Source organism: Camarhynchus parvulus, chromosome 3 (assembly GCF_901933205.1).
Source record: "Camarhynchus parvulus chromosome 3, STF_HiC, whole genome shotgun sequence".
NCBI lineage: Eukaryota > Metazoa > Chordata > Aves > Passeriformes > Thraupidae > Camarhynchus > Camarhynchus parvulus.
This window is the reverse complement of record NC_044573.1, coordinates 39,107,424-39,179,512: the sequence shown is the minus strand read 5'-3', so window position 1 is coordinate 39,179,512 and position 72,089 is coordinate 39,107,424. Positions and strand designations below refer to the sequence as shown.

General features: G+C 40.1%; 2 protein-coding genes across 2 annotated transcripts; one reads left to right on the top strand and one right to left on the bottom strand.

Moving 5' to 3' along the window:
• Positions 1-9,202: 9,202 nt before the first annotated feature.
• Positions 9,203-26,812, top strand: UNC93A (unc-93 homolog A). Its single transcript, XM_030946027.1, has 8 exons — positions 9,203-9,289; positions 12,290-12,471; positions 13,276-13,505; positions 16,551-16,676; positions 19,040-19,248; positions 20,381-20,516; positions 22,081-22,212; positions 26,547-26,812. Exons 1-8 carry the CDS (start codon positions 9,203-9,205, stop codon positions 26,810-26,812), a joined length of 1,368 nt encoding a protein of 455 aa, XP_030801887.1.
• A 9,635-nt stretch (positions 26,813-36,447) lies between these two features.
• Positions 36,448-65,474, bottom strand: TCP10L2 (t-complex 10 like 2). Its single transcript, XM_030944741.1, is given in 26 exon segments — positions 36,448-36,637; positions 37,527-37,623; positions 37,626-37,646; positions 38,018-38,102; positions 38,767-38,907; positions 39,747-39,847; positions 40,689-40,770; positions 40,772-40,840; positions 41,108-41,214; positions 41,628-41,751; positions 42,545-42,712; positions 48,286-48,425; positions 50,167-50,383; positions 52,514-52,679; positions 56,252-56,394; positions 57,535-57,834; positions 57,837-57,881; positions 57,884-57,939; positions 57,942-58,043; positions 58,046-58,488; positions 58,490-58,950; positions 60,913-60,979; positions 61,698-61,837; positions 62,630-62,631; positions 62,900-62,995; positions 65,381-65,474. Coding segments are annotated over 26 exon segments (3,657 nt in total).
• Between the last annotated feature and the right edge of the window lie 6,615 nt (positions 65,475-72,089).

Here is a 72,089-nt window from a genome sequence, read left to right as displayed (position 1 = left end):
CAGATGAACTAGAGGAGCTCTTTGTGTCTTGGGTCACATTTCTTTTTCTCTTTCCGCTTTTCTCCTTGGTACTCACATTCTCCCTCCTGGGGAGGAACAGACTCAAAAAATGCTGTTTGATAACCTATTTTCTAAATACAGTGCAATTTTAGGAGTCATATACAAATAAAGTAGTATTTCATATTTCCAAATTGCCAAATATCTGCCTGGATTTTTAAACTCAGTGGCTAATCCACATTAGAAAAAAAATAGGTCACTTGATTGCTGTGGCACCCGTTTATAAAGGGTTTTCTGTATTAGATACCAAAGAAGCAGTAAATGCATATGAACAGAATGTTGTGACACAGTACCCACATGTTAGCCACCCACAAACCCCCATCCTTTAAAAGCTATGTTGAACCTCGTGGGTACTTGTGCTGACTTTGCAGTTTTTAACATGATGTCTGGCTTCCTTTTTCACAAAGTATCTGCCAATGAACTTCTAAGGGAGCCTTTGAGCCTTTAGAAGGCAGACTTTTTTTCTCTCCCTCTCATTTTATATGCTTTGTGGTACTAAATAAATCTTCAGAGAAAGTTCTTAGTGAAAGCAAAAAGTCAGAGGCAGAGCTCCCTTTGGTAATTTGCAATGCCTGATTTTTGTTAAACAGAGTCAGATGCTGAAGAAGCATGTTTCCAGGTTCAGGTTGACAGGTCAACTGCATTGCTATGTTCAGCTTTTCTCTTTATCAACTCATGGCTCAGAGACTGGAGGGGCAAAGATGATAAAATAAGCAAGGTAAAAGAGAGGTCAACCATCACAGAGGTGAGACTGGCAACCTCTGAGTAAATATGGAAACAATCACTGAGGAAAATTAGTACAATTTGTGGCTATAAGCCTAATTTTGCACTACAGTCAATTCTAACAAGTAGAATAACTCTGCACTACCAACTGTGTAAGGCTGCAAAGGGTACCCATGCAGTCTGTGAAACAGCAGGCTCTCTCTGTAAGCATCTAGTGTCTGAGCAAGATGGTCACTTGTGTCTCTAGGAAATGTGTCAGCAGCAGGGCTTCCTGACTTAGGAATAAGTTTCACCAGCAGAACTGTCCATGGGAAACTCCCACTGTCCTTCCCACTGTCCTGTGTTATGTCATTGGAGAGAAGTGCTGTGGTAGTCCTTAGAACAGGAACACCAACTCCAGTCCAGGCTGTGTTACATCAGGCCACATGGCTGATCTGACTTAGTGCTGGTGGCAGAACAGCTTGGAGCAGGAGGCAGCATTAGCTGATGTCTAGTGGTACATTCCTCCAAGATTCATGTGATTCTATAACTTTTATCCAAAAGAACTGCTTTTGGATCTGCTGTGAGCAAACAATACAATGCAGCTTGATTTTTGCTTCAGATAAACATATATTTCCAGCAGTCTCTCAATTATAAAAGTCAATTTCACAGTCAGTAAATGGTTCATTTATTGATTCTCATCTACTAAACTCAAGCAGCTCCACAAACAACAATATACTGGTGATGTATTGAGGGATAAAAGAAATAACTCACATTTGCAGGGAGGAAAAGCACAAAGCTACAAACTGACAGACTCTCTTTGGTACTGGAGCTATAATTTCAAATGTCAAAAACCTTTGACATGCCTCATAGATTACATCTTTGGAGAGACCTACTTCTGTTTAAAAGCTGAAATTAAAGGACTTTTACTTATTTTGAATTGTAATTTCAGCAAACTCTTTAGGCTGCAATATTTAATCTATTTCTCTGAGGTTTGCATTACTTATGCTGCCAAAGAGCTCTTAGCAGAAGCCAATCTCCATTGAAATTCTGCACCTACACTCAAAACGTAAATACAAAGGAGAAAGATTTAAAAGTATAATTAATCAAAAGCCCATATCAGGACCTTGACTTCTAAAGAGTAAAAGAATGCTTACAACCAAAAGATGGGTTTGAGCTCTTCTTGTTGCAAAACCAAGCCCCTGGGATGAAGGTCCTGGTGATTCTCCAATAGCAATGCCAAGGACAAGAAACAGGTGACTTCTCCTGGCTGGGTTTTCATCTCTGCAGAGGGATTCTGCACAACAGATAGCTAGGTTGTAGCCTGCACCATTACCTACCAAACTGTGTCTCAGGCTTCAGTTCCTGCAAAAGCCACCATGAACAGCTGGATTCGTGCTAAAGACCCACTTGTTTTTATCATTTCTCTCCACTGTAGGAATGCCTTCTGGAGAAATGGCCCATGCACCCTGCACTGCCTAAATTCTGTGCTGATCAAAGGCACCACAGCTGTCCCAAGGGCAATAGCTTAAAATAGCGTCAAGGCTTAACAAAGGTTCAGCTTCAAGAAAGTGACATTAGCAGGGGGAATTGGGCATATTTACAAACAAAGCAAAAGTAACTCATTATGAAAGTCAAAATGCATGTTTTTGTAGCATCGATTTTGTACATTTACTGAAGGCCTTTTCATGTGCTTTCTGCTCTTTTAATAGAGAGGTGTCAAAGTGTATCCTCCTCCTTATAAGATTTAAAGAGGATATGAAGATTTTGATAGTTAAGTATTTGGTAATCAGAAGAGCAGGCCACTAATTTATTTGCTTCTCTCTAACTGCTCCAGTAAACTCCCTGTGCTTCTTCTCCATATGGTGTGGTTTTACTCCCTAATTTCCTCCTCCCTTGCAGGGAAGAGATCTCACAATAAAAAGACACTGGAATTTTCTGTAGCATACTCTGGATTTCTTTCTATTTGTCTGTTTCAGAAAAACACTTATAGTCACTTAAAAAGCTATCTCTGGAAAAGAATGTTTCAGATAAAACTTAATTAAGCCCAACTTTAATGCTGAATAATTAAAACTATGGTACCTCCAGAGGTCTGGCATGGAGGAATCTATGTTTAGCATAATTTTTGTAATTTCTGGAAGTTAATCATATGGATTTTTTAAAAAGTAGCTACAGACATACAGATTCAGTCCACTCTGATCTGTCTGATGGCCTTAGGGAATCCAGCAAAAAGAATAGAAATGCCTTTTCTCACAAATAGCCTATTGAAGTCAGCAGTCTGTTAGGAACTAGATATTGGTTCTAGATTTCCTGCCCACTGCTCTGAAAGCTTTTCCTCCATGTTTCTTCAGAGCTGTCCTACAATGCTCAGAACTCTTTAGCCTCCTGCTTAAGCTGACTTCATCAAACCTTAACTCTCTCACATGGGAAAGCCAAGGTATCCATCCACAGGAGTAGGAAGAGATGAAGCAACTGTTGTCAAAGTAGGAAGTCTTCCAGTGATTGCAGTGGATGCTGGAACATGCTCCAGGAAAAATCCCCAGAAGAATGACTTTCCAGATACAATGAAGGCTGAAACTGTCTGAATGCAGTGGCTGTTGCTGTGGTGCTGCTAAATGACAAGGGAACTGGTGGTAATTGGCTGCCTCTTTTCACCTTCAAGCCCCCACAGTGTGCCCATCATGCTGTGGTGTGGGTGACTGATAGTCCCCCCCATCCTGAAGTTATGGAACAGCTTCTGTGAAATGGATGGAGTCACTGATTAGGAATCTTAGTACTTCTCTGGAAGTGGGAGCAGTTTGGTGGAAAAAAAACATTTCATAGTGAGTGATTATGCAAGCAAAAGTGAAATAAAGTAGCAATTACTCTTTTTTCAGATGATAAGCCAGAGGTGGAGTCATATATGACCTGTCTTCCTACATACTGTTTGCTTCTTGGTTCAAGTTTCACATAAGGACTGACAAAACTGATGAAGAATTTCAAAACAAGGATGGGGCAGGAGTTTTGCAACTCTCTTGAGCATATTGGGGCAGTTTCTGTAAAGATCAGTGCAAGTCTAGAAGCACACAGCTTGTTCAGAGCAGCAACCATCAAGACGTTTCCAGCTGGGCCCTGGTACCTCTTTCCAGGGAGGTCTATCATAGCTTCATAATTTCAAAGTACAGGAAGCCGCTGGAAAAGGTAATTTGATTTGTTTGAATGCAAGGATATGCAGACTAATGGGCCAGTGATTGGAGGGAGAAGGCAGGGCTGCAGGTGGGGGGAAAGGGGTCAGGGACAGCTGGTAGAGAAACAGTGCCCTGGATGGCTGCATGATTTACCGATACTGGCAAGGGAAAGTGTCTGTTGTTCAGACCTGGGAGACACTCCCTGTCATCCTAAGGGAAGGTTATGTAGTTTCCTCATGTTTTGTGCCACAGAAAAGGCCATGTAAAACAGGTTATCACCGGCCCCAAGCACCTGATCATATATATTGGAATAGGGAAGAAATTTTATCATCAAAATTTTCTGCAGGATTGCCTGTTCTGAATAATAGATACTCTGTTTTGTCCATAACAACACCTTTCTCTCATACCAGCCTGTACAGCTGCTTTTTCTAATATTTCACTCTCAAGAGCCCCTGCTTGCACTTCTGCTTGGTAGCTCTTGCTCTTACAGGTAGTTGTGGTATATTCAGAGAAAGAAAGCAAAAGCAAGGCTTTCAGAAGAGACTCAGGCTATTTTCCCTTTTATCTTAGGCACCTTTATATAGATATTTACACTGATGGCAAGTGGGTGGTAAATACCCTGTAAATATTCCCCTTATGTCAGTGTCCAGTCATGGGCGTAACCAATAGACAAAAGAAAGGTGGGAGGCATCGGGGGTAAGAGTGTCCACATTCCAGGACATATACACCAACATGCCCTTAAGCAGCCCTGCTCTCTGGGATCAAGCCCCATTCTTTTCTCTTCTTTTTATTTCCACTGGCTGATAAATTCATCCCAAATCTTAGTGATAGCCTTTCTGCAATAGGGGGCATCCTGACTGATTACTATAGACTTTTTTTTGAGCTAGATTGATAAAGGTCATTAATAACATGAGCTGCCACCTCTGAACAAAAGAGAAAGGGTAAAAATGTATATCATTTGGGTTGCTGAGGTCCCATCCTCCCAGCCCACATCATGGGTGTGTGCGAGGAATTTCTCGTGCATGTTCATGTGAACGACCAGTATGCAGTCAGGCAGTTTCCAGTAAATAGCTCTAAAGACTTCAGAGCCACTGCCCTACAAAAGTCCATTGTTCATATGCAGGATCTGCCTCCCTACCCATTCATTATAAAAGCACAGATCACAACAGTGGCATGTTTATCTTAGCAGGGTGTTAAGTCTAACCAACTGAGTCACAGACGCTGGTTTAGGCTTAGAAATGGGATTACTGCAGCTATTCTGAAACACCTAAAATGCAGGACAAGGCCCAGGTACTATGTCAGTGCTCAGGCAATATTTTTAAGGAAGTAGAATGTTACTGGGCTGAGTTTGAACCAGATAAAAGCATTTTATTATAAGATAATGTATGGAAGACCACTCTGGTGGAGAAGCAGGGGCTTGTTCACAGACAGCTGTCAGCCCGGAGAGTCTGACCTCTTTGGCTGTGCTCTGTGGAGAGGCTGGCTGCTTTACAGGGCAGTGTCTTACCTTCAAAATGCTTGAACTTCTCCTTAGGCTAGAATTAGTGTCTGTGAACACTCTCATACACGGGTTCATGCATTGAAAACTCCAGCCAAAAGTGATGCAAATCTCAGGAGGCGAGTAACAGCTATAAGAAGTCCAACAATCAAAGGAACTGTTTCTCCAGGTCATCATCATTTATGAGTGAGTCTGGATTGGCATCTTATTATCCTATCCTAAACTGAGTTCTGTCTTTATTATAAAGACAATATGGGTTATTTGGAGAGCTGCATTCAACAGAGCAGACCAGTGTCCTGGAAAGTCCCCTACATGGCCATAAAGAAAAAAAGTCTATTTCATTCAAGCCTGTACCCTCTAGGATCTTTTTCCCTTTCTACCATAAGCTGTCTCCCAACCCAGAAGATAAAGTCTTCTCTTCTCCTCTTCCCTAAGTAATAGGGAGTGGAACTGGAGGAAGTGGACCTGTGAGAAATTAAGAGTGGTGTTAAAGGAGGAGACACCTTACAGCCAGTGAGGCTAAGAGTGGTGTTTTAACCTGTGAAACGAGAATGCCACCTGCAGTGTTCAGGCCACTCCCTAAAGAATCAAAAAGTCTGCTGGCATTCAGATGAGGTAAGAAGGGAGAAGCAGAGAGACAGAGGCAGGATGGTGGCTAGGGAAGAGTAAAGCAGGAATGAAGGAAGGATGGCATACATCAAGGACATAAAGGAAGATTGAGACAGGCAGTTTGGTTCTTCTGGAGAAAGAGGACATCAGCAGATAGGGTTCAGACAGAAGTGGCATACTCATGTCTATACAGCTATGCATGCAGGGGGAATCCTGGGAGAACACACGAAAGGACAGTATCTGTGGGTGCTTTGCGTGGTAGAAGTATTTGAAGGGGGAGTGGGAAATAGGAAATTTATAAATGAGACCTGAAATACTGAAGAAGGGTGAGATGTTCAAACATTCATAGACAAACAGGAGCAACTTACAATTCTTGAGCCTTTGACACTACAAAAATTATTTTGTTCCACTTTGTGGGCAAAATGCGTACACTGATTGGCAACTCCCTTACAACCCCCTTCCTGGAAGAAAAAAGCTTTTCTTGCTTGATCTGTTCAGTTCACTGTTACTTCACTTTCAGATTGTGACCTTCTCTCAACATGTAACAGGAAGTATTTTCCAATGCCCCGGTCAGAAATGGCTGGGCTTTGCAAGACACGTCGCATTTATTCACTCCTGCTCCAAATCCAAAATGAGCAGGGCACAAACACAGGTGAAGGAGAAGGAGAAAAAGTAAGTAACATGTCTAGGCTTTCACAGCAGGAGAGGAAATGCTGGGTAGGCAGTCATCCTTTCTACAGACAGATTCAAGGGATACTGTGTACCACCAAGGAAATAACCAATTAAAAGCCTCCTAAGACAGAAAATCCTATGATGAGTGTCCTGGGTGTTGTGGGGCTTTCTTCTGTTATAGTTAAAATTACTGCCTAAACAATAAACTTGACTAGAGTAAATAGGGAAATTATAATTATGAAGCACAAAAAGCCTCCAAAGATTAGCCTCTGGTGCTATAATCTTTTGAGCAAAGACTGCCCTCATTTAGCCTGAGAAAATAGACAGGTGAAAACAAATGTAATCACCTGTGGGAGGGAGTAATGAATTTAACCAGCCTCTTCCATCTCCCGTGTTTATGATTGTGCTCTGCAAGAAGTTTTCATTTGGTGGTTGCAGTCTTCTGTGTGAAACCTAATCCCCAAATACAGCACACAGCTCCTGAGGCTCACTTAATCTTGGGCTGGCAGAAAGAATGAAAGTGTCAAGGGTGATACACAGCAGGCCTACTGGAGCTTGAGCTGCCTGGTACCAAAGGAAAAGATCCTTGGCCTTATCAGATCCCTTTGGTAAAGGCTCTGCACATTCCTAAGGAGGGGCTTGGGACCAGTCAGTTGGATAACCCAAAGCTCTGGGCAAGGGATGTGGAACAGACTGAATGCCTTTGATCAGTGGAAAGAAGAGAAAAAAACCCTACACACACAAATTACCACTATCCCCCATGTGCTCTCCAGTACTATGCTGCTGAGAAGATGTGATGAATTAGGAGTCAGGAATTCCTCCAGAGCAGAAGTGCTGATCAGATAACCTGTCCAACACTGCATTTTAAAAATAGTGTCCAGTTAATGGTGATTGTTTTTAAGCTTCCTTGTTATTACTGCTAATGTCAAGAAAGAGAACTAAAATAAATAGTGATCTTTGCACTATTCCTGGTTCTTGCCTGTGCTGGAGTGGGTGATAATTGTGCCTTTGTTTAGGATAAGCATTATTCTTACATATACTCATTTTTTTTTCAGTTGTTTTAGACCCGTGACTGCAAATTCCTAGAATTTTGCAGACCTTTTCTAAGGGGTCCAAAACAGAAACAAGCATGTAAATTTCTTCAGAAGGTGTAAATTTCTTCAGAAATATTGTCACGTGAAAATTGCAAGGATCCATAAACCTGAAAAGATGGGGGAAAGTACCACCAGTTTGGTCTAAGCTCCTTGTAGAGGCTTAAAAACACTGCCAAACAAGAGCAGCATTATGATCTCATTCGAGGAGTTTGCATGCTGAGCATAGTAGCCTGTAAAATAAAAAGCCATTATCTGGACTTGCAACATAGAAGTACCAGTAACAATAGAGAATTAAAAGATTATGTTTTCTGCATTATTTCATTTGAGAAGATTATAAGGCAAAAGAAGAAAATGAAAAGGCACATACTGCAATGTTCTCCAAAACAGAAACTGCCTGTGACCTCTTAAATGTTTTACATGAATTTATGCATTAAATCTTCCTCCTCTTATCTGTGAATGTCCCTGTGGGAAGCAAAATTGTGCCATCTAGTGGGACCTAGACCAAGTCGTAGCTGTGCATTCCCAATGGACACTGTGGACGCCCTACAGTCCTGTTTACATCATAGAATGGACGTTTTTGGAATCCCCTTTGCTCCCAAGTTCAAATTCTTCCTCTGCCACAGATGCAGGAAGGGTCCATTCACCCTGCCAGTCTTAGGGCCAGAGAAGGGAAAGGGAACTTGCTTTTTCAGTTATCTGCTCAATCCACCTTTCTTTTTCTTGGCTTCTGCATTGATGAGAAAGATGGGGAAAAATAATTTTCATGAGTACAATTTGGTGAACTTGAGGGACCAAAGCCCCAGGGCTCCCCATGAATGAAGGCTGTGCCACTTGCCAAGCAGACAGCAGCTTTGGGATTCTGTGCTGCCCAGTTATGGAGCTGGTGTATGCAGACAGAGCTGTAGCACGATCTCATTTCCTAGCATGCTTTTGTATCCATAGTTAAGCAAGAGGCTTGATATAGATTTCAGTACAGCATTTAATCTTTGTCCCTTATGGACTTGTGTATCTTTATGATGGAAAGTGATTTCACCGCCTGCAATTTTATTCTTCTGTGCTGATCATAGTGGAGAGCCATATAATATATTACTTCAGTACTCAAATAGGTGCAAGTGTTGCAAGAGACCTATATACCTCTGTAAAAAAACATGACAGCTGCCCTTGGGACTGCTGGCTATTGCATGAGTAACAAGTGAATGAGTAACAACAAGTTTTCAGTATTACTTAAAAGTAAAGTTCACTGGTCAGTCTTCAAATAATTAGCAACTCTCTTCTCTACTAACACAGAAAAAGGTGACCTTTTCCAACAAGGCATAAGCTGTTTTTCTCCACCTCAAATCATCCCCTGGAATAATTGGATCAGCTTTGACCACCGGCAGACCTTTTGTCTTCTATGACTCAACATGGAAAGGAATCTTAAGAATGTTTTGGTCATTTCTTTTGGATTTTTACTTCTCTTTACTGCTTACTCAGGACTCCAGAGCCTACAGGTAAGAGGGGCATCTCCCTGATTGGCTATCAGGACAGCTGGTCTGGAAGGGCATCAGGCCAAGTTGTAGTGTGAAACACATCAGTCTTTCCATGCTGTCTGTGAGGAAGGCATGCAGAGTATTTTTTATAAGGTGGGTTAGAACATTAACTTGCTGCAGGTTAATATTCTTCCCCCAGATCTGCAGCATTTACTAAATATTTCATTCTAGTATTTCTCAAATAGCTTGCATACTTGTGTCATGCTACTACTCTAGATCCACAAAATTTGTTTCAATGGAAGCAGAAAACAAAATTAACCTGAGATGACTTTTCTCAAAAAAGTATATTGCCAAATGGAAAACAATTCAGTTTCTGGCAAGGATTTGTTTTGAATATTTCTAAATTGCTAAGATTTTTATAATAATTATTATTGCACAGCAATGTGAAATAATTAAAAATTATGCCCAAACCATTAAATAGTTAAAGTATAAAATTACAGTAATTTCTAGGCTCATGATATAACATACTGGTAAAAAAATATTATTTTTTAATGAAGCAATTGTGGCTTTATCGGCATTAACATCCTAAAACATAGTAGCAGAGATGGGTTTCTAGAATGACTTGAATACTCAGGTTACCATTAGAGCCCACTTGCTCATCCAAAATAAAAGACTGAGGTTTTCTGTTGCTATCTATGAATGCTTCTGAGTAGATAAACACAAGGAGAAACTTCTCAGCCTAAAAGGCTCAGCTGGTCTAATGGCTGATAAATGAACAGAAGACATTGACAAGCAACTTTAGGCAGGATATTAATGTATGATCATGATCAACTGGATTGAATTTTCCAACTGGAGTGGGAATCTCTGTGTTAAAGGTGGAACTTGATACATAGCAGGATGAACTTGTTTGCAATAATGACAGCTTGGCCTCATTTCAGGAGGAGGTCCATCCTTGTTCTGTACATCTCTCTTCTCTCCTTGAACAGCTTTTCTTTGCTGGCATTGTCAGCAAAGAAAAAAAAACAGCAAAGGAAAAACAAACAAACAAACAAACAAAAACCACAAAAACAAACAAAACCCCAAACAACAACAACAACAACAACAACAACAACAACAACAACAACAACAAACTAAACCAAAACAAAAAAACGCCAGACAGTAAAAATCATATGATTGTGGAAGCCTGGCTTTTAATTTTTGGAAGTTGTAGCTGGCAAAACCAGGCATGTGATATTTCAAAATAAGACCTCTGAGATCAGGAAGCCTCTTTGCCTGTTTACAAAACAACCATTCCAATTCTCAAATGCCTTGGCTCTGCTCTAACAGAGACTGTCCTCACCTCACTGTCCTGTACCTGTCTGTCTCCAAGCACGCTGCATGACTGCCACCATGGTCCTGCACGGCCAGAGTGCACAGCCTCTGCAGGCTTGGAAAATGTTCCATGAAGCCACCAACAGCTTCATTCCCCTCCAATGCTCTCCAGTGCCACCCCCTCAGCATCCAGTCCCCCTTCCAAAATCATACCGAAGTATATCACCTATTAATCAAAACAATCAGGAGAACATTGCTAAGCAGCATAGAATTGCAGGATGGTTTGGTTGGAAAGGACCTTAAAGATCATCTCTTTATAACCCTCCACCATGAGCAAGGACACATCCCACTAAACCAGGTGGCTCAGAGCTCCATCCAGTCTGGACTTGAACATCTCCAAAGATGGAGTATCTGTAGATTCTCTGGACAACCAGTTCCAATGCCTCACCACCCTCACAGTAAAGATTTTCTTTCTAATACTTACCCTAGTGTCTCCTTTAGTTTAAAACTGTTGCCCTTTCTTGGCCTATCACTATCTGCCCTTGTGAAAAGTCACATCCCCACTTTCTAATACTTCTTTTGAAGTATTAGAGGCTGTAAGGCTGTAAGGCTGTAAGGCTGCAATGAGGTCTTCCTGAAATCTTCTCTTCTCCTGGCTGAACAATCCCAACTCTCTCAGCCTGTCTAGGAGAGGTGGTCCATCCCTCTGATCATCTTCATTACCCTCCTCTCCAACAGGTGCATGTCCTTCTTGTGCCAGGGACCCCAAAACTAGATGCAGTGCTTCAGATGGGGAGTCACCAGAGCAGAGTAGAGGGGGAGATCACTTCCCTTGCCCTGCTGGTCACGCTAATTTTGATGCAGCCCAGGATGCAGCTGGCTTTCTGAGCTGTGAGCACACACTGTTGTTCTTGTCCAGGTTCTCAGGCACAGAATGCTCAAGTCCTCCCCTGCAGGGCTACTCTCAATGTGTTCTTCTCCCAGTCTGTACTCATGTCTGGGATTGCCCTGACCCTTGAACTCGGACTTGTTGGACCTCATTAGGTTCACATGGACCCATTTTTCAAGCTTGTCCAGGTCTCCCAAATTGATCTTCTCATTTCAACTTTCAGAGCATCAAGACAAGAGGATAACTATTTTGAACATAAAACTATAAAACCTGGTCAGATCAGTAAAATGCTATTCTTCCTTTGTGAAAATGCGGGTGAGTCAATTACTTCCAACTGCTAAGGGCCACTGCAAGCCTAGTAGGATATTTGGACCTTGGCCTCTGAAAATCTTAGAAATTTTCAGACCTGTAGTTTAAAGCAAAGAATCTCCCACTATTGCTATTCCATCCCTCGCAGTGCAGATCTGAGAATATTCCTGCCTGAGACAACAAATGAAGGCCAAGAAAAGAGGTTATCTTTCAATCAGCTTGCTTTCAGAGAGAAACTCAAACAAATAACATGAAATATTCTAAAGAACGACTTACCAAAGCTTTGAGTCTGGGCAATCCTCACCTGGTTTTGTATCATGTTTTCATAAGTGGTCTAACATTCTGAAGAAATTTCCAAGTCCATAATCAGGCTGTATTAGGGAGATGAGACACTAATACCCAGCTCCAGATGCTATGTGTCTTTATTTTTGTCCAAAGCCATTCTCTGTACACTCTCTAGTAAAATGTACCTGTGGTAAAATTTGTCTCAATCACTGTTTTTGTCCCTGCAGAGCAGTCTCAATGCGGAAGAAGGCCTGGGTGTTGCTTCCCTAAGTGTTCTGTATGCTGCACTCACCTTATCGTCCATGTTTCTGCCTCCCATCATCATCAAGAAGCTGGGCTGCAAGTGGACCATTGCAGTCTCTATGTGCTGCTACGTTGCCTACTCCTTAGGGAACTTCTATGCTAGCTGGTAGGATTTAAATACTTTAACCCTCTCTGCTGTGTTCAAACAAAATAAATAAGGGCAAAGATCTTTCTTCTTTTTCTTCTCCATTCCTACTCTAACTCTGTGTTGTAGAGTAGAAAGTTGGATGCAACTTTCTACTAAGGTGCTACTTGGAACAAATCAAGATAAATAAATCCAGTTTTAGGTGGACCAGAGAGGTGAAAATGTGCAAAGAGTCAGAATGAATACATCCATCTACTCACATGAAGTTGCTTCTCTAACTCATGTTTGTAGCAGAGATTCACCTTTGGGGAAAAAAAAATTGAGAGTTTCATTTAAAAATCAAAAGAGTTTTAGGGTTTTTGAAAAGGTTGCTGGGAGGACTATCTTCCAGCCAGTAGCTCTGGGAGAAGAGGACCACAGGACAAGGCTAACTCCTGCCTAGCTCTTTCTAAAGGTGGATGAACAACTTCTGCTCTCCAGTGACAAAGGCTGCAACTCTGTAGAGGAAATTTGTCAATATCCATCTTCTGAAGTGCATGTGCAATTTAGTTCTCAGTTTAACATAGTTTAACTTGTGAGAAGTTATGGCACATGAGCACAGACCCAGCCAGCCTGGCCTAGGCTTAGTCCTTGCACAGACCTGCATTTTCTTGCACAACCTAAACTTCACAAGGCTGGCCTTCTCTTGATTCCATGTAACAGATTTATTGTATCATAAAAGGGATAAATCTATTTCTTTGATGTCTATTTTTGCTGCTGGATCTTTGGGCAAATGATTATTTTGCTAATGGCAACAGCTATGCTAAATAAAGTGTTCTTTGGCAGGTACACACTTATCCCTACCTCTATGATCCTGGGCTTAGGAGGAGCACCACTCTGGTCTGCCAAATGCACTTACCTCACTATTGCTGGCACTTTGTATGCTGAGAAAGCAGGAAAAAGTGCTAAAGACATTATCAACCAATACTTTGGGATCTTCTTTCTGGTGTTTCAGACTTCCGGCGTCTGGGGAAATCTTATCTCATCCTTGATACTTAGCCAATCTTCCAACCAAGGTAAAATGTATTTAAAACTTTGGCACTTCTTTCTATAAACATCAACTAGTTCTAGATAGATGAGAGGTAAATTTGTGCAGCTGAGCTTTCATCGTCAGTGGAAACAGGCACTTCAAATGAGAGTTAGCCCATCTGAGGATAGATGTCTGAAATAGATGAGATAAATTTCTCACTGGAAGTGTCTATTTTCTATCAAAAAACAGCCATAAAGAGAGTTCAGATAAATAGCTAAAAAATAGAACTCTATTGAAGTCTGTTTGAATTCTACTCCTGGATTGTAAAGCATAGATAGGCTGCAGGCAGCGACAGTTCTTCACATCTGACTTCTATTAAAAGCGGTTTAAAACAAAAGGCAAAATACTGGACCAACCTTTTTGCAAAGCCTATAGTATTGGGTTGGTTTGCTGTTATGCATTCAAAATTAGTCAGACTGGTTGCTGGGCTTGCTGAAAATGAGTGCTCTACAGAGCTGTCAAGAAGAAATAGCAGTAGCTGTTGGCAGGAGCCTGTGTGCCAGGGCTCCTCTGCTGTATTTCAGGCTCAGACAGCAGATGCCAATGTAGCTTGAAGAATTCACTCAGCAGCAGCGCCCTCATTTCCCATGCATGTAATTGATGTCAATTTTAAAGGGTAGTTGTGAAGATAAATTAATATTTGGATGCCACCTTACAGATTCAAAATGCTGTGGTGTCTTATCATTGCAGTCCCCTGCATATTCCACATCCTGTCAAAATCAAAACAGCGTTGTTCTCCAGATGTGGAGAGAACTTTCCATATACACTGCTACTATGAGTAGCAAGGAGTTACCTCTTTCCTGTCTCAGTTAAGCAGTATGTCCTCTGAAGAGTTCTCAAATAGCTACTAGGTTAAAGCTAAATGTCAGGAAGCTGGTATCAGGTTTTAATCTTTGTATCCTTGGATTTATGGCAAAGTAGTTGCCACAAGGTGTGATACTTACATAGAATCATCCTTCCGTTAAACCTAAGTATCTGTAGGTGAAGCACCATTAAAGCAGAACGCTGGCAGACCTTTTCAAGTGCAGTGGAGCCCTGCTGACCTGATCCCAGAGCCACATGATATCTCAGGAGGGAATGTCTGTTCTGATTTCACTTGCAGGGTAGGGGCAGTGGTGCAGCTGTGGGGTCTGTACAGACTCCAACCATTTGACTCTCCTCTGCCTCACAGCACACATAATTTTAACAAGAGAAATAAAATACTGGTGTTTTTTTGGTCTTGTTTTACTTTTGAGGATGTTCCTCCAAATTTGAAAGACATTTATTTTTTTTATCTATTACATGGAATCTCAGAAAAATCTGTGTTCCTGTGAACAACTCTCAAAGCCAAAGGCTTTACACATCTTCATGACAGTGATGAGCAGTTATAACATAAGTTTCTCTACTGTGCCTTCTCAGTGGGACACAGCTTTAATCTAGAAGGGTCTTCTTTGCTGGGGCAAGGGGGTAAGAATCTCAGGATTAAAGTAATGCAATTCTTTTTCTCTCTTCTGAGGCTTGTGCAAAGACATCCATTCATATTTTCATGTACTTGAAATGTATCATTTCGCTGAGCAGTAGGAAAGATACAGCATGAATTTGGAGAATGAAAATGGATAAAATTCAGACATGTACCTACTGTAGACGTATTGCCTGCATCACTACATCCAGACACAGCAAGGCAAAGTTACACCATATGGTAATACCAGAACCAAAGACAGTAATCAGTGTAAATTACAAGAGTAATTCCTCACGCAACAGTATTAGAGTTTTAATTCAAAAGAAACAGTGCAAACCCTGCCTTGCAGCTTGCATATGACTAATTGCATTTTCAGCTTCATCTTCAGATGATGCAGGAACCGATAAAAAACTTGTTTTACACATTTCTACACCTCATCCATGTGACTCACCTATTGCATATGGCAATTTTGCTCAAGGTCTGTTTGTTGATTTTTTGCTGAAGGTCTGTTGTAGTAGTGACTATAATAAGGTAATGATTTTCTTTACATCACTATATTTTATTTTATATTGAACATAAAATTGTTTATGAAGCTGGTTAGACAGCTGATTCACATCACAGCAGCTTTGATGGGAAGCAATGAGGAAAAACACACTAAAAGTAGTTACACAATAAGCTTAATTGAGAAATTATGGATCAGCTCTTCCTTAAGGAATCAGCTAAGGTATAACTGTATTGCCCTTTATTGTGCTTGGACCACAGACAAATTCTGCAGTGAAAGCACTAAAATTATTGTGGGGTTTGGATCATCCTCCTCCAGGAGACAGTTTATTCAGGCTTACACTTTAGCTTAGCCTTTATTCTTTACCAGGAGGGTACTGGAGGAAGTGGGCACAGTGTGCTGGTGACAGTGTGTGTGAGTACATGTGTGTTTGTGGCTGTGACATGTGCCCTGCACAAAAGTGATAGGACTGCACAAAGCAAAGGTCTTACTGCAAACCCTGCTGAACTGTTAGCTTCAAGTGTGTTCTTGGAAAGTAATAAAGGCAGTAGTAAAATAATAAAGTCAGGAAAAGCAGGCTACTTGGAAGATTGCAATACTGAGTAATAATAATTTGAATTTATATTAAAAAAAAACATTTTGAGCTGGTCTCTGTTCCTTTAACATATACAGAAATTATCTGGAGAGGAAAATGGGAAAATGCAGGGTGGCTGTAAGAACTGAAGTCAATCAGTCCCTTGCTGGTGTAAACTTAAGAGACCCTTCTCATGAAGTATTATGATTAAGAGGTAAAAATATATACTCAAACTTTGAATACTGCAAATTGAGCTTGGATTCAGATTTCAGCTCTAACTTTAGTCCCTGTCCTCATGTAACCATTAATTCAGCGTTTGGTGTCTCCTTTGTTTCTCTTAAACCAAAATTTGTGCGTGTTAAATGGGGATTCTGAAGTTAAAGATCTCTAAACAGGAAAGACTTGAAACCAGGACCAAACACTAAGCACTGGATTCCTTATATTCTCATATCCTTGCACACAGTGTGGACTTACCTGATCTCTTCACTGACCTGCCTGTCATTTGGTTCTCAATTAGGGGAGATCTCAGAAGAACACCTGGAATGCTGTGGAGCATATGACTGCCTGACTGATACCACTAACAGCACTGGCTCAGAAAGACCCTCCGACTCCCTAATCTACACACTGTTAGGGGTCTATACTGGTGAGTGATCCACACAATCTTTAATCAGTGTCACTGATGGAGAGCCTAGTACTAGTGGAACTAGCATGGCTTTACAGATGAAGATTCTGACTTTCTCCTTCAATCTAATTTGCTAAAGGAAAATGAGATACGTGAGAGCTAAAAACAACTCCTTCCTAAACAGTTCTAATGCTTTATGCCAGAGCTGTATCATTTTTATCTAAAGGAGAAAGATATTCTTTACATTTTTCACCTGGAATAAAGCTGAAACCCAGTGTGGTAACCCCAATTCAGCCAGGCAAATTGGCATATCTCCCATTTACTAACTACAGCTGCTATAGACCTTCCTTGCACAAGGCTAGAAAAGAATACAGGGAAACTGATGCCATTAAAAGAAAAAAATAGATGCACAAGGATTAACTGAGTGAGGAAAGTTTCAAAAAGTATCCCACTCAAAAGAAGTTATTCTCTGGATAAAGGAAAGTGTCTGGTAAGGCAATGTGCACCTTAGCTCTGTCAAAATATTTTCACTGTCTCTGAACATAGATTTAGTCTCTGTGCTGAGACAGAAGCACAGAATTTGCCATACACTCCAACAGAGTCTATGTGATCCAGGCAGGGCCAGGTCTCAGTGCACAAGGGCATTGCAGAAAACTCTTCCTCTGTCCTTCATTCCTAATTGGCGGGAAAGTGTGAAAGATATGCCCCCACTCTCCTTGCAGAATGTACTGGAGCTGATGACTTTCTGCTCAAGGCATGTTTGTCTGTAAAGTTTAAATTTAAATTTGATGACTAACATACATAGCACTTCCTTAGGCTTTGTGCATGCAAAGTGAATGCAACCCTGCTTCCTCCTGACCCTGCGTCACTGGGGTTTCATTTTTCTTTGAAGCTCTTAATAAAAGAGATGTCTTTTCTTACCTCAAGGGAGAGTAACTGGCTAAATATTTCATTCACAGACATTTTTTTAAATGTGTCCTCTACTTGGTGGCTGAATAATTGTTTTGCCCAGCTTGGGGGGAGACAATAATGGATAACTCTTCTGCTGTTTTGTTTCCTCAAGGACTGTGAATGTTTCTATTTATGGTCATATCAAGTGCTATTAACCCATGCCATTATCTCCTATAATTGCTCTTGATTCATTTAACATATTTGTTATATATATTTTTTCTGAAAATGTGGATGTCCTGCTCTCATCCATATACGTCCAGCAATTAGTCCATAAGTACTAATAAACATTCTGGCAGAACCAATAATGACTTGAATCATGAAGGATTTACAGCTCAGCCACAGTGGGGAACCAGGACACTGGAGAAATTCTAGGAGACATGGATGAAAAATAATAAGCAATAAAAAAATGAGGCAATTTATTGTAAATCTGCTAATGTATTTGGATATTAAAAGTTCACAGTAGAGACAATATCCATAAACATATTATAGGAGCACATTAAATAAGCAAAGTGGATGGAAAGAGGTGCCCAGTTCTCATCTTACTCTGAACTGTAGTTCTTTCCATGGATGGAATTCTAGTCAGCATAAGTGAGGAAACATTATCATGCCCTGCATCCGTAATGAAGCAATCAGTTGTGAATCTATGGTTGTTTCATGTATATTATGAGGCATGGTTGTCTTCTTGATAACATGAAAAAAATTGTTTTGATTCACTACACAAGCAATAAATCCAGACTGATACATGCATGATCATTTTCTGATTAACTACTCCGTGCGTTCTTTTATATGCTGCTTCTGCTCAGAAATTATAGGTTTAAAGCTGTAACTTCCATCTTTTCAAGTTAACTAGAGCTGCTCACTATCATCTTCAAAACAGCATATATTCCATACTCAGAGCATGGTTCTGAGCCAAAAAAAAAAAAAGGCACAACATATACTGGGTTTCAAGACAACATTTATTTTTCTTTCTATGTATTTGAAAGAAGAGCCCTGCTAGCCATGAAAACTTTGGCGCTGGAAGTGAGTACTCCTCTCTCTTGTTGATTTAAAGCCTTCTGATAGCTCCCGAGGGAGGGAGCTGTTTCTGGCCAGCTCCCATGGCCGTGGCCCTGGGCTGCCCTGGCAGGGTGAGCCGTCACCCTCTGCGGCCGCGCAGCTGGCCCGGCCCCGCGGCTGTCACAACAGCCCAGCCGCAGCTGAGCTGAGGGGATTTGCCAGTGCACAGCTGTATGCAGAAGATGTGAATGTAGAGCAGGCCTTCTTGTTTATACAGAAATGGCCTTTACACTGAAGCGGAACCTGAGGCAGCTGCCAAAATATCCCACAGAGAGCTAAGCACCAAGTCAGAACAGTAACAGCAGCAAGCAACTTCCCATCATTCTTTCAGCATGCCTCAGTTTTTCATGAACTTTTTGTTTTGCTTTTTTTTACAGCTAGTGGTGTGCTAGCTGTGTTGCTGGTTATTATATTTCTGGACCAGATCAAACCTGACCAAGCAGAGACTGAGAAAGAAAAAACACCCTTTTGGTCTACGTTCCTAGCAACTTTACGGCATCTTAAAGACAAAAGACAGTGTCTTCTAATCCCTCTGACAATGTACAGTGGGTTTGAACAGGCATTTCTTAGTGGCGACTTCTCAAAGGTATGGATGAAAATGAAAATGTATTTCTGTCTGATTTTCTTGTGCTGTTGCATTTTACTGTTACATCTGACCGATACTTACTTGTCAAATGAAGATGTTTTTAATGATGATTTGTGGATTGCAAAATTACTGCTTGCTTCTACATGAACGACCTCTGAGTGACATCTTCAAACAGCAGTAAATATGTCCCTTGAAACAGCCTCAAAAATAATGCAGTAGAGAGCTTAACTCACCAGTGGAGGCCGCAGCAGAGAGCTACAGGTTCAAACTCTTCACCTTGTTGTAAATAACAAACTGGGAGAAAAGCCAGAAGTCAGCAAGTCAGTTTCATATCTTCCTTCCTCTTCTGGTTTCCCTAGAGCTTGTATAAATGCAAGTCAGCACACATTCCACATATTTTATTTTGACAACCTTTACGGTAAGAGGGCAAGTCCTCAGCATGGCTGGCTGAAAGCCCTCACCAGTCATTCCTGCAGCAGGTCCAGAGCCTGACAGATTGAAGGGATTAAAACCACCTCTGCTCCTCCAGTTTCTCGACAAACCTAGACATGCAGCAGGTGTCTTCTCCGGGCATTTGTTGAGAAAGCCTCAAAAGAAAGAGGGCAACCTTCCTGAGCTGCTTCTTTCATGCTTAAGGCTTCCAAACCTTGCATATAAATCAGATGGAATGGTGCGCTTGTTGCTGTGTTGGAACATTGGAAGGGGCACTCCATGGCAACCTCCACTGGTTATATACTCTTATAGAAGAGATCCTCTTATTTTTTGGGAGCTGCTCTGTCATGACCATAGTGTCAATTGTCAATTTTCATCTCTTGGGCTACCATGGGAAGGGCAGAAAATTCTTAATGCTATTTCCAGGACTTTTATTTGTACAGCAAGCAGTGCTTAGATTTGCTCTGCTTGTTATTCCCCTGTTTGCATGACATCAGTCTGATTGGGAACTGGGATAGCAAAGTTGCTCCTGAAGGCCAACTATATCAATGCAGCAGAGACTTGTGTGCAAAATCTCTAGCTGTGCTCTTTTTATCTCATCCATGCTGTCTATTTACCAAACACTCAGGCAAAGATCCCTGAACTTTAGCTGTTTATTTTTATCAAAGAAAATGTGACACCACTGTCCCTTCTCTTCCAGAGTTTTGTGACCTGTGCCCTGGGGATACAATATGTTGGCTATATGATGATCTGCTTTGCAGGTATAAATTCTCTCTGCTCTCTGCTCTTTGGAAAGATCTCCCAGTTCACGGGTAGAAAACTTCTATTTGCAGTAGGTATGTAAACATTTCTTGAATGACTGATCACCACATGTAATCACATCCTCTACTCCCCCCTTGGCATGTACAAAGGGGTAGCTTGCTGTCAGCTATCAATTAAAACCAAAGCCAATCTAGAGGCATACTTCACAAACTTCATTCATGAGAAGAGAGGCAGCTCAGCTCACAGCTAAGCACTGTATTGCTGTCTTTGCCTTACATCACTTTGCTGGTGATGTCAGTTCAGCCTGCTTTGGAGGTCTCTATCTATGCAGAAAGTGCCCTATAGCTTTGATGCTTTATAGCTCTGATGCAGCCAATGACAAATGATCTTACCATGCAGATGTTGAGACTTGCACTATCATAAGTAGGATTTCTCCACTGGGCTGAAACCTCCTCACTCTTATGGAGTGAAAGCCAGTCATTGTTGACCTGAGTCTCAGGAAATTACAAACTTGGAAATTTCAGTGAAATTTCAGGAATTTTTTTAAAAGTTGGCCTGCTGTCCTTTTTACTACTTGTTCTATAGGGAGAAAAGTAGAAGAAAGTCATGTATCAGGCTAGAATAATTTAAGGGCTTGTGTATGGGACAGTAATTTTCATGTTGCCTTGAGAAAATATTTGCAAATTTAAGACCATCTCCCCCTCCACAGAACATTGTTTTAATGAATAATGGAGGCATTAAAAAATACCAAGAAATATTTCTTTTACACCTCTGTATGCATTATGCATATGGAAGTGGACTAATACCCTATTTCCACTATGCAGTAATTTGTATTATTAGAAACATCACTGATAGATCAATATGCATCAAGACATTCTAGCCATTTTGTCCACAGGAAATTTTAAACCTGGACAAGGAAGAAGAAATTGAGAGCATTTTCTGTTATGGTCACTAGCTCAAAGATTCTTCTATCTGTTCTAGGTGCGTGTCTCAGTCTATAAAACTCAGATATTAAAAAAAAAAAAAACTAAAACCACTTAATAGTAGCAATAAACAATTAAATCTCCCTCAGAACTGTAGTGTTAGAAATGGAACAACTCTGAACCTCTCAATTCTGTTTAGTGGTCATTTTACTCAACCTTTGAATGTGCACCTGTGAGGGAAAAAAATCTGTGACTCATTTACAAACCACTTTTCAAAAGAAAGACCCAAAGCCAACCCCTAGAAATCCTTAATTGTCCCCTCTGGCCCTAAATGAAAACCTCATTTAAGACAAGGAGAGCAGAAGGGTGTGTGCTCCCCCTTCCCACATGCCTCACATGGTGGCTGCAAGCCTTTCAGAAGCTGCTACTCCTACTCAGTGGTTCGCGTCCTTTGGGCTGCAACCATATCAGCACCGAGCATCTCTCAGCTCAGGACCCTGCTCAGAATTATGGATTAGACACTGTCAAAGGCCTGCATTGTCTTGTGCTTCATGTGATATCAGCTCAGTCAGCACAAAGCTCAATGAACCAGAAAGATTTTAAGATTGCCTTGTGCTTTTGTTGGGGGTAGAATAAAAAAGTATTATCTACCACAATCTGCCCTGATTATAATTGCATCTATATTTCTCTTCTTTATTTCCTTCTGAATCAACAGCTGCAGTTCTGAACACAAGCTGTATAATAACAGTACTGCTCTGGAAACCTGATCCCAAGCAGCTTGCTGTGTTTTTTGTAATCCCTGGTCTTTGGGGTGTATCTGATGCTGTTTGGCAAACACAAACTAATGGTAAGTCCTGGTGACAATGAAATGTATTCTCTCAAGATATAAAAGTCTACATGTTTGAATCTATGAAACAATGCTGCATAACAATGATAATGGTTTTCAGACAGCATCTAAAAAAATGTTAACTCATTGGAAAGCAGAAGAAATAGAACAAGTTGGGAGTAAGAATGCTAATACTCATTAAACCAATTTTTTCCAAGATGAAGAGAGAAGAATACTGCAGAAGATAGTAATAGGTATTCAAATAAATATTCTGGAGGAGTATAAGTATTTCAAAGTCATTTAGAAACTAATAAGAATTATACATTTAGTCTGTCTTTTGCAATAAAGGAGAGCACTCTGGATAAAAATTAACTCGAAGCTCAGCAACAAAAGGAGAAGAAAATTATCTGTTAGGAGATATTGGAAAAAAATGTAGAAGAAAACCACAGAAAGCAATATTCTGCAGCCAAGTAACTTCATACAGCTCTGGTTTACTTCATTTCAAAACTCATAATCCAGTGTGATAACACATAAGTAGGCAATAAAAAGCAGCAAGGTCATGGGGCACTTCTCCTTGAAGGAAGACTAAAAAGCTAGAAATCTTTAGCCTGGACAAGAGGTAAGTATGGAAAGCAGTCAGTAAAGCAATTAATTGTATGGAGAAGGTGACTTGAAATTAATGATATCTCCTAAAAGCAGGACTAGTGTCACCAGATAAAGCTATCAGGCAGAAGCCTGTATAGAAATCAAAATTAATAGTATTTCTCACACAATGCATTATCAAAGTATGGAATTCATTGCCAAAACTTTAAGCTAATATCACATCATTACAAAATCACTTCAGGGGAAAGTGCTCCTCTGGGCACACATCAGGTTATGTGTCTTGGCCTTCCTTTCTCTGATCCCTTTGGTTGTTTCAGAGCCTTAGAAGATTTCACCCACTAGAAAAAGTATCATGTTCCTCCTGGAGAGCCAGATGGAAAACATGGCAGTCCATTGCCTGGCACTGATAGTGATCTCCTTTCAAGCACATGTCCCTGCCTCTAGCGCACAAGGGCCAGCATCCTTCTCTGCCCCTCCAGCAGCTCCAGCTCATATCCCCTAGAGGAGAGATAGTACACACATCAAGGGACACCCTCTCATCATCTCACATCCTTACCAGGGGCTTGTGCTTTAGGTAAAAATTTTAAATCAGTGCTCTTATTTATACTTAGGGCCATGGAAGGAGAATATCAGTGAGGATTTGCTCTTTCTTAAGCAAAGCTGTTCATTCATTTCCTGCCTCTTCAGCCACAGTCTTTCTGACTGCTCTGCAAGATTCTTCTAACATTTTTGAGAACTTATCTTAGTCTTCCACTGGGATAAAGGACCTGTCCTTTGTCCTGCTTCTGTCTTATCCAGAAAGCCTTGTCCTTGGATACTGAGCTTCTTTCAGAATCACAGTGGGGTTAGGGATGGAAAGGACCTCTGGACTTCAACTACCTTGCTCAAGCAGGGCCATTTGGGCCCAGCCACTTCTCACGACCATGTCCAGGGACTCTTTGATATTTTCCAGAGAAAGACACTCCACCTCCTCTCTGGGCAACCTGTGACAGTGCTCAGTCATGCTCATAGTAAAAAAAAATTCCTGATGTTCAGAGGAAACCACATGTATTTCAATTTATGCCCATCTCCTCTTGCCCACTTTTCTTGGATGCCACTGAAAAGAGCTGGGCTTTGTACCCTCTCTTCTAGCATTTACATACATTTGAGATGCCCTTGAGGACCATGTTTCCTCAGTAAGGTCCCTGCACGACTGACAAGAACGCAGCTGATGCCCATGTTAGGGAAAAAAGGGTAAGTACAGAGGACTTAAGTACTGGAGAAGGTGGCTGAGAAGTGACTGTAGTTTTCAAACCCCCAGATGAGGCAAAACCAGTAGACAATGCTTCATGCTTACTTGATGGTGAGTGAACTCTGCAACTATGTGACCAGATTATTCTCTATTTACAGCACTGTCTCAGGTCATCTCAATTCCCAGATTCCTGCAAGATGCTTGTGAAAATTTCACATTTGTGTGAAAACTTTCACATTTGGAAAACACCCAAATGTTCTTTTTCCTTGCATAGTGATTTTTTTTTTTTGATCTGTACCTTACTCAGCTGTTTCACAGCTCCCATTTATAAAATTACACAAAGTTCACTTTGTCACATTGTCACAGTGAAACATCAAGTGATGACGTGAAAGTGATGAATAGAGAGGTGCAGTGACACTACCCCACAATGCTGCATCCCAGAATAGGATCTTCAGTTTGACATACCCACATAGGACTAAATGTCTTCTCCTCTTCAAAAGTTTTATACAGATATACATCACATGTGAGGTGAGATAACATTGGTTATCTCATTGTAACATTGGTTTACAAGGTCTGTGGTCCTTCCTTTGCTGAGCTCCCATGAGTGCTGCTTGGGCGCCAGTAGATGAACCAGTGAATGCACAAATGGCACAGTGCCACATACTTAAGGCATTCTTTGGTTGGCTTTGTGCTCCTGTGGATATTTAATACTCGAGTACCCCCTAGAGGATATGTAGGCTCACAGTGGATGAGTTACTTCATCTTATAAAGTTTTCCTGACGTATTTGTGTTTGTGTGTGGAGGCTTTCACTTATTTCCAATGAAAGCTACTTCATTTCAGAGCGTGTAGTGCTCTTTCTTACCTAACTTGAGCACAGATGCTGATATTACCCACTGACAAAAATTGTAGCTGGGGCATAACAATTGTGTAGCATGGAACTATCAGGTGGACTACAGTAAAACCAAGTTCTTTCCAGGCTGATTTGTGTCTTTAGAAAGAATATGAGTTTAAAGGGTTTATAAACCTGGACTCAAATAATTTCTAGCAGTCCTGTTATATACCCATGCCTACTAGTACCAGAGGAACAAGTAGGAAAAAAGGCAGTGGCAAAAAATCAGGATAATTTCCATGGAAGTGAACTGTGAAATTTCAGAACTAGCAGCCGCTTCACTCACTCAGCCCAGCAGGTCCTGCTGAAGCTCATCCAGGCAATCTGCTTCAAAATAGCAAACATGTACCAGCTGAAAACCAGAGAACCTTTCGACATAGAACTGCCGTGGCATCAGAAACCTTCCTAATATCTTTCTAGAAGATAACACTGAGCAAATAAAGAAATTAATATGAGTAATTTGTACTTTTTCATTTATTAGGCAAAACTATGAAGGATCATCATATCTACACTCCACTCAGCCAGTTTAATGAACTAAGTACATCTTGTGATGCGCTTGTCCGGATTTTCCATCATGCCTAAATTGAAACAATTCAGTAAATGTCCTCTTGCAGTCATCAGGACACATAAGCTTTTCATACAGATGAAGTCTCTCCCTATTTAAAAAAACCTGAAGGGGTAGCTAAATCTACCCAGATTTTTCAGAGAACTTTGCATTCCTCTTTGCCTTTTGGCTGAATGGACATATTTTGAACAGATGTGTTGTTAGACAAGAGGGTGAAAAGAATCAAAGTTCATGATATTCTTCTCCTTCCCGCTGTGAGCGCCACGTCTGAGTGAGAGAAAATGTCCTGTTCTTTATCACTGCTGATGCAAGCTCAGCACCCAGAGGAAAGCAAGCTCTCTGCCCTTCCCTGTGTGGTTCACTAGTCAGACCTGGAGGCTGGAATCCCTCCATGGATCCCAGTGGTGGGTGTGCAACTGACTGAGCTCATTGGGATCTTCCCAACTGCACTAGGATGATCTGTTGAACTGAGCCTCAATGTCAAGTAAGTTTTCCAGTTGCTGCCTGGAAGTTCTGTATGTATCAAGGATATTCTATTTGCTAACCCATCCATGAGATGAAAATTTGGAAACCTGGTTGATTAAGAGAGACATGTCTTACCTGCATACTTAATCTGGGCCCATGTTGTGAAAGCTTGTAAGGATTTGGTATGAGCTTATCAATAGTTATACACAGAGACTCTACAATGTCAAGGCCTCCTTTTTTCCTTGCTTACTTGTTCATCAGTGCAAAACCCTTGATTTTTGTAGCTAATAATTTGAAAAAAGAAGTCATGCCATCTTACTTCATTAGGTCACATCCTTTCTTCCTTATTCACATTTCTGTTCCCCTTTACTTCCATTCCGTTCTCTATTTTGTTGTTTTTATTTTGCTATTTCATTTGTTACAATTCACATAAGCACAACAATTTTTTTAAGACAAGACTTGTATTTTCCTTTCTCTGACATTTATGAGGGAGTGTCTGTCTTCCCCATTGTGCTCTATTTATTCCCTTTGCAGAAAATACGTGGTTGCAGATTTAATCTTCACAAGACATGTTTTTCCTTCCTTTCTTCCTTCCTTCCAGCACTTTATGGCATTTTATTTGAGAAAAACAAGGAGGCTGCCTTTGCAAATTACCGTCTCTGGGAATCAGTTGGATTTGTCATCGCCTTTGCTTACAGCACCAAACTGCAAGTCTATGTCAAAGCCTGCATTGTACTGTCTGTGCTTGTGCTGTCCATGCTGACCTACGGAGCCGTGGAGTACCTCGAGGCTAAGAGCTCCCCTGAGACACCTGCTGCTACAAAGAAGGAAAATGGGGGACCCCACTCCCAGGAAACACACATGTAATCCAACAGGGATTGGATTGAGTGATGGAGGTGAGCAAACTGGCCAGCTCCCTACAGGCATGTCTCCAAGGGTGCTCCAATGTGTACTGTATCCAGAAAAATGGGAAAGGAACAGCATTTCAAGGCCATCATAATGCAAATGTCTGAAGAGTAAAAACCTCCTTTGATATCTCACGTTATAAGGGAAGATTATCTGACTTTACCCTTTCATGCAGATGACCAACTAATTAATAAAGACTTAAGAAATGTAGGCAAGATTCCTAAAGTCCTCAACTTTTTATTTCTGTAGATAAGACCTGGCATAGCTTTACAGTCAAACCACATGCAGAATGAAAGAAGTAACTCCAGTTGCTCAGTTGATTGCAATTAATACACATCATTTCATGGAACCATTAGTTATTAAGATTTATGTTGTTTTTATGCTGCATTCTTTAACACCTGCTGTACATTACATCAGCCTATGGACTGTCTATATCTGCAGTTCATATCTGCACACCACAGAATCAACTAACCACCAAGCCCACTAACCTGTTTTAGGTCAGCAGACATCTGTGAGTCTGCCCGTGTCATCCCTCTATCTCAGCACTCTTTTGATTTTCCTGTCTCAAAATTTTCTGTCACCACTTACAGCAGCTTCATCCTAAAAGAGATGCCTTTTAGAAGACAATATATTTCAGTGGTTATGACCTTGCCCCGCTGTCCCATCCAGGGCCATGGGGAACCTCACCATGAGAAGGGCACAGGTGACAGTGCAAGTCACAGAGTGATAGGGAGACAAAGAGGATGGCCTTACACTGTAATAAGTTATTGAGACCTACATATATCCTGCAGTGGCTCATCTCATTTCAACTTCTCTTTAGTTTTACCCATATTGTTTCTAGAGATGGATTTTTTGTGGTTTTACTGCAAAGAGAAGAGTGTTACAGTACAGTTACTGTGCAGCGTCCCTGCATATTAATGAGAAAGCAATGTAAAGACTTCGTGTTCATTACTGGTAATGACACATTCAGATGCTCTGTGTGAGGCAGACAGCACCAAAGGAAGTGCAAACAAATGCTCTTCATGCCCAAGACTAGTCCTGCCTCTGGAAATAAACTACATGTAGCTAGCTAAGTTGTTGCCTGCCATGGAGATAACACTTGAAACTACTTCCTCTCAGTTACTAACCACAGCAGGAGGATGAGGCACCACACAGTGTGACAACAATAACACAATTTGTGCAACACATATCCCCAAATTGTTAAGTCTTTTAAACAGCAACAGACTTCATGCTACTTTACTGTCTTTCTTATATTTCTTGTTCCCAACCATCTGGACTCCCCTTCAGACTTCAGTTGTGTTGATTCATGGCTTTCCACAGTTTTTTTCCAGGTCTCATACAATAAAGTAAAATTCATAATGTCCTGCAGAAGAGAAGGTGACAGGTGGGCTCCCTCGTGTGTGCAGCTTTCTCTTGCACCTTTCCCCTGTCAGCTCAAAGGCATGCTGTTTATCTCTGTTGGAAATACAAATGGTAAAACTATTGTGGCTGAAGAACCCTGACAGCCTCCTATCTGCCCAGCATGCACAGATGGATATTCTAGGCTGCTGCTGATTTTCACCCCACACTGCTTCCCTCTCATAAAGAAACACAGCATCATGTTTCATTGCATCTCTGAATCCTCCCCTGATTCTCTTTTACAAAGTGATGTTCAATGGCAAGTGAAGCAAAGAGGACTTCTGAGGTCAACATCATGATGGAAAACTCGCCTGTGTGAATGTAATAAATTTTTATTTGTAACAACCCAACACAGAAGTCAGAATCCTGCTACATGAGATGCTCTACAACCTCAGATCAAAAAGATGACCCCCACCTAGACACTATATAGGTTTTTTTTTTAATGTAGTTTCTCTTTTTACTTCTGTACTGAGTCTGGCTGGGATGGAGTTAATTTTCTTTGTAGCAGCCCATATGGTGCTGTGTTTCAGATTTTTATAACTAAAACAGTGTTGATAACACACCAGTGTTTTGGCTATTGCTGAGTAGTGTTTACTGCACATCCAGGTTTTCTCTTTTTCTCCACTCTTCCCCCTCAGTGAGTAGGTTGCAGGTGCCCAAGAAATTGGGAGGTAGCAAAACCAGGACAGCTGAGACAGAGTGATGAAAGGGGTATCCCATGACATATAAGCCATGTTCAGCAATAAAATTTTGGGGCAGAGAAGCAGGAAAAAGGTGTTCTGACCTTATTGAGGACCTCAGTATCACTGACATTGAATCAGCACAGGAGACAGGACATTGTGGCCTGCGGTTTAAGGAGCTGGTTTTCACTCTTTATTTTTTCACAGGACTTTATGTAGTCATTTCAATGACAGCTCTTCTATTGCACAGGAACCATGAGGAAAAACTCTGTTACCTTGGGAATGAAAGCTGCAGCTACAGGCAGCAATGCAATGAACATGCTTTTGCCTGGAACAAGATCAATATAAAGGTGCCCATCAGTCTTGGACATGACTTAAATGAAAATTGCCACTTATGCGGTTATACATGGCCAACGCACAGTTATAAAACTGATATGGTTTAGTTTATTGTAAAGGCTGTAGGGATTTTGCTGCATAGTATATATAAAATATTCAGGCAGAAATTCAGCTAGCAGCATATATTCACTGAAATGCAAGAAAATAAGTGATAGTTGAGTTTGCTGTGGCATGAGACATCTGCTCTCTCATGGCCAAGAAAGACTGCACAAGCCATGCTTCAGTCTAGCAGGCAGCAAACAGCACAGATTTGTCTGTGCTGAGGCCTCAACCAGCAGCAGGGTGCCGGCAGACTCTCCCTGCTTCACCACATGTTCCACTGCCAGACAAGCTCTTCCCTCACCCCCAACAACAGTGCTCATTTTGCAGTGAAACAATAACTGACTCCGAGTGTGTGAGGTTAACAGTAGCAGGTGTAGCCGCCTCAAAGGACACTAGCTTTGGGGTTTAAAGGAGTAGCCAGATGAATCCCTCCCCAGTCATGTGCCTGAAACCCTCCAGAGCTCTGAGACAGGCAATGGGTAATAAGCTTGTTGATGCTTATCTACTGAATGCTCTGTGTTCCATGGTGTCACAGAGAATGGCATCCTACTCTCCTCATGGGGAAGGCCATGTTGGATGGGGCATGGGGCAACTTGGGTAGTGGGATGTGTCCCTGCCCATGGCAGAGAGGTTGGAACTGGATGGTCTTTAAGGTTCCTTCCAACCTGATCATAGAACCAGAATCATTCTGGTTCTATGATTTCAAGCTCTCTGCCTCTGGGTGCTGGTTGGCGGCAGCAGTACATGGGTGTTAAACTCCAGCATAGTCAGAGAAGCTGTGGTGGTTTCTGCGTTGTGGAATGTCTGCAAACTCACAGGTGGATTTACACGTTATTAAGGAAGGGGCTGAACACAGAACCCATTGGGAATGAAAGCTGGTGAATAGATGAGAATTCATCTGGGCACACATTTATACATAGTGAAGTGAGTGAAATTTATCTTCATTCATTTAGACCAGGGCCTAACCCTAGAGTCAGTGCTTCATAATTGCACTTCAAGATCTTCTGCTTGTATGTCATATGACTTTAACAAAAGTGGATAGGTGTTCTTTCTTAGTTAAAGTGTCTTGTTTTCTTTTCTTGGCATTTAATTATCTGGGAAATTGAAGCAGACATTCGTTATATCTAGGTTTGTTGAGCCAATTTCCTGTAAGCTGGCATTCCCTGAATGTTGAAGTTTAATTTCATTCCCTGAATGCCAGAGGTATGAAAGAAGTTCATTAATATAAACTGATATGAACAAACCACCAAAGAAAGCTTCATTGTTCAGACATTATCAACAGCTTAATTTATGATTACCTAGTGGAGACTGTGATGGCATAGTTTACCACACACTGGCTGCATGTTCAATAGCAGAAACACTGCTAATAGCATTGTCAAGCAGTGCAGAAAAGACAAAGCTAACTGCAGTCTGTAAGGTGACTCATCCAAATTCTTACCATAGCTGTGTCCAACTACATAATTTTTTCTTAATTTCATAATCTTTGCCCCAGGATTTGAACCAGCTACTGTAAATCTTGTTTAGTTTGGTATGGTGAGTTTTTTGGTGTGTTTGTCTTTTTTGTTTTCTGGTTGCTTGTTGATTGTTACTCATTTTTTTCTTAGCATGTGACATAGTGCTGTTTAATAAGCAGACAAAGCAAAGAATTCCCAGGAAAGATAGTGGAAGCAAAAATAACCATCATTTTCTGGGATCATCACGTTAGGTTTGTATGCAAGCTCAGCAGCAAGCCCCTGAATTTCTGGGGCTGAAAAAAATGACTGACTGCAACAGACACAGCAATGCTACTTTCTCCTTCATGTTATTGCATGTAAGTCCTATTAAATCATGACCATACTTCAGTAACTGCTTACCATGTTTACCTCCTGTTGCCTGTAAACCCCTCACTCAAGGAAAGCTCTCACTAAAGATAGTTCCAATTCAGACTGTCTCTTATCTCTAAGGGGATTCTCAGGAATAATCCCAGTGCAGTTTAGATCTTCCAACACCAATTTAAACCTGAGATGGAAGATTACTGCAGGTCTAATTGTAGAACATCACTAAACATATTCGTATACACATTAATATTGGAATATAGAATTACATATTATTTTGCTATATGGAAAGTCATTGTTTACAGAAGTTCAAATTTTGGCCCCAGTCTCAGCCATTAATGATGCCTAAAGTCTCTTTCCAATAGGAGCCTTATTCTTCCCACCCTAGACTAAAGTTTGCTTCAAATCCCTTCTATTTTTAGCCAACAATTCCCTCACTACAGAATGTAAGATGGTCCAGGACTTCTTTTAACCCGCTTTGCACTACAGGGCTAATGATTCACAGGAAAGTAAGTCCTGTGGTAATCATATGCTTCTAACCCCGCCGTCCTGCTTCCCAGCCTTCCTGAAAAACCTCCTGGACACTTCTCTATGCCTTGGACAGCTATGACATAGGTACATCATAAGAGAGAACCACAAATGTGAGAATGGAGAGAGAAATATGGTTTTCCTTCCTGAAAGGTTTTTAAATTTTTTTCCACATTCACATAAAGTAATGAGAATCCTGAACTATTCTGTGACTTGTTAAACTTTTGAATTATGTTAATTTACATTTTAACAATGGCAAAGCATTTCATTTCACATTTGGGCTTTTTGTTTTAAAACTAAATTGGCATTTAAAAAAAGTCTTCCTGAACCATTGTCTCTTAAAAAATGAAAAGAGGATATTCTGACATTTTCAAAACAAGAAAATTAAAGTTAAATTAAAGCTATCAGAAGATTACATTTGTTCTCTGGGAAAAAAGCTTTCTATTCCAATAAAAGGGCTTTTTTCCACAGAAAAGTATCCTTTCTCAACTCAACTGCACATTGCTCAAGGCAGTATACCCACGTGTGACTTTTTCGCTTTTTTACTGTAGTTGTTTGGAAGGCAGAGGTTATTCATTCTGGAGTCTAAAACTCAATCTGAAAAGAAAAAGCAAGGGTGCCACTAAAATAACAGGATATGACAGGGTCTTGTCTAGCATACAGACCATTCACTTTGCATTTTTCTGCTTGCTACTTTCTGAGAGAGGGTGAGGGTTGATATGTTAATGTTTTATCAGAATGATCTTCAGATCAGACACTCTTCTCTCATCCAACAAACACTCTGCCCCAAATATGGAGTCTAATCTTCAGGATCAATTACACTGTAGGGTTTCATCACTGTAGATTTCCAGAAAAATAAAACTGAGTGAAAAAATCTACAGATCCATTGACATTTTTCCTCTATGCTAGCAGCCAGTTTGATAGGTCTTTAGTTTGAGTCTTGTGTATGTTGAACTATCTGGGTAGGGAGGAGCACATTTCATGAAGTGTCTGTATAAGAATTGCTCTGTGCAATGTAACTCAAAATGCATTTCCTACTCATAAAAATAGGTGGGGTCCATCACTCACTACTATTGTAGGCAGTGGGAACTGGTATTTCATTTAGAATCCATGTGTATTTCTATGGAACATTATTGCCTTGAGAGGGAAGTGACGAGACAAGAAGGTGCCCTGCTCCTCAGGAGTTGGAGAGGAGTTTATTGGTGGAATAGCAGAAGATTATCAGAGAGTTGCATCAGCACAAGATGGAAGAGGAAAAGAGCATTGGAACCAATAGGCATTTTCCTACTGTCCACTGTTGGTTTTGCATTGGGCTTTATGACCTTAGCCAAGAGAATTTGCTCAGAGCAGGGTAACATACAGAGTTAGTATCATGTGCCAGTAATGCAGCAGTGCAAAGAAAGTCACCTTAAAGTAAGATGGAAGTGAAGGCAGGTGACTCTGATACAAGAGATATCTTGAAGCTGTGGAAGTTCCATCTCCATGAGAATGTTTATGACAAATTCAAACCCTGGCTTTTAGAACTCAACCAAAATCCAGCCTTGTTTTTAGCCTTGTCATCCTGTTCCATGGATGACACTGTGAGAAGAAAACTTTTCCACAGTATTGTTGAACTGCTGAACTACAAGCAGATTGACACTTCCAGGCCAAACCAAATAGTTGGGATGAAGGCTGGCAGAAGGTGTGTGCCTTGGAGCAAAGCTGGTGAGAGTGCCTGGCTTACTTGCTTATGAAAAAGTGGCCAAATGTACTTCTGCTTCTTCTCCACAACCTACCCTGCAGGCTCCAAGAGGATCAATTCCTAAGGTGGTTGTCCTAACTAAGAAAACTACCAGAGCACTTCCAAGAAAAACACTGGCTTCCTAGATGGAGAAAAAAATGGCATGCCAAAAATATCCTTCCAAGCAAAAGGTGAAGCTAAAAATAAACAAATCCCTGGAGGCTGGGCATTCTCCACACAAGTCTGCCCAGCTCAGTTGGTGGTTACCTACACCTGACTTCTGCAACTCTGAGCTAACCACACAGATATTTCCTCTGATAAAGACCAGAGGCCCACACCTCTGGCTGTCTGAATGGAACTAGCTCTGTTCACAAGCCACAGCATATTTTAAATGTGAAAAAAACTGAGGCCAAATACTGGCTGTAGCATGTTTTTGCTAATGCCAGGAAAACCTGTGAAAAGACAGAAGTGGTAATTCCCAAACGTGTTCCGTCTCCTTGAAGGATTCATGAAAATTTCATTGTAAATCCTCCAGGACAAAAAACCATTGAGAAATAGCCATGTGTGTTGCTGCAATTTAAGCACAATATGCAGTCACACTTTAGATTATTTTGGGGTTATTTTTGTTCCTATATCTATGAGCTCTAAATGGTAGAGCCATGCTTCTGGTTAACTGAGTCAAGTGGAAGGTGGAGGAGAGACGGTGTGAGAATCAGCCTGTGAAAAACTAAGTGGGATGTGTCAGAATTCAGCTGTGAAGGACTCTCAGTTATAACATACCCGACAGAGATTGTCATTCATGCAGGTGAATTTCCTGCCTCCTTGTTTCCAAACCCAATGTGTGCCCTTTATGTCAAAAATCCATTTATTATTATGGTATAAAATAACACCTGAATAAAAACGCATCTTGGTAAAACAACGGTCCGACACAGGTTGGCAAAAAGTGCTTCAAAATCACACTTGTGCACAGCTCTAGAGACTGCCTTACACATATTCCCCATGTGTCACACATCATACAGGGCCAAATTATTCCAAAATGCTTCGTGCAAGTAGAGTCAAGAGTGCTTAATGAATGAAGCAAGGAGCAAGCAACATGATAACATAATTGTTCCTTGTTTAGTTTACAGTTAAGAGAGATTACTTATCCACAGGATTCAGTGATTCAGTAACAGGTTATTGAACAGTAAACAGTGATTTAAGGCTAAAGCTGTGAGCAAAATCTGTTTTCTGATTTACTACAGAAACAAAAAGAATGTCAGCATTTTAACTGGAAAACAGGGACCTTTTGTTAGAGGAATTCTTGGAAATAAAAACAATAGTCCTTTATAGAACATTGGTATAGTATCTAGTTTCTCAACCAAACTGAAAACACTAGCAACATTCACTTATTTTTGATGCTTAACTGAGGAAAAAAATCAACATAGATCTGTTCTGGTCAGCATAAGGTAGCACAAACTGAAATTCTTAGTGAAACACATGGAAAGGAATGATGTCTTGATTTTATTTTAGAGTTTTCTTTTACAAAACAAATAAAATATATTAACTATTTCAGTAGTTGAAAGCAGAAGTGCTATGAAGCAGTTAAGGAAAAACAATACAATTTTATCATTACACTAGCTGATATCAAACTGATCACAGCTTCATAATTACATTGATAAAATGAAGTATGTGTATGATCAATATCAGCAATGCTTCTTGCTCTTTCTTTGAAAGATACTCTGCAATTTGAGTGGTGATTTGTTGATTGTCTGTGCCTCTGGAAACAGAAAAGAGGGAGCAATTCCATAATGTTGCCATTTTTGCACTTAGGTGTGAGAAAAGGCTAAAGCAGATGCTATGGGAGCATATTTGTTACTACAGGAATTTGAAGAGCATAAGGAGATAATTGGGTATCTCAGTCAGTGGGCAGGTAATGAGCTGAGCTCTACAAGAGAAGAGTTTCAGTGATTTGGAAAAATTCACTTCAGTGGAAGCATTGAAGGCCAGGTTGAATAGGGCTTTGAGAAACCTGATCTAGTGGAAAGTGTCCCTGCCCATGGCAGGGGGAGCTGGAACTGGATGATCTTTAAGGTCCTTTCCAACCCAAACTATTCTATGGCTTTCTGACAGGCAGTCTACGGGGAAGGCAGTTGAAAGCAGCATCTGATAAATTATTAATCCCTCTAAGTATCAAGTGCCATCCAAAGAACCTTACAGATGGAGAGATTCACTGACCAGAAATATTTTTGCACTACAGGAACAATAAAAGCAATAGTGGGAAAGGTTAGTTCAAAGACAAAGCAACACAGAGGAAAGACTGCTGGAGGAAGAAGAAAGATTCAGTAGATCCAGAATAATCACTAGGATGGAATAAACATTACATTTTATTTTCAAATGCATGAGGCAGAGTTTTTAGATTATGATCATATAATTTTTAAAAACTTTCGTTGGAAGGAACATCCAGAGCTGTGACTGTTCTCTCCACTCTTGCTCAGGTTTTGGTCTAATGTCCAGCTCATGATAAGCCTTGATACATGCTGGAAAAGTCTGCTCCAAAGAATCCAAACAAACAGAAAACATTAATCACTTCCACACATTTTTTGATGATTAACGCAGGAAATAAATACCCCGTGTAGATTTATTTTAGTCAGCATAAGGCAGCACTGAATATATTTGGGGTCATACAAATACTGTATATTTGGGCTTTTATAACATAGTTATTAATTGTAGTCACTTTCACAACAAATTGCAGAAAAATTAGAGAAATTGTGATCAGTACCATGAAAGAAACACTTTGGTGAGAAATACTGTGGGTATTTGTTTTAGTGTGGAACACACAAAAAACGCATGACTGCCTCTCCTTCAGTCTTCATTCAGGTAATGTTATTCCAATCTAAGCAGCAGTTGCTGAGCCAAAGTAATTTCAGCTCTATGGATCCATCCATTCATTTTCACAAGTTAGATCTTCCTAACAGTTCTGACCTGCCAAGAATATGCCTTAAGCTACATAGGTACAGTGCAGCCTTCTGCAGGGAGGAATCACCTCTTATCTAGGATGAGATTACCCTCCTCATCTTTGATTTGGAGTCGTCCAGTGGAGAACTTGGTTTCCTGTCTGCTGTTGCAGAGCAGAGTTTTCATGGTGCCATCCAGGTACTCCCTCCTCCTGAACTGTGCAGTGTGACTCTCCCTTTGGCCATCACTGTATAGCACTAGTTTATTTCTGTTCCTGGAAGTAGCAATGAATGAAGTGATGAGAAAACACTGCCTTTTATTAACCTGTCTCACAGAGCTGTCTAATGTAACTCAATGAGATAGGAAAACAATGTCATGTGGAAAACCTCAGGGTGTACATGGAATGGCATTAGAAATCTGGTCTCACAAAAAGACTTCAATATGTAATAGAATAGCTAATGGATGGTGAGATCCAAATTTTACATTACTTCATGCAGGGTTCTCAAGGCATTTTGCAGGCAGAAAATCCATTTTACAGCAGGATCCTTCCTCTTCCTCAGAAGAGAGATGTATAAGAGTCCCAAAGCTGTTTTTCTCATTTTGCATGGAGGAATAGACACACAATACAGATTCACAGAGTATGACTAGGAAAAGACCCACAAGTACCCTCAAGTCCAATTCTTAAGTGAATCCCTTAAGTGATCCCTTTCAGGGATCAAACCCACAGTCTTGGTTTTAATAGCACCATGCTGTAACCAACTGAGATAATCTCAGTCCTTGCCCAATATTAGAGGGGGAGCCAAACACCTGGGAATAGAGCTCAGGAGCCCTCATCCTGAGTCCTTTAGTACCCACATTTGCTAACACTGACAACAGGTGATCTCCCAGATACTCTGGCCAGTGTAAAATTACATGGAACTAAATGAGGAATATCTCACAGTCATTTTGCCAGCGGTCAATCGTCACCTATCATTCAGGTGGAAGTGAATTTTCAGTGCTACATTCTTGCAAAACCCTTGTTAGATAACAAGGGTTATCTCACAAATCCTTTTCCCCTTCATCTGGAAATTTCCCAGCTATACAAAATCCAACCACAGTTCTAAATGTCAGTGTTGCTGTACCTGCGTCCAAAGTGTGGTCCCTGTTAGTTACACGGGACTTACTTTTCTACATTTACCACTGTGCCATCTGGGAAAGAAGTTTCCTTCAGTCCATCACTGTAGAGGCATTTCACTGTGTGATCTGGGAACACAATTTCTGTGCGCCATCAGGGTGATGTTTTTCTGTAGAAAAGAAGATGTAAAAAGTCTGTCTAGTGTTCTTTCAGGTTGCCTTATACAAAGCTAGGTCAGGATTTTTTTTTTTTGACATTGTAGTGAGGATACAAATTATATTTACAATACTGGTAAAAGAAATTAAAGAATCGCATAATCAGATAATCAGAATTGGAAGAACTACATTTACATTCCATTATTATATTTGCTTTGTAGGAGGAAACTGAGAAGTGAAGTGATGGAATATACTGAAAGTGAAATGCAAAAGACAATGTGAAATGGCAAGAAAACACCCAATCTGCAAGAGTCAGAATTCAAACTACACTTTCATAATAGAAATAAATTTGCACATACAGTTCACATTGTGAGGTCTTGCATACCTATCTGATTATTAGGGAGCTGCAGCATCTCCAGGCCATCTGGATAAGCAGTATGAGTTGTCTGTGCATCTGCATAATAATAAATCTGGAAGGAGAGTGAGATGATATTCACAATATTTGCATAAGCAGATTCAACCATAACAACGTGCTCAAAAGTAAGCCATCCTTAAAAAGTCATTTCAAGGTCATATTCTGCATCTGTCATCCATAAAAATAGCTATGTTCATATTGTTGTTTCTTCCTCTCATTCACCCTCATGGTTGTGTCCAGATGATGCTACTTTCACCTCTGTAGAGTGCAGGAGAACAGTGTGCACATGAAAGTCATCCTCCCACCTCTATGCTTTCATCCATGAACTATTAATTTTTAAAAATTCCCAGTGCTGCAAAGGCCTCACTAATTTCCACTTTAACCCACATTGTTATTAGCTATTTTTATTTACATAACGCCAAATGATGTATGAAAATGTATAAAAACCAGTCCTTGCTTCAGATGGCTGCCCATGCTCCTTGCCTTTGTTCAGTCTCCTGCTTGACTACCTACATATTTTTTCCTTCTTTGACTGTTACCTTCATGCCTTTGAACTTCTTTCTTTGTAGATGAAGCAGTTTCACTGCTCAGGGTTGTTTAACCAACACCCTTCCTCATCAGTTACTCTCAGAATTGATAGATATAGATAAATTGTAGAACCTTGCTGGAAAATCAGTTAATAATTTTATTTTTCTTAAAGAAAATGAAAAGTTACCAACCGCCCTCTGATCTGGCATGATCTTCAATACATCTCCATTGGAAAAGCTGATTGTTGTCATGCTTTCATCAGACCCAATCTCCTTTTAAGTACCATCATGGAAAGTGAGGATTCGGTGTCCATCAGAAAGCTCCTCTTCTACCTTCAAACACACAGAGCATCCAATGGAGGTGAAGTCAAAGGAAATGAGCGGCACTGCACTGCCTTCCAATTAAATTGGATCTTGAAGGAAGTCACGCTACATCTTTGTATTTCAAAGGTTATCTTTGCAGAACAGGCATTATTTTTGCCTCATTTGTGTGTAAAAGAGGCCAAAATAAATTTTTTTTTCACAAGATGAACTTACTTGTAGCACATGTTCCAAGTTTTCTCCCCACCACTTTGTTTTGTTGTTAAGCACAATAAGGTGCACAGCACTGCAGCAATAGGGAAGACAGTCAGGTTTCTTCTTGACCAACTTTAGTGAATTATTGACCAGACTCATTTAATATATGCTTGTACATCTTCCACACATGACACTTGAGAGATGCCTGGTTCTGGACAGTGTGAATCAAAATGATTGAACTTGATGAATTTATGCAGATTGCTGATGTGGTAAGTTAAGAACCATTTCTTTCCAAGTAACCCTGCATGCACCTTCAGTACTACAGAATTTTGGCTGCATGCACAGACCTAAACATTTGCTTGAGAATTCTTATCGACAGCAGGCAATAACGTCATTGATATGCTCTTCTACAAAAAGGGCTTTAGTCAGAGAAGACTTTATACCCAGCATAGCCTCTGGTTAATCATTTTTCCTGATTATACTGTAGCAGTTATTTCGGTTCAGGATATATCAGTTACCATGGTATAACTCTTTTGGTAACATTCAAAGAAGAAGGCAACCAGAAGATGCACTACAGCTTTGTCCAATCTAATCAGAATTTTCACAAAAAAGGGACTATCTCCCAACCAAAAAAAAAAAAAGCTATTTTCTCTTACCTTTCCATCATGATACTCTATTTTTTCCTGCACCTCTTCCCCATGCTTTCTCCTTTATTGATGTAACTTTGACCTTCTAGATAATATTGATTTTGGAGATTATATTATGAAAACCCTGAAGTCAGTGTTATATATGTTTTAAAAAATAGGTTCCTTAACTTAAAACAACTGTACAAAAAAATTATTTACTTTCACACACAGAGGGAAGATTCTCTTCTATTTGGTATTACCTTGTATTTGCAATGAATTTTCATATTCTATTTGTAACTAGAAATGTTGTTCATTAATTCCAGTTTTCTTCCATTTGCAAACCAAAAGATAACAAAACAGAAATCCAAAAATGAGGGGATAAAAGTGCATTCTGTCAAAATTATGCTGTACAAAATGGAGAGAATAAACACAGAAACAGAGAGCAGAACCATCTCTGAGTGTTGGGTTACTGATTTACAAAGAAAGGTATTTGTATTAGCTAGAGTCACTTTTCTAAAGCAAATTACACGGCTCTTAGCTGTGAGGTGGTGCTATCTATGTAACTAAGGGCTATTCTGGATGTTACAATTCCAGTTTACCATTACCATAAATGCTCTTTGCAGTCTCAGGCAGTGTAAAGAAGCCTTAAGTCAAGTGACATCTGGCACACAGCATCCAGGGCAGTTATGAGCTGATGGTAATTACAGTTTAAAGATGTGGTAAATTTTGAATTGTGGAATCTAAAGGAATAGGGAGAACTGCTCCCCACAGAGCAATGACATGCTTCACTAAATAACTATAAACACCATGCTTAAAGTTGCCAGATCCTTCTCTAAAGCTGTGTCTACTGCATGGCATAGGAAGTGGGAACAGAATACTTTCTTTTTCTTAGTGTGTTTTATTTCTCCTCACAGATGGAAAGAACACAGTTGCTGCTCATGTAAGATCTGGAATTTTAAGTAGCTCAAACCTTTACTTCATCATCCAGAAAAGCAGGAGGACTGTCTGTAGATACTTTGTTGTCATATGCAGCTATGCCATTTCTCTTGTGTGGGGGTCACAAAAGTCACTTTATTCTGAGCTCTTAGCAATTTTCCTGTCTTTTTAAGAGCTTCTTCTCCTTCCTGAGACAAAATTAAAATGTTAACTAACAACATAAATCTATTAATGTTCAACAGCTGTGCAGAAACATATTAACATAGGAATCTAGCCTATTATTTGAAGCCATTGCAATATTGTTTTTAAGACTGCACTTATATAAGGAGTAAAGGCAAAAAAATAAAGCCAGGAGAGTATTGTTGCCAAATGAATGGGAGTTAGCATGCTGTTTATGAAAACTAATACCACAGATTCACTGTAACTCTATTTTATAGAGTTACATGGTGAAATACCTCTGTTTCTTCATTGTTCTTGCAGGATGCAAAGGTGCAAGTGTCCTTCCTGTAGTTATGTGAGAGGAAGGTGTCTTCTGAGCTATATGAAATGGGCAAAAGTATCCCTGTAAGAAAAATCAAAGAAAAAGGGGTCATTGAAAGCACATGAAAATTGCTGAATAACATTCCCATACGTATCTCAGGCTTTTTAAAGACGCTAGCTCTCAGAGTCTTGCTACTTATACTGATAATATTTGCTAGCAGCTTGTTCATCCTCCCAAAGGTGCTTTGTCCTGGACCAAAATGAAATGCAGTCCACATCCATTCTCCCACCTCCTGAACCTCTGGGACAACAAACTCAGTGAATAAGTAGGTGGCAGCACAATCTGCTTTCCCTCTCCTGTAAAATATTAATTCAAAAATACTTCTAAGAATCATAGACATGTTTTAGTGGCTCACATTCTCTACGAGTCAAGAGCTGGGGACCAGTCTCTCCAAGTCATTTGCAGACCACTTTAAGCAGGCAGGAGGTTTCCACAGATCTTTCCTTTTACACAGGAAGGTGAGCTGAGCTCCTTGAAACACACACTCAGATGTGAGAGAGCTCCAGGTGACTTCCTACCATTATATCTTCTTCCAGTAGGAGAGGGCTGACGTACAACCTGAAGAAAAATGAAGAGGCCCTGGCTTACAGTCATGCTTCACTTCAGTATGGGAGTTATCAGTCATATGGCAAGAATGTGCCATACTCTTCTCCTTCCTAAGAGCTTAGCTGTCTGTGTGTGGATCTTGTACAGGTGTCTAAGCTTGGTTCAGACTGCTGTAGAGAAAGAAGGGAGGATGGAAGAGCTGGAAGAAGTGTCAGACAGGGCCAAGTCCCCCCCAGTTCCCCCATCTCTTCTCTTGGGAGCTGCACTTCATTTGCTCCATGGTGGATTGCACTGCACTAATGTCTGTGCCTGGCCACTCGCCCGGCTAATCCAAATCCCAGCCCTGACCCATGGGATGACTTTCTGTTATGACCCCACGTCTGTCTCATCACTATGGGCTTTGACAATTGGGGTTTTGGTCTGGTCCTTCCTTCCACACAGAGCCTGCCCTCCTCCCAGGCTGTGGAATAGGCAGAGCCCTGCTGGACTCCATGAGCTGCCCTGGTTCTCCAAGCCCCTGACCTCACTGGGAACCACTGGCCCATGCAGTGCCCCAGTTCTTGGTGCGTGTGATCACCCCTGAGCTTCTTCTGGAACTATGGGGACAGGTTTCAAAGCATACACTCGCACTCTCCCTGCAGGTGTGTAAATAGCTCAATGTATGAACAGCCTCTTAGATAGCTACTGACCAAAAAATCTGCAGTTCCAGGGAAAGAGGGCCAAGCAGCAGCCATGTGGGGATCAGGATCCCAATACAGATTCTGAATGATATCATAAAAAGAAAATAAGGGCAGTTTAAATAGACCTTGCTGCTGGCTTACTTTTTCTGTTTCAAAAGTCTTTCCTGATGAAGGGTCCTCCTGCCAGCTGGTGCTGTGTTTCTACCAATGGAGCAATTAGATGTTTTCTCTTCTTGATGTTCCTTTGTCACTGATCTCAAAGGATCACCTTTTTGTACAGAGCTATTTATGTCCTAAAAGGTGTAAATACATTTGTATTAAGTTAATATCTTCAATATTAAGTAAACATCTTCAAATCATTAAGTTGTTAAAACTTAAATATTTAATTGTGTGTGGGGGCATATCCACAGAGACACACTCAAGCACACACTCGTATTTTATACATAACTCTGCATTTGGGGTCTTATTTTGCTTCCCACATTTCTCTGTGCTTGGGCAACAATGCAAGTCAAGTCTAATCCAAGAGGCAGAGTGTGAGGCCAGCAGCTGCTGAAAGGCTCTCATCCCTCACTCCCACCAACCTGCCCGCTCTTTCTAGGTTATCACAACTGAGCTGAGTCCAGTAAAATAAGCACAACAGTTCATTTTTACTTGCTGCATATCCAACCTTTCTATGTTTTGATCTCAAACATCTCCATCAATCAAGGCTGACACAAGACTTGTAGGACCCTAAGGGATGTGTGAGCCACAGAAGGGAAATGAGATGCAAAAATTTTCAAACAAACTATAGCAGTTGTTTAGACTGAAAGATCAAGGAGACTCAAAAGCAATTCCACAATTTTTCATGCAGACCTTAGAGCAGAGCACAGAGAAAACATAAAATATTCCTGCGTGACCACCATGAGATACTTGGGATTTACAGGATTTACACAATGACTCTCAGGTGTTTGCAGCTCCCAAGTACATTATGGTAAGAAACAAAGAAACAATAAAAAAAAAGTTGGAAATGGCACCAATAACTCTGATTTTGAAATGTCTCACACACTGAAGAGTGGCTGCTTGAGAAGATGCGTGTAAGCTATTAATGGAAAAAATATATTTGCCATCAGCTTAACTTACTCAAGTCCATGAGCTATTGCGCAAGGGACATGGGACTAGCAAAGCACAGACAGGAAGACTGCACTGCTCCTTCTCTGATAACAATGGTCAATGTTTGACAGCTGTAAAATTTTCTCCATGTGATCAGGGTGAAATTTAGGGTATCTGCTGCAGCTGTGGTTGGTGATGCCTTATTTATATTATTAAATGACATTACAATTTAATGTATGCTTACAGGAAAGAAACAAAGAAAGCAATTATATCGCGACACCAGAAAACTGTAGGATTTTAAAAGGCTAAATTTTTCCTCCAAGCATAAAACAGTTTTCAGCAAGAGAAAGGCAACTGATTACCTCTTTCAGACAAGGTTACTAGAAAGTATATAAATTAATAGAATTTATTGTTAAAAAGAATATGATTTATATTTTACATTTGGTGATATTTTCTGCAGGCAGATTGTGTGGATATGCCTGAGTTCTTCAAACATAATCAGGTTTTCAAATAAAAGTGGATGGGCAAACTGTCAAAATATGCCTGGGACTTCAGATTGAGACAAAAGTATAGAACTGAGGACCTTTAAGACTATTTCTGATGAAGAGATATTAGCTCAGAAATTGCAGAGAGATAGAAAGAAAGAAAGAATGCACAATCCATCATTTTGTTGCTAAATATCTCAGGACTGAAACTGCCAAATCATTTAAAAGAACTTGAAAAGCCATTGCAGCAGTTTCACAGCAGCCCAAACCAATTTCAGCCCAGATTGCTGGAGTCTCACTCATTTTCTTCTGTCCCCAGCCACGTGTTTCCATTCCCTCCTTTATGAGGCAAGAGCAGCTACAGAGGGAAATTAACCTGGTTCATTGAGTAGAATCAGGCAGAGATTAACTCTTTTCCTGCTGCCTGGTTAGTTTTGAGCCAGCTGGCTCACCATCTTCAGAAAGTGCCAATAGGGCCACAGCAGCTCAAATATTCATCAGCTTCAGCGAGACACAAACATGTGGCAGCATTTGTTTTCCTTGTGGTTTATTATAGAAAGAATATTGCAACTGAAGCTTGTAAAAACCTTACATACGACTTGTAAATAGAAGATACTTTATGGCTAGATGTAGTCAGAGAAAGTAGCACTGTTTCCATTAACATGATGAGATGTATCAGCCAATTCAACTGAAGGAGCATCCATGCAGAACAGCTCTTGTTACACATGCCATTGTAAAAGCCAGATTTCATTTTTCATGCGTTGCATACACTAGTATACCTATTTTTAAGGTAATAATGTCAAAGGAATCCAGACAGGTTTACATGAATCACATGCAGTCTCTGTTTTCATTCAGAGGAATGTCAGTCTAAGAGATCATTTGAAAATTCAGAGCCATTACTGTATCCCAGGCAACCATTACAACTTTGCTGTGCACTTTTTAAGAAACTCAAATACTAAGCATTTGGACTAATCACACATGACTGGGCTCTTGATTAAGATTCTTTCAATTCCCTTACTTTCATAAATAAAGCGAGGAAATTATCTCAATTTTTTAAAATTGGAAATATGTGGATGACCAGTAAATGCAGACCCTTGATGCAAAGGGGCTACAGGGTTAGAGGAAGAAGGAGTGTCCCAACATGCACAAGGTAGATAGGGTTTTTTCCCAATCTTCACAGAAAACATAAAAAAAATTAATCACCTTGTCAGCTGGTGACAAGAAAAGAGGTGTATTTTAGTAATGAAACTCAACTTCATAAAAGAACATACAGGCAGTTCATTCTGTATCTTCATCTTGGGAGCTAGTGAAACACAGTTTGAATTGCTATCAGTGACACTGAGCTTCCTCTTGGCAAAAGCAGGGACCTCTTGAAATTCCTCTAGTCCTACAGATCTGTGCTATCAGGAAGGCAGTGGAGAACAGGAGGAGGTATTGTTACTGAGTGCCCACCTAGACTGCAGAAATTCTAAAAATATGTTCTCCTGGATCTTCATACTCAGCAATAATCAGTTACATTTTCTAATAAGCTTCTGCCTCCCAGCTGTTAATACCTAAAGTTCTTCATCAAATTGTCCCAGAAATCTCTCACTTGTCAATTCCCTAAAATAAGGATTTCTTATTACGTTCAAATACCACAGTTTGTGGTTTGTGTCATGTAGGGTTCACATTCCCTCTAACAAATCAATAACTTGAGAAAAAGCAACAAGTACTCATGGATGAAGCAGTGGAGTTCAAATGCTAAGAAAGTCTGTTCACATATTCACAGACCTTTCCTACTTGAGGGTTAGTAATTCCTCAGAAGAATGTTCATAGGCAAGGAAATAACACGCTCAAAGTCATCAAAATCCCTTGCAAGATTAGACAGCAAAATCCATCTAAGTTTGGAAGTAAGCATATTTGACCTTGGCTGAAACATTAAGGAATGCTATCAGCATACCTTTCAGTGGAATTCCCCATCCCTCCTCCCACTTCCAACCCTGTCAGGCAAATAAATTCATATTTTTTCACAGAAATAATAAAAATCTATCTAGAGATGCATGTTGGGCAGGAAACTGGCAACTCGTTCTAGCTGATGAGCTGCATTCAGAAATCAAGATGTTTTCAGAGTGTTCATGTTAGTAAGCATTAATAATTAATAAATAATAACTATTTTGGCCCATCTGTTTGTTCTTTCATAGTCTGAAAGAATCACTAATGATGTGCAGTTAAAATGGACATTTCTCTTGTCTCACTAAAGAAGAACTTGAACTGGACAGTTCCTCACCAGCTAAGTCATGTTACAGCACAAATAGAGGTCTTCCTTAAAAGTACTATAGGTAACCAGAATACTTATTTTTCAGAGATGTGGACCATCTCTTGGTTATGTTTTTTTCTTTTACTTCATAAAATCATGTCTACAAAAATATTTGTATCTTTAACAAAGATACAAATTGATAATTATTCAGACTTGCTCACCAGCTCTTTTTGTGCCTATCCTCAAATTCTATTAGATTTGACAAAAAAAAAAGTCAGATGGCAATTTGTTCTTGGTTACAGCTGATTAAACTTACCAGTCCAAGCTAGCTTTAATTTACATATGTTAGAGAAGACATGCACGTCTTCTTCCAACCCTAGAACCGTAAAATATTTTAGGTTGCAAAAGATTCATCAGTTCCAAACATTGACACAGAACTTTCAAGTCCACCAATAAACCATGTCCCAAAGTGCCATATCCTCCTATTTTTTGAACAGTGCCAAGGATGGTGATTCCACCACATCTCTGTTCAGCCCATTCCAATGCCTGACAACCCTTCTGGTGCTGAATGTTATCCCATTCACTTAGATGTGTTCCTATGCTCAGTTTCTCAATTTTGCATAGAAGTAGTATGGTAGGATTTTTTAATCTATATCCAAAATTGAGAATTATCCAGATTCACAGGATCTGTGAGGGAAAGCATTCACCTGTTAGCAAAAGAGCTCAAATGCAAGGAAAATGCAAGTGAGTAATTGTGTGCAGATCTATTGCTATGACACACATTTTGGGCTTCTGTTTAATGTTCCATTTACCTGAGACTTCTAGAGTAAAAAAATTGGCAGCCACTCCATTCACTGTAAAGTCTTTCTGTGCCATCAGATCAGATAAAGATCATGTGTCTGTGTCAAACATTTTAGAGTTCACTCAGGACATCTGGGCACTATGCCCACCAGTCCAGCTCATGCTTGTGCTGGATTCCAGTTGGACCGGATCCAGTCCTGGCTAGATGGCAAAAGCCCAGATAGCAGTGAGTCCGAAAGTCTGCTGTCCTCAACTTCCCCCTTCTCAAAACTGTTGCTGAAGTCACAATTTTTATTGCCCGTGGCTGTGTGCCATAGGAGGAAATTATCAATATATCTTTTCATATCTGGAACCGTATAGAATTCACTGAATTTACTGTCTAGCGAATTTCAAACACAGACACACTGTCACGCTCACTGTAGTGGAGCAGTTGCCTCCCTTCTCATCTGATATCTTTTACATTTTATTTCAGTCTCTATACAAACAGAGAGCAGAGTGTGTTGGCTAATCTAAGTTTTCCTTTAGCCAAAGGAATAGTTTCCAGTAGAGAAGATGAATTTCAGAGAGATTGTACACTTGAACAAAGCATAGATTTCAACCAAATCTGACCAAAAGTGAGAAAAGGGATTTGTAATATCCAAGCCGCCCATAATATGAAGCAAGAAATACAAAGCCAAGAGAAAGAAAAGCAGAAAGAGATATTTATCTAAATTCTAAACGTTGAGATGTGTTAGAAATGTGGTAAGCTGGCTGTGGAGGAGCAGTCATGGGCACACCAGCCAGAAATAAGAATCTCACTTGACATACTGAGCTAACTTGTCACAACTTCTAAAAATCAGAGTGGTTTTCCCACTGAGTTGAACCAGGAGAAGGACACTGTTACATATTGGCGAGTAAAGCCTTGAATGGCAAAATACTAGATTTATGGTTTGCCAAGGCAAGGGAATTCCCTGTAAAATCAGTCTGTGGAGTAGCAGGTGCAACAAGTTTGGAAAACACTTTGAAAACAGTGCACAATTCCATTAGGTCTAGAAAAGAGGCAGTGGGGAAATGATTTTTCTCCTGCTACTGCAAAACTAGAAGAAAAGAAGAAATTTATTAATATTAATTCATAAATTGATATTTATGCACAAGCAAGAAAATATGATCATGCTTATGCACACTTCAATTGTGGAGATTTTGATTCCAAAGAATGTTCTCTGAAATATATATTTGAAACTCTGGAAAAGTGACTACTGGTAGCATGGATGCATACTTTATTATTCACATCTCTGAGGAAGTGTTTTTGCAAAGATGTCTTCAGCCCCATGTGAGAGACCATGTGGCTCTTGTGATTATCTCTCCATGAACTTTCTTCTGGTGTGGATGAAGATGCTGTCCCTCACAGAATAGCTTCTGAAACATAGTGGACAATTTGTTATAAATATGTAATTTTAAGTTCAAGTCACACCTAGTAGAATCAGGCAGCCTTCAAAGCCATCTGACTCAAATTTAAAGCCATTTTATTTTCATAAAAATTATGACATTAAGACACAATAAATGAAATTCCACATGCTGTTCTGCTAGGATCTGAAAGTCCCCAGTATCAGACAAAACTTTGTAGATACCATTCTAGCATCTTCATATAGAGTATCCTAGTAATACTTTCACACAACAAAAATATTCAATGTCTTGTGTAGTAGTTTTACATCAGCAAAGTGCTAGAAATAAAACAGAAATCTGGCCAATAGCAGAAGTTACTTAGCTTTTTCTTATCCTTGCTTTTATTGGAATTTTTATGTATTTTGATTTTGTAGCTGTGACTAATTGTTTTTTTTTTTCCCTGAACTTCATAATATACAAAATGATGAGTCATAAGAGCAGGTGGGTTTGGAAAAAGTAAAAATAAAATGAAATTTAATTTCAAATTACATTTTCAATGAAATTTAAGTGTTAGGTGAAAAATTTCAGTAATGACTACATTACAATCAAATAAAAAAAGAGACACAAAACTTCCCTCCAATAAAGCAAAGGGCAGGTCCATTGGTGGTTTTAACATTTTTTAAAGATACCTTACTAGAAATTAGATTTGAAAATTAGAGAAATGCCTAAGAGAAATGGCTCAATTTAATTTCCTTCTAGGTTTGGCCATTCTGTGGAAGTATAAGGTTCATCTCATCAGACTATACCACCTAGGAGATAATTGTTTTTTCTAGTTTCCTTGACACACATGGGATGAAACTGATCCCTCAAAGCATGTATTTTTCTTCCTTGAATACACACAAGGAAATGAAATGATCCACTCAACCCAAATTTCAGGGGTTTTTTGAATTCTAGTCTGAACCATTTAATTTCACCAGGACTTGCTCTCTCCTGTATAAAAAGTGAGAAACTTTAATTTCCTTTAACTCCCTTACAAGAAGCTACTCAGTTATATACTAACGGAGCAAGGAAAACCCTACAAGTACATTACATTAAACAAGTGAAATATTGAATCAAAAATTTACAAGACACTCTGTAAACGTATGATTAAATCATTTTGATTTCCAGAGATTAGCAAAGACATTTACATTAGCCAGCTGTATTTTCCACCCTGTTTATACCTCCTGCTTCATCCCAGTGTAACTCCTATTCAAGAATTCAACTTGTGCCTCTGTAAGGCAGGCCACTGATGATGTTTCCTTCCAGAAAGTTTACAGCAGATTAAAATTTACAGTTTAAAATAAGAACTAAGATTTAATAGAAGGTCCAGCTGTATTTTTTCCAGGCTGAAGAGATGTTTTATGGAACAGTTAAATGGCACTACATATATAAAGAGTAGAATTATTTTCAGGAGTCTTTTTAGGAGGCTTTAATTTAGTCACTGAAAGTAAATTAGTTATCTAGACTTCCTTCCTAGTTAGGGGAGGGAGACATCTGACCTAAGTGTCTATGGTAGGCTGGCTGTATCACCTGGCAAAGCTGCCCACCTCCTGGATAAAAAGGCTAGGTGGAGGAGGGCTACACAAAGAGTTTATTTTAACATGGCTCACTGTAGAGCTGACTTTCCTACCTGCAGGCTAAGCAGGAGAGGAGGGACAGTATTCACACGTGACAACTCCAAAGAAAAACTACTGAATTTTTCAAACAGTATTAAGCAGATAGTATCATCCAGTACCAGGGGGCCTGATTTTCTGTCCATGGAAGTTATAGCTTTGGGGTTTTTTTTCTGCTTTCCGTCTCTGATGTTCTGAAACTCTGAGCTCAACTCAAAGCTCCATATTCTGCCTGGTCAGCAACTCAACCTGGTCTCTCAGTTTGCTGCAGGCAGCATGCCAGTAGGACTCAGTTCTCTTGAACTCCTCCTGCAGTCCAGCAATCTGCTGTTTTAATATCTGTCAGTGAAAAAATAGAAGTGTGCCATGTCATTCCCTGTTCTGAACTAGGCATGCCCACCTTACATATCCAGAAGCAAGCATGGAGCCCTTCGTTCTGCTTAAAGGTCTACAGTATTAAGGTATGCAATAAAAAAAAATCACATTTGAAATTATTTCAACAAAGAAACCCACCCCCCAAACAAAAAAGCTACTACTTTGCAAACTCCTATATTTAAAACAAACCAATTGTTCCAAAATGGGCAGACAAAAGTCTGTGCTGAAGAAAACCACAAAATTCAAACTAATCATACAAATAATCAACATTAAATGTCAACTAATGTCTTTAAGAAAAGGCCAGCATGCAAGGTAGATTTTAATGACAAGAATGTCAGGTAATCAGATCTTCATGTGGTTAAAAAGGGGACTGGAATACTTAGATCCTTCTCACAAACAGCAGGGGATTGCAAAGACATAATTTTCAATTGAATTGAAAATGAAAGTAATGAAATTTCGAGATGACATTTCCATATGCATCCATCTCCATTAGTGTCCTTTTCCTTCAGGGCACTAATGCTGGATAGTGCAAAGAGAATACTGGTGGAGATGAGCTAGAAATGTGCAATTTGCTCTGTAGTCAACCAATTGTCAAATGCAACCCTTTCTCACTTTGCCTTCACTTGTGTGTCTGCCCACTTGTTTCCTGATAACATTCCTTTCTTAGCTGTGAGCTGCCACCTCTGAATTTGGCACATCCAGACATTTTCTAGAAGCAGCAGGCTTCTGAAGCTGGGAATTACAGAGATAAATAACCCCAAAATATTTTGGCATTGTTTTGTGGAAAATTAAATTTTTGAACCTGCACTCATTATGTATTTCAGGTGGGAACAAAAATTAAAACAATTCTACCAAATTCCATCTCTAAAGCTAGGCATAGTCAAGAAACACAACTATTCGCTGTCAAATTTCTAATTTTTTTTTCCAAACCCAGGTGAAAAGAAAACTGATATTTTAAAATATTGTGCAGAGAGTACATTCTAAACATTTAAAATCAAAATACTAAAATGGCCTCACTGAAACATTTCCTGTGGAAAATGCAACTTGTAGACAAATATGCAAGATAAGGAGAAAAAACATTCACTATATGTATGGTCCAAAAATATGTATCTCAAAAATGTACAAATGAAAAATAAAGTATAGAAATTTTGAACAAAGTACTATGTTGCCAGTTTTAATTGTTCTGAAGCTTTTTTGATCATGAAAGTAATTTAAATTGTCAGTTTGCTGTCAAATAGATCCATTTGGTTTAGACATCCTTTTGCAGCAGAACATTGTTCCAGACATTTCTGAGCTTAACTATTGCCCGTTCTTTTATTTTGTAAAAATATGTCTTTCAGCTGCCCCATCTCTGTTATTGGTTTCACACGGTTTACCATTTTTTTCTCTGTTTATCAGTGATTCTTTTAGAAAATTGCCCCTCGAGTCATATTATGTCTAGTTGTTTTTAATAGGGATAATGGCCACAGATAATCAGAGATGATTTTATCACTAAGTCTGAAATAAAATCTTTTAAAAGATAGAATCCCCTAAAGGAATTGAGAAAAAAAACATAATAAATTACTTGGGGATATTATCAGGCAGGTTAGATTGTTAGACACAGGGCTAGATATCATAAAAATACCTCAAAGCCAAAGATCAGGATAGTTTAAAGAAAAAATAATAACAAATACTCAACACAGGAATGAGAATGATGGCCATTAACTGTGTTGCATGTGGCACAATGAGCCCTAATATTTACAAGTAGGAAAGTTCACTATGCAGGAGTTGGAAATTTTTCAAGAGTCAGCTCAGCTGAGCAAATCAGTACAAGGAAGTATAAGGAACATGGGAATATTTTAACATCCTTAAAAAATGGTAGGCACAACCTTATTTTTTTCCTATACAAAAGAAAGGGATGTACATTTAAAACACAAGCCAAAGCAATATATTATTAAAATTAAAATCTTCACTGTATATCTAACCATTCTAAAGTGGCATCAATAATTTGCCATGTGTAGAAAATGGAAAGATACAGGCAAAAACACAGGGTGTTTGCATGGAAGGATATTAGTTGATAAGAACTGCGTATTTATGCTACAGAAGACAGCTTACTTGCATTTCTTCTGATTTCACATGGTCTCCAGTGACTCTAGCTGTTCCTTTGAACTTGCTCTGGGCAATTTTTTCTTTCTACAGTAAGTGAGCTTGGTCTCTATCGTGTTTCAAAGGGTGAGTCAACTCCTGGCTCCTGACAGTCTCGAGCTGGTCTATTAATTTTCTGCTCACAAAGTAAACAAAGAGTATGAAATTGGCATATGAAACTGTAATGAAGGACTGTCTTCAAATGTACCTTCTTTGGGCATGATCTTTGGAGGGCTTGAGCATGTCCCTCATATGCTGATACTGCTGGGAGTGGCAAGCAGGTATCAGCCCCTGTCAAAATTCAGGTACTTCCTCCCTGGGAACACTCATGCATGCGTTCACCTGCAAAATTCGTTCTATTTAGCAGCTGGAAAGAATTCTAATTGGAATTTTTGACAATATAATGACCGTGAACTTAGAGGCTTTTAAACATGTTTTGTATTCAGATAGTTAAATTAGAGCAGACCTGTAGAAGGCACAGCTTGTTACCTGCCAGCGTATCTGTGAAGCCCTGCAATCATGCCAAGCTGGGGACTGGGCTGTACTTTCATCTGCCCAGTCATTACTACAAGTCAGATTAGTCATGGACCTGAATGAAATGGGATAGAGTATTTACTTTCCACAGGAAAATATGCTCCAAGAGTTAAATGTGGGTGTTCAGAAGAGATTTGCCTTTGAACTCAATGGCTCAAGACAGGACTCTTCTGGAAATGCACTTAACACTCAGAAACATGGGTCAAATACAAAGAAGATTACAAATCTTTACATATCCTCAAGCAGAGCTTCTTCATATGACAGTGATCTAACTTCTTAGTTAATTTTTAATCTGATATGAAATTATTTGTGAGTTTCCTGCTAACAAATAAAAAGTTAGCAGCTCCTTTCACGACGTACAGCCACCATCTGTCCTTCACTATTACTCGAAAAGAACCATGAACTACAGGCATATAACCTCAGCCCTGAGGCAGCCATGACCTCATGTCTCCCTCTCAGTAACAGAGTTTAGCGCCTCAGGAGCAAAATGTGAATGTTCTCACAGATACTAAGAGAAAAACAAACTCCCTATATCCTGCTGCTCTTTGTAATTAATTACCTAATGTTGTTGCTGTTGCTGTTTTCTATTCTAAATAAGCTTGACTAATATTCTGGTTAAAAGCAGGATGGAGAAAGCCTCAGCAACAGTCGATATAAGTATTAATTCTCCTCAAAATAATCACACTGAATGAGCAAATAGAGCCCATGTGTGATTATGTCTAGCCTCCATATCCAGACTAGTTACTCTGAAATACAATGCACTATAAAAAAAGTAAGATGCAAGATCTATGCGTACCATTTTCCACGGCAGATTGAACAGTACTGTGTTAAGTCAAGGCTCGAAAACAGGCCCTGACCTGAGGAAATGCAATAAGCAAGGATACCAGGAGCACTTGTGACACTTCTTTGGAGTGGCTGACGAACAGCTCATAAGCCAGCTGTACATTACAAATAGGAGCTAGGTGCAGAACACAGATAGAAAGTACATTAGAAATGGCTAAGAACTTTGAACAAACTGAAATTCTTGCTTGCATGCCAAGCACACCTCTGCATGAGGAAAATTGAGACAGGGCTGCCTGTGAAGCAAGAACATATACGAAACAAAAGTCTTTTTTCTGAGACAAGGTTTTTCAGTCAGATGCAGGTAGGAAAAAATAAACCAACTACCAACACATTGGCTGCTGCCATTGGTCCAGAAAGTGTGTAGATTCCACACTATAAGGAAATTGTGCATTAAAAACAGCAAACAAGCTGCACTTGTTTGAGGAACAAAAAAATAACCATCACAGAATCCTCTGGCTGACACCAAGTGCCAGCAGAACAACCTCAGTGCTGCAGGGGTGGAGCCACAGGCTGATGCCTTGAGCACTGTCCAGGCTCTCTTAGGCACCAGACCCACAGAAGACACTACATCCCAACTGGTTTTACCCTCTTGCTTATATTATTTGTGCCTGGAAATGTCTGAAAACAAAGTGCTTGGAAACAAAGGAATGGATAAGTTTGGGCAGATTTGGGCATGTCGTGCTGCTCTGAAAAGGATTTTCATTGCTTCCAGCGAGCACAAGTTGTCATGCAGCACAAGTGAACTGTTATCAATGGGCAGTCATCTTATGCTCCTAACAGGGTTACTGATTTAAAAATGCAAAGCAGATTCTTGGATTGCATAAATCAGCACGGGGCAAACACAGCCAGGGAGGACAAGCTGCCTTTTACAATTAGTTTTATCTCATAAATTAGAAAAAGTGAGTGAAATGATGTGCACATTATACTTGGCAGGCATTTTTGGATAAACATTTGTGTGGAAATGCTAGCGGCTACTGTGTCTAATGACATGAATAAATCCATGCAAGCTCTTTTAAAAATATGCGTTATTATGAAAAAGTCAAAGTAATTGCATTGGTAAGGCAGCACGGTCAGCAGGCAGAGAATACAGTGCTGGCAGAATTTGGCACTGCAGTAATTCTGCACCAGCACATCACTCCACAGCCAAAATTTACAGCAGTAAAAGTAAAAGCAGCACTTAATTTCATTAGTAGTTTCATGAATTGCCAGATCCCACAAGTACATCTGGAACACCTATCATGGTCAACCGGAGATACAGGAAGGATCTTTAATGAAGTCATTAATTTTTAATAGAGTGAAAGCAATTTGTTGAAAGGCAGCTAGAGGAGAAAATTATACAAACCAATAAATGCAAAATAGCCTTTTGCACTATTCCCTTCATCTTTGAAAAGAAGAAGAATGGACAAGCAAATCTGAAAAATAATTTTTTACTTTGCATAATATATCAAAAACTAAAAAAACCTAAAAACTAAATACTAAATTATGCTAATTTTGCACCAGTTAAGAACTAGTTTTGAAATGCAAAGAGGAAAAGAATCTCTCCTGTGTTTATAGTAGATGGCACCTACTAATTTCTAACAGATTTCATCACATTAAAGGTTCTTCTTTGATTTGATTGTAAGCAAGCTCAATTTTAGTTAGAGGCATTTGTTTAGCCTATAATTAGTTAGTGTTGTGAAGATACTCCCATTACAAACCCCATAGTTCTAAAATTATTAATTGCAGGGATTTTGTGTTATTTTTCTTCCATGAAGATGTAAACAAAATCCAAACCTTACTAAAATTTTTACAGCATTTAGTAATTAAAAATTACAAAAGCAACTCTCTTGGATTTTCAACTTAAATTTATATGGTATCAAAAGCATCCTCATTCTGATCAAAAGATTAGTATTCCTGAGAGAAGAATGCTGTTGGCATTGATGTGTGCTCTACACTTTTTGTTAACCTCAGAAATATGTGCTACCCTGATGTGAATGTGAGAAGTTTATCCTTTACTCTATCAGCAGCCTGATCTTATTAAAAAAAAAATAGTGTGAGTTCTTACTGCTCTCACTGTAATCCAAAGATAGTCAGCAAATTATGGGAAGCATTTGGCATTATTCATCTTTAGACCCTAACTGCGGAAGTGTTTTGAGAGCTGGCCTCCTTCAGTGAGGTGCTTTACTTTTAATCTACATGGTTAAATAGGTGTTTCAGTTCAGAAACAGCGCAGATGCCCCTGGAAAGAAGCTAGCTCGTAAGTAAGAATTTAGCAGCCTGTTTTTAAGGATTCTAAAATAAATATTTTATTCACTGCACACACAAATCAGTTTCTTGTGTGTATACATTTACCTGCAAAAATGTGTTGCTTCCTCATGTTCTTCTCTCACCACAGTCAGTGAAGGGATTTTTCTGTGGTGTACATCAGTCTCTAATCCTCTGCTAAGGATGTTCCAGGTTTCTTCTGGACAGGTATCTATGATAATACACAGAACCTTGTGAATATTTATGAACCCTCACTATGTTTTTAAAACCACAGACTTCATAAGTGCAGTAAGCTTTATTGCTTAATCAATCAAAAAGAATTGATGTGTTTTGTCTAATTATGCAAGTATTCCCTTCCCATAGGTCTTAGTAGTGCAACCCAAATCCCACAAATTCAGCAAGTGAAACAGATTTGGTGTATATTAGTGTCAGTAGCTGAACTCCTTTTTAGGAATATGAATGCCATGTGATGGTTCAACTTTAATGCAAATGGAGGCCTTCCAAAGAGGCCTCAGGAAACCTTTTTTAACAGCAGTCTGACACAGAGTATAGTGTGCTTAGTGGATTGTGACAGAGCAATTGAGAGCCATCAGAAGTGAATATTTCTGCCCTGGTGATTATTGCAGATATTGCAGATATCAGTCAGATATTCTGACTGATCTTACATAAAGAGAAAGCAAATGGATTTAGGATGAGGAGTCAATGTGTGGGAAGTCCTTCAGTGGAATCTAAGTCAGGAACCTGTTTAATAAAAAGGACTAAAGCCTGCTGAAGCTGGATACCATTTTATTACCAGAAGATCACTGGGCCTAAAGCTGAGAAACACTGATTGACCAAAAAGCTGGGACCACATTAAGGAAAAACTGAGTGACGATGTTCTTAAGAAATTGTAGCATTGTCACTGATCTGAGGCTTTCTGTGTCTTAGGAGAAAAAACATGCAGATTTGGGAGGTAATTTACCCATTTTTTAAAAAGTCACTTATGGTATCTCTGAGGAACTTAAATAGAAAATGTGAACATTTCACTGTCAAGGGGTGAGTCATACCTAAGTTACAGGGAATTCTAGCCCTGACTTCAAGGATTCATTCAACAGTGCACCCATTTCATGGGATCAAAAGTCTGCACCTGAAAGTGAACCTCCAACAACAGACTTAGGAAGAACGACTAGTGATGATGGAGAAGCAAAAACAACAAGGAGCTTGCAGATGTATTCTTCCTTCTTCTCTGGTTTTTTTCCAATTTAGGTCTGACAAATACTGACAGAGGTGGGCATATAGCTAGGGAACACAGGCAGAATGAGGCATAAATCCAAGGCAAAAGTTTTCCCCAATGAAAAATAAACACAAACCAGCACTTGGGTAGTTCTTACCTAACAGGTCTGCAAACAGGTTTTTTGCTGTAGTTCCTCCACTTCAGGGGTTTCTTTAATTTTGAAAGTAGGAATCTCCACTCTTGAAGATGGCAGATGTAAGCTTTTAACATTGCTGGCCCTATTCCCATTCTTTGACTCAAGCTCATGCTCTCTCCTTTTCAATCTTGCGAGATGAAATAGGAACTGCTGAAAAGAAGAGCGAGCCTTGCTCCCTTTCAGACCAGCAGCTCCAGCAGTAGAATCACTGTTGCTTCTGCTGCAGGAGACATCTTGTTGACCTGAAATTGTGTGAATAGATATTGTTTTCTTGATGGTGATCTGCTGTATTTCCTAACAGAGATTTTTTTTCTGTTCCACTGGGTTTATCACTAGCATAATCACCATCAGAAAGATCCAAATGTCAGTGTGATCTACTCCCTGAGGCACATGCTGGGAGGGATATTGAGCATGGGGAGATTTGGGGTCATCATCCCTTCTTGTGGGTAAGCAGCTTGACTCACAGGACATGATGAAACTTGCTGTGTCGATAAAACTGTTCCCTTCCTTTTCCACTCTTACTGCAAGGTTGAGGATAAGCTTCCCTTCTCCACAGCCTCAGGTGAGCTACAAGTAATTGATATTATCTTGTCATTTACCATCTTAAACCGAGTACAGATTTGCCTTTGGGTTTTTGAGTTCTGGCTCCCCACAACAACTTCCTGTGGGCAGACCTGAACCCACTTCTAACCGTATGTGAATGCAGGACCTGCACTCCACTCTGACTCCTGGATGTGATCTGTATCTACATCCTGGAGTGGAAAATGCCTCTGTAGGACTTCCTAGGGGGTTTTTGCTCCCTCTATGAGATGACCTTCCAGAGGCTGATCCAACCTACCTAGGTCCTTTTGCAGAGTACCCTCCACAGATCTTCCAGCAGTTTTGCCTGCTTTTCCTAGAGGATTCAAGAGATGTCTCCATTTCCTCACCTACTTGTAGGTTTGTGTCTGTCACTGTTTTGGGACATGGTTGCAGAATTTCAGGCCATCTTCTCTGTGGTGAGTCACCAAGATTTGCCTTTGAGTCTTCATCTCCCGCAAACAGTAATTTTTATTCTGCACTTTGCCCAACTACTTTTGTTTCACAGTCAGTCTTAACCTTTCTCTCCCTGTCAGCCAAAGCCCAGTCTGCTTTTTTTTCATGTGTATCCATCTGCATGGAGCTACTGATCTGCAGATTTAGCTGAGAGCATTCCCCTGGCTGCAGTATGCCTCTGTTCACTCGGTCAAACTGGGAGAAATTACCCCAGTAATTCAAACCAGCTCTTCTGGAATGTTTGCTGTCTTCTTTTAAAAGCTTCTGTTTAATTTTTCTGAGCCTAGTCATGTCCTCTCTTCATTTCAGAAAAACCTTTGGAGGTGTTATTTTTGGCTTGCTCTGGAAGAAAATAAAGATTAAATCCTGACAATCGCAGAGAGAATCATTCTCCAGAAAGGAAGATATTTACAATAACTGAAAAAACTGAGACACCAGAAGTCTGAAAGACACTGGGTATGGACAACTGAGTACATAAGACATTCCCTGACATTCCAGGGAAGGTGGGAGAAACACTGTTTTAGAAGCAGTCTCTATGTGATGCCTCCATTCACTCATTCATTAGTAGAGTCAAAGGGTTAGGATGGTGCTAAATGTCTATATGATAGAAGATAAGAAAAGTTCTCTCCTTCTTTGTTTTCAGGGAAAGTTCCAGTAGTTTTTACAATAATTTTTACAGTGGTTTTCCCAGTAGTATTTACAGAAATACATCATTTTGAGATGTTGTTTTGCCAGGGAGACCTAGAGAAAATTTCTGAGTAATGAAACACACAAGTGATGAAACTTCCAAGTCATCAAGCTGAACCAAATGCTGAGTCTGACACCTAGAGGTGTCAGGCATAAGCTCGTCTCAAGCTGTACCCACGGCAAAAAGTAGAGCAGTCTGACTGTACTTGACCTTTGTATAAAACCTGTATTTGGAAATGCCCCCATTCTCACAGCGTGGCACATAAGAGACCAGTTATTATGGAGCAAACAGAGTCAACCTTGATGTCTAATTGAACAAAGTGTCTTGAGACCTGGGCACAAACTATGACCCAGAAAATAGGTGGAAACAGCAGAATTCAGTGGGAAATCATGGAGGAATGGATTGTGATACAGCCCTTTTCTTTTTTACTTTGGGGAAAAATCTTCCAATATCACATGAAAGAGCAGTGGAAAAATGTGTTACCAAGTAATGAACCAAAACAGAGCCCACATAATATCTCTGTCCATGAGAATTTGTTAAAAACCAAAGTGAATACACCAATAGCAACAGTACCAGTTGCTCCTTCTGCTGTTTTTACATGAGAAAGGTTTTAAGTTAGTCTTCAACAAAATTTTCAGAAGTCTTCTGTCTAATACCAATAAATTGCTGGTGTGATCTGCCTAGGCAAGGAACAAGAAGATACTTATTTGTAACATTCTCTAGTTAGTTTTCTTTTGATAATTTGTGTGGAGGTGATAAGGAGTTTAGAACTGTAAATGGTCTCTGCAATTCTTTTAAAATGGGAAGCTTGTTGGTAAAATCTCCCTGTTGTGTGAATCCAACTCTCACTTTAAAACATCCCGCCTAGACCAAGCATTAATTACGCTTTCAGCAAGCAACATTTTTTGGCTGGTATCAGTTTGTCCTTAGAAATAGGTAAAAAATTGTCAAAATGAAAAACATTTCAGTCATTTTCTTCAGACTAGGGTTGCTGACAATCACAAAGAACTCACTATATTTCTGATAGAATGGCTTGGATTAGATGGTGAAGAGTGATAGAGTAGAAAAAAAAATATCTACAGTGTTGTAGAGGGCCAAAATGAAAGCTGGCTCAAAATGAAGCATAGTATAGCATACATGAACATATTTCAAAGGAAATGTACTTCACCCTTAATTTAGTCACTTATTAACAAATTCTACTAAATATTAAAAAATTCTAGAATTAACAGAAGTGCTGGTTGTGCAGCACATCACTGTCCTCCCTACACTCCATCTCTACCCAGCACCACTGTACCATGGACAGCCTCTTGTTTTGTCAGTCTGTCTCTGTCACCACACCATGAGCTAATAGTATTAGATTTGTATGGAAAACTCTTGCTAAAGAGGACTCAACATTAGGCAATACTCATTTCAGTGAAGCTTGCTTCAAACCAAATATAGCCTGATGTCATAATGAAAATGCCATGAAGAGCTGGAGAACATTCTGTGCTTTAGTTTCATCCAGCTCATGGCAACATCACAATGTGAACCAAAGCACAACAAGTAGGGGTGACTGGGAGACAGACTTCAGAAGCTCACTGCTGATCCAAAAATGCATACATGGCAGAGCCACTTACCCAGACATACATATGGTTCCGCCTCATCTTCCCAGCCTTCTGCTCTGGAGGTCTCTGTCTTCCTTCTCTGTCCAACTCCCATATGGTTAACACATGAAAATTCTCATGACATTTGCTCTCAGTCTGTGCTTTCCTACAAGTTTGCTGCTTCTTTTTTATACTTGATGAAAAGCTCAGCATGCCAAACACCTGCTGCTTCTATCTGCATCAGTTGAGGAAAGATAATAACTCTGAGCATTTTTTCCATCACCAGTGCCAGCCCAGCCATTCTCGCCCGTTGTGAGCAGCCCCACAGTGCCCTTTTGCAGTGTAGTGATGAACCAGATCAGAAAAGTGATCCAAGTTAAATGTTACACTTCCCTCCAGATCATTTTAATAAGGGTTACTTCACTGTCCTGTTCAATATATAGGCATATAAAAATTTGTCTTGGCACAGGTGGAGAGGCAGAAGAAAGACAGGGATGAATGGGCTGCCATCATAAACTGATGGCCACTGCAGAAGCGATGCCATATCAGTAGATTTTATCTCTCCCTGCCAACTTTTGCCTTACTTCTATGCTTTGAAAATCACGGTTGCAAAACCAGTTCATTTATATGGACTAGATCAGCATTCCATAATACAGAAGTAGATCAGCTGCCTGGCCATAGACCTGCCCAATTTCTGCCCATGCACACCTGCCATTCTCAAGCAAAGGAAAGAGCTGTTGTGTTGCATATATAACACAAAGAATATATATACCATCAAGGGAAAATGTGTGTTTGCAGACTGACTGATAATTTCTCACCTGGCTTCTATATTTCCAGTCTTCATCTTCCCCTCTATGCCAAAGTGAGATGAAGAAATCTCCTCCTTTAGTTGTTCTCCTTGTTCTTTTTTAGCAGCAGAAAAAGTTTCAGAGAAATCCCTTTCTTTTAATTGACTGCTCTTTAAGCAGCAGGAGAAAGGACAATGTAAACAGTCTTTACAGAATGAATAAATGAAAAATAAACATCCTAAAATAATTAGAAATGTTTGTGTTTTCAACAACATACACAAGGTTTTGATTTTTGAAAACATTTTACAGAATACAATTGAATTAAGTAGGTGGAAGGATGCAATCAGGGGGAAAAAATAGGGGTTTGATCCTCAAATCTAGGGGTGGAATCATGGAAAGGATAAATGGTAAGATGCATGTTCCCTGCCTACAGAGATTTGTAGTGCTTGCTTAATGTGTTCACTACAGAATGTGACAGTGAAGGCACTGCTAGCCAGTACTGAACAACTCGTGTGTCTGTAATTATGTGACTTGTGAGCCAGTTCATTCAACAGTTTAATAAGCAGTATTTGTACACATGAGAACTTCTAACCAGGAATTTTCTATTCTATGTCAAAAATTGTAAATGTGTGCATCTTCCTATTGAAGCTCATTGGCTACGTTCACCACAAGAAGGCAGCTTCTACTTCAATTAATTTTTCTCCTGCGTGTCAACTAGTGGTAAGTTGCTCTTTTAGGTCAAGATAGGGCTGACAACTGGAGCAAAAAGCCTTTACTTGCTCATTCATACCACACTGTTGCTGTAACAGGAACTATATAACTCATTTCATCATGTCAATACAGCCAGTGCTATTGAAGTCCTTTGCAACACACTGGAAGGACTTTCTGGTCCAACAACAGGAATACAAAAGTTTGTGTTCATCCCTCAGTCTTTCCCAGCTACGCACCAAATATCCCCAAACATCTCCAGTCCCATAGCAGACAAGCTGTGCTGTTTCTGCAACCTTCCCACCTGCCTTGCACCAGAATGTGGCTGAGAGGCAGAGGTGACACAGGAGGTTGACAGCAGCAAGAGGTGCAGAACCCACATGCGCCTTCCCACAGGTCTCACATGTGGGGCTATGCCACCTCCAGAATGCTTTAATAGGAGAGGTGCCCAAGCTCTTTAATTTTCAACTAGTGCTTCCCAGTGCAAGGCAAGAGCAATGTGTTGAAGCAGCTGTGTAATTCGCCTTCCTTTTCTTTTCTGTTCTCTTCTTGAGCATCTTATTTGTAAAGTTTTTATGTGGTGCTCTCTGTAGACTGGAGCAATGGTTCAGTGCTTATCCCTTTAAATAAGATTGTGAAATGTTAAGCAAACTGTTGATATGCTCATGTTTGTGTTTCCAGCAATAAAAACCCAGACTCATCACAACAGTCAGAGAAGTGTGAACTAGCCCAATCCCCGTGGGGGGATGGAATGTTAGAAAATAAATATAATGCAGAAGGTAATCTCACCCCTGAGGAGTTGCAACTGCACTAATTACCAAGGATTAGGAACAGGCCTGCCCTTCATAGGCCGCAGCTAAGTTCGATAAGGATGGGTGCTATAAATGAGTGGGTTAGGTGGTTGAGAGGAGGGCTGGAGTTTGTTGGCTGTGCCGTGAGGAGATGCCCATGAGAAATCACTGAAAAGGTATGCAATTTTTGCAATAAGATAATAACAAGTTCCCCAAATGCAAATTCAATTGACACATATTTCAAAGACAGTGCACTGACCAGATCTAGCTGGAAGTTACCCTGATATTATAATGTCTCTGCCTCTTCAAGCCTTAGTTTTACACACAAGGCAGGTTGAAGTTAGCACTGCTGTTTATAAAAAGTAGTCATACCTGCCCCTGTCCTAGTATGCTCTTGGTGTCAGCTTCCTGCTGTTGTCTTATTCCACCTCTTTGTCAACAATCTGGATGAAGGGATAGGAAGCACCCTTAGCAAGGTTGCTGTTGATACAAAACTGGGGGGAATGGCTGATCCCCCTGAAGGCTGTGCTGCCATTCAGGGGGACCTTGGTAGGCTGGAGAGTTGGACAGAGAACAACCTAAGGAGGTTCAACAAGGACAAGTGCGGGGTCCTGCACCTCGGGAGGAACAACACCAAGTACCAGCACAGGCTGGGGACTGACCTCCTAGGGAGCAGCTCTGCTGAGGAGGACCTGGGGGTATTGGGGGATGGCAAGCTGACCACGAGCCACCAGTGCCCTTATGGCCAGGAGAGCCAGCAAGATCCTGGAGTGCATCGGGAACAGCGTCAGCAGGTTCAGCCGGTTCAGCCCTAGTGAGGCCACATCTGGGGTATTGTGTGCAATTCTGGTCTTCACAGTTTAAGAAAAACAAGGATTAACTGGTGAGGGTGCAGCAAGGTGACCACAAAGGGGATGAGAGGTCTGGAGCATCTCTCTTATGAGGACAGACTGCAGGAGCTGGGCCTGTTTAGTCTGGAGAAGACTGAGAGGGGGCCTCACCAATACATACACGTATCTCAAAGGCAGGTGCTGAGAGGATGGTGCCAGACTCTTTTTCGTGGTGCCCAGAATCAGGACAGGGAGTAGTGGACATAAACACAAGAAGTTCCACCTTAACACTTCTTCAGACTAAGCATGGAAGAATGCTGGAACAGGCTCCCCAGGGAGGTCATGGGGTCTCCCTTTCCAGAGATGTTCAAAAGCCACCTGGATGAGTTTCTGTGTCACCTGATTAAAGTGATCCTGCCTTAGCAAGGGATTCAACCCTAACTGTTCTGTGGATCTGTCATTCGGTGATTCAGTGATTCATCCACCCACAGGCTACCACCCAATCTCCCCCATTTGTACTGTCAGAAGTATTTCTGAAGCTTTACTGGACTCTTCACTGGGGAATGGATCCAAGTTCAGTGTAAACCAGCAAGAAAATAATAGTTCCAAGGACAAGAAGGAGACCTGACTCTTTCAGTGAGAGTACCTGTCCTGAGCTAGCTTGAAGAATATGAGATTAAAATTTCAATTGTACTATGGGGAGTGGCTTGCAGCATCAGAGTCAGGTCTCACTATAGAAGTTCAAAAGAATCCATGCTGCCTGTCTGGATTACATTTATATTCTCTTCCGTTTTAAGCTGTATATTCCAACTTCTTTATGGTCCTCTTCCCCCCATTTTGAAATCAACTTTTGATTTCTTGCAAGTTGCTCTTTTATTCTTTCTTACCCTTGGGTATTTTCCCACAGAAGACAAGGCTGGCGAAGTGTCGCCAGGAGAAGGTGCCAAGTAGCAGCTTACGTTGCTTTAACTCTCAGCGATGCAACTATATATCCATGTGAGAAAAGCCAAGATTGCTATCAGAGAGCAGGCCTTCATAGCTACAGAAACATGTTCTCACAACTTGGAAGCTATAGCCACATCCTACTTATGCTTTTCCTCCTAAATATAACATATTCCTTGCTTAATATGTTAGCTTCCCCAGCTTAATGACTTCTCCATTTTTATCTACAAGGTGCAACTTCTCTCAGTATGAGAGGCAGGATGACTGTGATTTGAGAAGTAAAAAAATCAAGTTTACAGTACTTTAAAAGCTTTTATTACAAGCCACCATAAAACCCAAGCACCTTCACCTGACCTGCAATAAAATCAGTTAGAATCACTATCAAAGGAAAGATGCACAATAGACTTAGGTTCAGATTTCCTTTCCAGCTCTTTTGGCCCACCTGAATCTGGAAGCTGCATGTGTTGTCCTGAGATTTCTGACCTGCTCTCATTTGGCATGAGCTCCAGGGATCTGCTTTGCCAAGCAGAGCACATTGCCAGGGGAGACCTCTGGGAGAATTCCAGGCTGCCAGCTTGGGAGCAATTTGTGATGGGAACTGGACAGGAATGAAAGTAGCTGGGAAGCATGGAAGGGGTGGCATCGTGGCTGCTAGGGGAGAAGGAATCCCAGGAGAAACAGAAAAGCCTAAAAATAATCACCACAGAAGAAAAACTAAGAGAAGCTTACAACAAGTATTTTTGCATTGGACTAGAAATCTCTTGCTAAACTGTTAAGACATGAAAAAAATGTTGCTTTTATATTTCCTGGTGGTTTGCATGTTCAGAATGAAATAACCAAGATCTGCTTTTGTTATTTTATTTAAATTGTAAAACCTGCTTGCTGCAATCATAACTTGTAATAAAAATTATTATATGATACAGGAATGTTGAATTAAAGATAACTTCCAAAGTACTCCTGAGCATGCAAAAAACCCCCATTCACCTTAAGACTTCTCAAGTCCACTAGCAGGAAAAATATTTCTGAGGCATACATTAATGCAAAAGTGGGAAAGGTTTTTCTTTTAGCTCTGGATGGTTGGTTACACATTCTCTTAGAAGACTTACCAGTGGTAAAAACATAAGCAGTTCTGCACAGGGATCAAAGTCCACATTCACTACTTCCAGGAAAAAAACCATAAATTATAACCTTTATAAATTAGGTTTGCTTTTTCTTTTCTTTCTTGTTACCACGAATCCTCTCTGTCCTGTGACCTAACTTCAACAAGTAGAAAGAGATAGGCTAAGACTGAAAATGCCTCACCCTTCAGTTAAGGCATTTTTTGGAAGAAGGCTGACCTGTGGATTTGATACCTGTCTGGCACAGACTCGGGAAGATCCCAACTCACTACTCTTGAATGCTGTCTTACTTCTTTAAATGTATGGCAATATTAAAGCAACTACCTTTACCTTAATAAGATACATCATAGCCCTACTAGTTCTTCATATTTTATGTCTTTAAAGCTCAATGGGACCGAATTAATGCAGTGTCCTTTGCTATCCTAAACCTACACTGTCTCCAGTAACAAAAGAGAACTTTGAGTGCAGGTTTTTCTTCCTTTTAATTCAAGGCAGCATTTTGTCTGTGGCCTTATGTGTTAGCTAAATGTAGCTGGATATATAAATGCACCCAAAGAGAATCCTATAAATGTATTTCTTACTGTATGAGCTTTGTCCTGAGTTCATAGTACTAACCGTACTTGCTTTCTTCAGAAATGCATTAAAGGATTCACAGGACTGAGGAAGGGGAAGAGAAATTCGTATGGTGAAGCATAGCAGATTTTCCTTCTCATGCTTCAGCCCTTCCTGAGAACCCAAAAAAAAGTGGCACAGCCACAGAACAGTTCTGCTCCCAATGAACTGCTGGCAGTAACAACAAACACCTTGCTAATTGTGGCATTTGGGCAGAGATTAATGAGCTACATAATTACTCTGTGCAGGTTCTGCTTTGATTAGAAAACTTGGAAGCCGCAGACTGTGTACCTGTTCCACCTGGTCACCCCAGACAGCTTGATGGATTTTGCCTGCCATTTCAAGCAGCCTTTTCTCTGAGGCAAAAAGAATGGGATCACGAAGATTTCATTTCCTCAGCCACAGTCTCCATCTTCTTTCTCAGGCTGTGTCCCTAGTGTAGAGCAGTGGCTCTTGACAGCTAATTCACAGTGGCATAGGTCCATCAGGACATCTGGTACAATGGCAGCCAGGCCTGTTTGTGCCACTGCTGCTGTGGCTTAGCTTCTGGCTGCAGGGTCAATGGCTGAAATCCTGCTTATCCTGCCCCAAAAACCCTGATCGTCACACACCATCAAGTTTGAAAAAAGACCTTCAAACAGATCTGACTCTGTTCTTCCTCAAGTTTCTCGTTCCCTTCAGTCTCATATTTCTTTGCACTGCTGGCATCATCAGGAAGCTCACAAAGGGCCCCACAATGCAAGCAGACAACCCAAGCTGCAGAAAGCCTGGTTTTGGTGGTCTCTGTTGAGGTGGTGGTTGGCCCTTGCTTCCCACCTAGTGCACCTACCCCAGCATACACCTCCTGTCTGCACATGTGCTGCACAGCTCTGACAGACACACAGCTTCTCCAGCCACTGGGAACATGTTCAGTGACAGCACCTGCTGCACCCCAATGCTGCAATGATCTGCTCGTCCATTGTTTATCCAGCCCAATATTTTGTCAATCCTACAGAAGGTTCTCTGAACCCATGAGGCTGAGAAGGAATGAAGTAAAGCCCCTTGTATTTTATTAGCTAGCAACAGGAATTATACTTATTAGTCAGGTAGATGAAACTTGCTAAAATTTCATTTTCTTTTATGAAAGCAATAATGGAACCCTAAAACAATGCCAGCTCCAATATTTTCCAGGACAGGGGACAAGGGGATGGCCATAAACTCTTAGTTTTTATTGCTATCTTTAACTATGCCTAAAATTATGCCTATTTTGTTGAGTGAACATTTGCAAGAAGATGTTCCTCATATGACAACTGAAATAAATAGAATTTTGGTTATAAATGATTCCATCCAAACTGATCAAACTACATGTGCTATGACGTATTTTTATATGTGCATGGGGGAACAACAAACGACATGGCTGTCCAAGACTACTTGGTCACACCCTTTATTATTAGAACATGGGGAAAAAACTTTGAAAAAATGTAGATTTTCAATTCTAAAAAGCTCTTGCTGAAGGACCCACTCATACCGTCAACCCAATCTGGGTATAAAGAAGATAAATTCTTCTCAGTCATACTGGAAGATGGTACCCTGCTTGTCAGATCACTGGCAGTCTGCTGTGATGGATGGTCTTCCTTCTTAAAACTGACTGCTTCCATGCCCTCGTTTCCAAAATCCATTCTTAGGGAAGCGTGACAAAAGTTGCCATGAGCAAATGTGTCATACTGATATAGCAAATCCTGTGGTTTATTTTCTTTGTTTATCCAAGAGAGGTTTTGTTTTAGCCCAGGCTGAATGCAGAGTATCTTCAGACTTCAAAAACTGTGCAAGTTGGTTGTGATTTTGGGGGGAGTTTTGGAGTTTGTTTTGTTTTGGGTATTTTTAATTTTTTTAAGCATAGAAAATGACACATGCCCACAAAAAAAAAACCACTAAACTGTTAATGGGCTCCAAGTTCAAATGGTGAGCAGTAGTCAGCTGCCAGCATAAAGGTTATGGTGTGTCATAAGGCTTGTCGTGGCTTGTCATACTGACATCGCATTTTGTACCAGGTGCATGGAAACTCCATGTCCTGGTCATGCTTTCTCCAAAGTATAAATGAAGGAAATACAACCTCAAGACTAAGAATGGTGGGATCTGGAAAGAGGGAACATTTGCCAAGAGTCTCTCTCAACAAGTACTTCTCTTTAGGCACCTCAAGTAAGGCATTATGAAAAACTGGATTTTGTGAGGCAATTTTCTTGACATCATCATCAAGGAAAAGGTATTCCAACCTTGACATTGACAGGGAGCTGATGAGTGGCATATGTGACACTCAGCTTTTATTCCAGCGAAACTAAAAGAAATTCCAGTAACTGTCCATCATCATTTACTTTCTTTATACATTTAATGTATTTTAAGTTCAGGAAAGCAGGGGATGTACTCTTAACACATGAGGTTTCATACCTAAGAAATTGTTTAGGCTGGTAACTGCCTCGGCTGGTGGCTGACTTTAGTTGGTATAGGAAACGGAGTGCGAAAACTGGCTCCATGATGAACCTTTTCAATGTTTGATTTCTCATTGTTTCTGGTTGTCAGGGAATTATTGAATAAACAGAAGTTCTCTAAAGCCCTGATCCCTGCAGTTCTTCCTGGTCTGCACCTCTCAGTCAAAACCACATGAAGCCACTCCTGCTCCTGGCAACACAGTAGTTCCTCAGCAAATATGGCCAAATAAGTCAAACTGCTCCCTGCAAGGCAGAAGTGCCACTTCTGCCTGGTACTGAAGTGGTACTTGGCACCACTACCTTGGCAGCCAGCAGGAGCAAGCAAGGAACAGTGGTACAAGCTGATGATTGGCTTGTGAAATGTTTGTGGGGAATCTCTGCTTTAACAGACCGATTTCATTTAAAAACTATCACAAAGAGCAACATGTTTTTTCTCAAGCAGTTGCCTAATAAATATTAGACAAAGTAAATAAGAAAAATACTTTACACTTTCACAAGTCTTCCACCTTGGTGATTTAAAAACATTTGATGTGTTAACTGGAAGTGTTAACCAAGTCAGTATGTCTATGAATGCCTGATCTTTTAATACTTCTAAAACCTCACAAATTCCCCTGGAAAAAAAAGAAAAAAAAAGCATAAATCTAATTGAAAGCCCTGATCAAACAGTTTTAATCAGGTCCTCAAAACAGCATTAGGAAGTTAACCCCAAGTACCAAGGCCTGCAGACCTCAGCAGAAGCCTCACAGCCAGACTTGTAGCCCTTCAAAAGAACTGCCAGTGACAGGGGCACCCAGGGGAATCCCCTTCCCATTCCACTCTCTAAAGGAGATTTGGGAGAGGAATTTTCCTAAACCCTGAAGCAATTGCACAAGTTTCTCCCTACTGGAGACAGTAATGAGAAGTTATGATTTGTAAATTGCTCTTTTGCTTTTTAAAATCATATTATTAACAGTGAAGTAGCAGCCATAAACTTAAGGCATATAGATAAACAGAAAAAAGAGACATAAATCAGTGGTGGCAATTTTCTTGCAAGTAGTATAGAATATAAAATATCCAACAAGCATTGAAGTGCTGGACTTATCCTGCACTCACTGCATTCTCCAAAATCTGATGAATGATTTATCATTCTTCATCTTCACTGCTCTGCTACCCAACAATCCAGGCAGAGATCTTGATCCTTTTGTGTTGAAAACCATAGAACTCCAAACAAAATTACACTTTATTTTATTTTATCTACTTATGCAAGTAAGTATGCAACAGATTCATGTGTTATATTGCCCTTCTGTAAACATGGACATATATGGACTGTTGGAGCAAGTCCAGAGAAGGGCCACAGAGATGATTACTGTGAAGGCAGATTGACAGGGATGGGGCTGTTCCGCCTGGAGAAGGCTCCCAGGGGATACCTTACAGCAGCCTTCCAGTACCTTAAAGGAGCCTGCAGAGAGCTGGAGGGAGACAAGGGCACATAGCGATGGACAAGGGGAATTTGCTTTAAGATAAAAGGGTTTAAAAAGTTTAGATTAGATATTAGGAAGAAATAATTTACTTTTAATTTTGGTGAGGCAGTGGGACAGGTTGCCCAGAAAAACTAAGGATGCCCCATCCCTGGAAGTGTTCACGGCCAAGTTGGATGCAAATTTGAGAAACCTGGTCTGGTGGTTGGCATCCCAGCCCATAGCAGGAGGGTTAGAACTTTAAGGTCCCTTCCAGCCCAACCCATTCTATAATCCTATACAATATAGAAGCCAAAAATAACATAAAACTGATGAAGTCTGGCATTAATTTGCATTAACTTGTGTCTGCTGTGGGACATGTCTAAACTGACACAATGGAAAATAGCATGCACAAACACAAAAATCCCATTAAATATTTTCTTTTAATAGTACTGAATAATTTCCAAGAATACTTAGCTAGCCAACTACTTTTATAGAGAAAAATAGAGCTATCAGTAATATCAGAGCAATATCTAGCACTTCACACCTCATAGTGATTTTAGTGAAAAGCAAGACTGGTATCAACTAAACAAAAGGGAGTTCCAGATGGTTCCTAGAATTAATTAAATTTAGGATTTAATTATAATCTTCAAGTCTTTTGTCATAAGAGATGGACTGACAAATACATTTAGAAAGTGTATAGATTGATCATGCTTTTTAAAGTTATTAATGAGTTTGTGATATATTTGCCAGGTTTTCATTATACTTTAAGATTCAGTCTTCTTATACAATATGCATTTTTTTGATTACATAATAAGAAATCACAATTTATTTTAGGTGAGGAACACAGACATTTATTTGTATAAAGTTATTTGCTCCATGTGACCACAGTGGCTGGTGCATTTGAAAGCTATTTGATAACTGATAAAATTCATTACTGTGATACTGTGATTTACTGACATCAAAGAGTGACAAATTATTTCTAATCTATGGCCAGTTCTGCATATGTTATTTGTCTCAATAGTTACTATTAGAACATCCATCATGCCACTGAAGTCAAGAGGAGCAGCCCTGGAGCCCTTCCTGTATGGTGGAGTGATACTGTTCCTCACTCCCAGCTGAGAGTTGCTTGGTTGAACTTGGCCTGCTCCAACATTTTTCTGCAAAGTGTGAGCATCTTAACATCGATGTTCCTAATATTTTTTATTCTTTCTCCAGTGGATGGCAGGTCTCCTCCTGGCAAGATGCTGCCAGCTGCTTAACTAGCAAGCTGGAGTCTTTAGGAGGAGCCGCAAAGTAGAGCATAGACTCATTTTTCTCTTTATTAATCCCTCCTTTTCACACAGCTGCTGGCAGCATGGACAGTTGTGTGCCCCAAACAGCCTGCTCAAGCATGTAACAGTGGCAAGACGTCCAAACTCATCTTTATCTTGAGTAAAATACTCAATACCTTATCCAGTACTTTCTTCTGGCTTTTTGGATAAGCAATTTCAGATTGAGCTCACAACTTCCCCTGTTTG

What these genes read in the sequence shown, in the direction of transcription:
- UNC93A (XM_030946027.1), top strand. Translation starts at nt 9,203, where the DNA reads ATGGAAAGGAATCTTAAGAATGTTTTGGTCATTTCTTTTGGATTTTTA. An exon ending in CAGGACTCCAGAGCCTACAG is followed by an intron (nt 9,290 to 12,289) that starts GTAAGAGGGGCA and finishes TTGTCCCTGCAG; the next exon opens with AGCAGTCTCAATGCGGAAGA. An exon ending in GGGAACTTCTATGCTAGCTG is followed by an intron (nt 12,472 to 13,275) that starts GTAGGATTTAAA and finishes GTTCTTTGGCAG; the next exon opens with GTACACACTTATCCCTACCT.